At 33.5% G+C, this 72,089-nt stretch overlaps 5 protein-coding genes across 6 annotated transcripts; 4 read left to right on the forward strand and 1 right to left on the reverse strand.

Annotated features, from left to right (window-relative positions):
• Window positions 1–4,827: 4,827 nt before the first annotated feature.
• LOC113708274 (uncharacterized mitochondrial protein AtMg00810-like) lies at window positions 4,828–6,060 on the forward strand. Its single transcript, XM_027230737.2, has one exon. It carries the CDS (start codon window positions 4,828–4,830, stop codon window positions 6,058–6,060), a length of 1,233 nt encoding a protein of 410 aa, XP_027086538.2.
• A 7,310-nt stretch (window positions 6,061–13,370) lies between these two features.
• Window positions 13,371–16,148, reverse strand: LOC113708273 (disease resistance protein RPM1-like). Its single transcript, XM_027230736.2, has one exon. The coding sequence runs from the start codon at window positions 16,146–16,148 to the stop codon at window positions 13,371–13,373; it is 2,778 nt and encodes a 925-aa protein (XP_027086537.2).
• A 4,135-nt stretch (window positions 16,149–20,283) lies between these two features.
• LOC113708013 (protein PHOSPHATE-INDUCED 1-like) lies at window positions 20,284–21,512 on the forward strand. The gene has a single exon (XM_027230441.2). The coding sequence runs from the start codon at window positions 20,384–20,386 to the stop codon at window positions 21,350–21,352; it is 969 nt and encodes a 322-aa protein (XP_027086242.1). The 5' UTR covers window positions 20,284–20,383; the 3' UTR covers window positions 21,353–21,512.
• A 4,786-nt stretch (window positions 21,513–26,298) lies between these two features.
• LOC113707622 (F-box protein SKIP19) lies at window positions 26,299–30,537 on the forward strand. The gene is made up of 3 exons (XM_027229885.2): window positions 26,299–26,826; window positions 29,351–29,984; window positions 30,172–30,537. Exons 1-2 carry the CDS (start codon window positions 26,444–26,446, stop codon window positions 29,976–29,978), a joined length of 1,011 nt encoding a protein of 336 aa, XP_027085686.1. The 5' UTR covers window positions 26,299–26,443; the 3' UTR covers window positions 29,979–29,984; window positions 30,172–30,537.
• A 22,129-nt stretch (window positions 30,538–52,666) lies between these two features.
• Window positions 52,667–58,373, forward strand: LOC113707922 (F-box protein SKIP19). Of its 2 annotated transcripts, XR_011821099.1 has the most exons (3): window positions 52,667–53,186; window positions 56,611–57,489; window positions 57,924–58,373. XR_011821099.1 is itself a non-coding variant. In XM_027230320.2 (2 exons), exons 1-2 carry the CDS (start codon window positions 52,852–52,854, stop codon window positions 57,212–57,214), a joined length of 939 nt encoding a protein of 312 aa, XP_027086121.1. In that variant the 5' UTR covers window positions 52,667–52,851; the 3' UTR covers window positions 57,215–57,807. The 2 variants fall into 2 exon arrangements, 1 of the variants encoding a protein (XP_027086121.1); XM_027230320.2 differs by lacking the exon at window positions 57,924–58,373 and having other exon boundaries at window positions 56,611–57,807.
• Window positions 58,374–72,089: the final 13,716 nt, after the last annotated feature.

A 72,089-nucleotide genomic window follows, 5' to 3' on the forward strand; every position in this document is an offset into this window, starting at 1 on the left:
AGGAATTTGCTACACGTTAAAGTCTTTCTGTTTTGATTTAGTCAGCAAATTTAGTGGCTTATTGGTCTAGTCTTTAGGAGAAGTTGGGTTATGGAGAAGGTGCTAGATATGGGACCTAATCTTTAGGAATTTCAGTTGTGCATTTTACCTATTTAAAGGCTCCAAAGGTTCTAAGTAAAATACAACTTTGGCCACAGTACTAATGTTATCTTTTCTGCAAATCTCTTATCAGTGGCATCAGAGCTACAAGACTCCTAAGACCCCAGAGTGAAACACTTGAAATTATCTACTCTTTCCCTACTACCCTATCCAAATGGCCAATGATTCAAATTTTGTGCAAGCCGCCATCCCTCACTTTGATGGTCACTATGACCACTGGAGCATGCTCATGGAAAATTTTGACGGTCCAAAGAATATTGGTTAGTAGTTGAATCCAGAATTCTAGAGCCACCAGCAGGTGCAGCCGTGACAGATGTGCAGAAAACAGACGTTGAAGCTAGAAAGCTCAAAGACTTGAAAGCAAAGAACTATATCTTCCAGGCTATTGATCGTCCCATATTGGAGACTATTCTTTGCAAAGATACATCCAAGGATATTTGGGATTCAATGAAGAAAAAATATCAAGGCTCTTCTAGAGTGAAGCGTGCACAGCTTCAAGCCTTGAGGAGGGATTTTGAAGTTTTGTAGATGAAGGATGGGGAATCTGTCACAAGTTTTGTTGGAAGGACAATGGAAATTGAAAATAAAATGAGATGCTATGGAGAAGAGATTAAAGATGTTAACATAGTAGAAAAAATTCTGCGTTCTATGACGAGAGAATTTAACTATGTTGTTTGCTCAATTGAAGAGTCAAACGACATAGATGACCTCTCTCTTGATGAATTGCAGAGCTCTTTGTTAGTCCATGAACAGAAGATGAACCGAAGCTCAACAGCAAAGGACCAAGCTTTAAAAGCTTCTACCAATACTCATTCCAACAGCTCAAGAGGAAGAGGCAGAGGTCGAGGAAGAGGAAGGGGAGATCGAGATCATGACAAATCTAAGGTAGAGTGCTTTAGATGTCACAATTATGGTCATTATGCTTCTGAATGTTTCACTAAGCTGCCAAATTATAAAGAAAGAGAAGAGAACTCAAATTTTGTGGAAGAAACAAATGAACCAAAAACTTTGTTGGTGATTGTCCATGAAAGGAAAAAGATTGAGTCTAATATTTGGTATGTCGATACAGGCTGCAGCAATCACATGAACGGAAGCAAGTCTTCTTTTTCGAATCTAAATGAAAGTTTTCACTCTACTGTCCATTTTGGTGATTTCTCTACTGTGAAAGTGATGGGAAAAGGTGATATTAAGATACATACTAAGAATGGTCTTATGAAAACAATTTCTAATGTGTTGTATGTTCCTGACTTGAAAAGTAATTTGTTAAGTGCTGGTCAGTTGCAAGAAAAGAGGTATGTCATTACAATTAAGAAAGGCGCTTGTGAAATTAATGATCTTGATAGAATAAGTCCTATTGCGACTGTCCAAATGAGTTCTAACAGGTTATTTCCAATGAAGATTGAAAGCATTCAATCTTGTTTGATGGCTGAAGTAAAGGTCCCCTCATGGTTGTGGGATTTTCATTATGGCCACTTAAATTTTGGTGGATTGAGGGCTCTGCAATAGAAAACCATGGTGACAGGGCTTCTGGAAATTACTGCTCCCTCCCTTGTTCGTGAAGAATGTGTTGTCAGCAAACATCATCATTCTTAGTTTCCCAAAGGAAAGTCTTGGAGAGCAAAGGATGTGTTAGAGCTGGTGCATTCAGATATTTGTGGCCCAATAAACCCATCTTCTAATAGAGGTAAAAGATACTTAATTACCTTCATTGATGACTTTTCAAAGAAAACCTGGGGTCCGTTTGGATTAGCTGTTTTTTGGGTTGTTTTTCAAAAACAATACTGTAGCATTTCATTTTTGAAATACAAGTCCGTTTGGATTAGTTGTTTTTGGGGTTGTTTTTCAAAAACTATATGAAAAACTTTTACTGTAAATGTTTTTTGGATTATTTTTAGAGGTATTTTTAAAACATAATTTTGAGTATTTTATAATTTATAATTTATATATTTTTATATTTATATACAATAATGCATTTATAATACATTTATAAATATTTATAAATAAATATATTTATATATTTATATAAAAATATATCAATATATTATAAATGTATTACATTATACATAATACATAATATAAATATATTTATAAATGTATAAATGTATATTATTATAAATGTATAAATTATAAATGTATAAATGTATATTATATAAATGTAAAAATTATAAATTTTATATTTTTATCTAAATATATATTTATGCATTTATAATACATTTATAAATATTTATAAATAAATATATTTATATAGTTATATAAAAAAATATAAATGTATTATATTATATATAATACATAATATAAATATATTTAGAAATGTATAAGTGTATATTATTATAAATATATAAATTATAAATGAATATATCATAAATATATATTAAAATTATGTATAAATGTATTAATATAATTAATATCAATATATAAATGTATTAATATCATGTATAAATGTAAAATTAATATTATGTATATTAATGTAAATGTATTATATTATATATAATACATAATATAAATGTATATTATAAATATACATAAATATATATATTATGTATAAATGTACATTTAATATTATGTATATTAATATAAATGTATAAATGTATTATATTATATATAATACATAATATAAATGTATATTATAAATATACATAAATATACATATTATGTATAAATGTACATTTATATAAATGTATAATCTATATAATATATTATATAATTTTATAATATATTTTTTATATAAATATATATTAAATAAATAAATTATATATAATATGAATAAATATATATATATACATATATTATGTATATATTTATAAATATTTAATATATATAATATACATTAATATTAATTATAAATATTTGAATATTAATAAATATGGTGTTTATATAATATTTCAATTTGTAATATTTATTGTATATTTCATTATATAAATATTTATATAATATATAAATATATAATATAAAATTTTGCAATTTGTATAATATACATAATATTGTATATATATAATATAATATACATAATATACATTATTACATTATTACATATTATGTATATTATATATTATACATAACATTATTATACATTATTATACACAATAATGTACATAATAATGAAAGTACATTAATAATGTATATATTATAATATAATGTACATAATATATTATGTATAAATATTTATACATTTATGTATACAATATTACATATTATGTATATTATATTATGTATAATATTAATGTATATAAATATTTATATAATATATAATATATAACATATAAATATATAATTTTCAATTTGTATATTTTAATTTATATTAATATAATATATATAATATAAATAATTGAAATATACATATTAAATTTGTATATTTGGTGTTGTTTTTGATATAATGTTTGGATATGGGTGTTTTTGAAATTGTTTTTGAAATACACATTTACTTACTGTAGCATTTGGAATGTGAAAAACAGTTTTTCAAAAACAGGTGCAAAAACAAGGAATCCAAACGAACCCGGTTTATTTTTTACAGGAAAAATCAGAAGCTCTTACTACGTTTAAAAGCTTCAAAGCTCTTGTGGAAAATGAAGTAGGCAAAACTATTAAGTCTCTTCGAACAGATCGGGGTAGTGAGTATTGCTCAAAAGAATTTGAAGGTTTTTGCATGCAACATGGCATTCGAAGAGAACTTACAACGTGCATATACACCACAACAAAATGGTGTATCGAAGCGGAAGAACAGAACAATTCTTAATATGGTGAGAATTCTATTAACAAGAGGAAGAGTTCCAAAGACCTTTTGGCCGGAAGCTGTAAACTGGAGTATTCATGTTTTAAACAGAAGTCCAACTTTTGCTGTTCAAAACAAGACTTCTGAATAGGCTTGGAGTGGAAGAAGACTAGTTGTAGATCACTTTAGAATCTTTGGCTGCCTTACCCATGCCCGTATCTCGGATGCAAAAAGGAAAAACTTGATGACAAAGCTGAGAAATGCATCTTTCTTGGTGTAAGTGAATCGTCCAAAGCCTAGAAATTATTCAACCCACTGAAGAAGAAGATTGTGATCAGCAGGGATGTTGTTTTTGAAGAAGAGAGCACCTGGGATTGGGATTGGCAGCAGCCTAAACAAGTCTTTTATGATGATGATGCTAAACGGGAGCAAGTTCCAGCACTTGTCATGCCACCAAAATTCTTCAGATATAACTCAAACAGCCCTTGGAATTTCACAACCAATTGCTGAAGTAAATGAAGAAGGAGCCTGGTCAGTTGGTCGAGTTAGAAGAAGGCCTGCTTGGATGGAAGATTATGAGGTAACTAGGTTAAGTAATCCAATTACTCATTTTGCTTTGTTCGCAGATTGTGATCCTACAACTTTTGAGAGTGTCATCAAAGAAGAAAAATGGCAAAAGGCAATGGATGATGAAATCAATTCAATTGAGAAGAATGACACATAGGAGCTGTGTGATCTTCCTAAGAGGCACAAAACCATTGGTGTAAAATGGGTCTCCAAAACAAAGCTAAACCAAAAAAATGGTGTCGACAAGTACAAAGCATGCCTGGTGGCAAAAGGATACAAGCAGCAGTATGGGGTTGATTATACAAAAGTATTTTCTCCAGTTGCAAGACATGACACGATCAAATTGGTGGTTGCATTAGCAGCGCAAAATTCTTGGCCTATCTTTTAGCCAGATGTCAAATCAACATTCTTGCATGGGTATTTGGAGGAGCAGGTATTTTATTGAGCAACCCCCTGGCTATATTAAAGTTGGAAATGAGAATAAAGTTTTTAGACTGAAAAAGGCCCTTAATGGATTAAAGCAAGCTCCGAGGGCTTGGTATAGTCGAATTGAGACTTATTTTCTTAAGGTTGGCTTTATAAAATGTCCTTATGAGCATACAATGTTTGTTAAGATTGAAGATGGGGGGAAACTTCTCATAGTCTGCTTGTATGTTGATGACCTTATATTTATTGGAAATTGTGATACCATGTTTGGTGAATTCAAGAAGTCCGTGATGAATGAATTTGAAATGTCTGATCTTGGTTGGATGCATTATTTTCTTGGCATAGAAGTAATGCAATCAGATGATGGAATTTTTCTCTCTCAAAAGAAATATGTGGGAGAAATTTTGAACAGATTTCAGATGAAGGATTGTAATTCTGTAAGTACTCCATCGGAATGTGGCGTGAAGCTACATAAAGATCATAATGGGAAGAAGGTTGATAGCACACTTTACAAGCAAATTGTAGGTAGTTTAATATATCTTACTGCAACAAGACCAGATGTAATGTATTCTGTGAGTTTAATCAGCAGATATATGGAAAATCCCACGGAGTTGCATTTGTTAGCCACCAAGAGAATCCTTCGTTATTTGCAAGGAACTCGAAACCTAGGGATATATTACAAGAAGGGTGAAAAATCTAACTTGGTGGGTTATACTGACAGCGATTATGCAGGAGATCAAGATGATGGAAGGAGCACTTCTGGCTATGTTTTTATGCTTGGAATAGGTGCAATATGCTGGTCGTCAAAGAAGCAACCAATTGTCACTTTATCCAGTACAGAAGCTGAATTTGTTGCAGCTACGGCTTGTGCTTGCCAAGCCATATGGATGAGAAGAATACTTGAGGAGTTGCGGTTCAAACAATATGGAGCTACTATAATACTATGTGATAACAGCTCTACAATCAAGTTGTCAAAGAATCCAGTAGTACACGGAAGAAGCAAGCACATTGATGTGAAGCTTTTTTTTTTTTTTTTTTTTGGAGATCTTTGCAAAGATGGAACTGTTGATTTGATGCATTGCAAGAATGATGATCAAGTTGCTGATATATTCACCAATGTGCTCAAAAGGGAATCATTTGTGAAGCTCAGAGGATTACTAGGTCTCTGCAACCTAGGTTCAGTCAAGGTTGTAAACTGATGTTAGTAAACATCAATTTAACAGAGTGATTGTTGAAAATTTTATTTATGTTATTGTTAAATTTGTTTTTCAAATGGAGTCAATCATTTAGTGGCCTAGAGTTTAGGAATTTCCTGCACGTTGGAGTCTTTCAGTTTTGATTTAGTCAGCAGATTTAGTAGCTTATTGGTCTAGTCTTTAGGAGTAGTTGGGTTATGGCGAAGGTGCTAGATATGGGACCTAATCTTTAGGGATTTCAGTTGTGCATTTTGCCTATTTAAAGGCTCCAAAGGTTCCGAGTAAAATACAACTTTGGCCACAGTACTACTGTTATCTTTTCTGCAAATCTCCTATCAAAAACTAAATTTTTTAAAACTTCTGTCCCCTGTTTACTTCCTAAGTGATAATGCATACATACATATATACATACATACATACATACATACATACATATATATGTGTGTGTGTATATATACATATATGTACATACATACATACATACATACCTACATATATGCACACACACATATATATACGTATTTTTGGAACATAGCAATACAATGTTTTTGGCAAGAAAACAACAAAATCTCAAAGCGTTAGATTTAAAAAAAGGGAAAATGATCGGTTTCATCCTTCACATTTTACAAAAATATTCTTTTCGTCCCTCACTTTTAAAACGAAGCAATTTCGTCCTTGACATTTAAAAACTGAAGTTCTTACATCCCTAAACCCAAATTTCAATTTAAATCAAACCACCAATCAACCTGATTACAAATTTTGGGGGTGTAATTGGTAGATTACTTGATTAACTCAACTTGATATTCATGTAAAATTTAATGAACCCAAAAAGAAAAATAAAAAATTATAACATAAAAAAGAAAGATTAATTTTTCCTACATTATCATTATATACACTGACGGTTTTATGTACCGCCATATCATTTCAATTTAAATTTAAACACAAAAATTTATATTTATGATACACATCTAGATTCGCAAGCGGATATACTAACGGTGCATGAAAAGATTTACCCAAAAAAAAACTCTACTATTCCAAGACAAAGAATGGTCTTTTATGTTATAATTTTTATTTTTTTGGTTTAATAAATGTCATGTGAATATAATGAAATTGACCGAGTGATCTATCAATTCTATTTTCGAAATTTATTATTGGGTTATTGAATGGTTTGATTCAGATTGAAAATTAGGTTCATGGATGTAATAGTTTTAATTTTTAAATGCCAGGGACGAATTTGCTTCATTATAAAAGTGATGGATGAAAAAAAATATTTTTGCGAAATGTGAGAGATGAAACAGGTCATTTTTCCTTAAAAAAATGTACAAAAAGGCTCGAAAGGGTGTGGCTAGTGGCTAAAATTGAAATTTGAAGAATTAATGATTTTGGATTCAAATTCCCTTACTCGTCCTTATTTTTTAAGTTTCGCCCTGCTCTCCTGGAAAAAAAAATTAAAAGAACAAAAAAAAAAAGGCCCGAAAGGGTGTGGAATTCCTATCCTGGTCCTGATTTCCTCCCAGTCCCGGGCAGGAGTTGGAAAGAAAAATGTCTCGTTGGTTTATTGCTACGAGAAAAAAGAAATCTTAAAATTTGGCTATCTAAAACAATCACAAAAAAAAAAAAGGGTTTTCCACTTCTTATGCAATTGCACTCCACCTATGCTTCTGCAATTAGCCACGCCGCTTCGTTCTATCTTCCTAAAGCTATCTTCCTATCTACTTATAGATTTGTAGTATGTTGCCTTCATGAATTTTTATTTCTTTTTTCCTTTCATTTTATACATCAAAATAAAATTTTAAAAATATATTATTTATTAGTTGCACACACATCGGATATGCCATAACCACTGGTACCGCATCAAAAGCAAGCTGAAAGGAAATCTAATTGCTCATTATAATTTTCCACATTATTTCCTAAATATATTTAGCTAACATCTTTTATTTATCCAACTATCAATTGATCTCACAAATATTACATCGGCAAAAGTGTTAATGCGGACAGTAAAAAGAATTTTGAGAATAATCTTCAAATTGGAGATAATTATATTAAAACAAAAATAATGGATTAGAAATGTTAGCGGTTTGGTTAATACCCAAATCGAGCTGAGACTCAGTGCCCCTGGGTCTGCAAATTCAAACCCAAACCTAACTCTATAAATTTAATACAGGCCTTGATGAGCCTCATTTTGTATGATCTAAGCCCAATATCCAGATTTAGACCCAAACACCACATAGGCGAATACATAAACATGTATATAGAATACAACTACCCCTCACTTTCACTATTAAAATTAAGGGATAATTTCTGAAACCTCCCCGAGGTTTTTATAATTTCACTAGCCTCCCTTAAAGTTTATAAAATTATACAAACCTCCCCTAAAGTTAAGGTTTTGATAACAAAATTAGTCCAATTAGAAAAAGTAACATTAAAAAGGTACTTTAAGGAAATAGATGACACTTTGATTCCATAAATATCCCTTATACATGTATATAAATTGTATTAGTAAAAGAATAAAAATAATTAAGAGTTAGAAATAATTAATACATACATTTTATCACTCAACAAGTTTATATTTAATAAATTAGACAACACAAATAAGTAACAAAATTACACTAATGATCACAAGATTCAACAAAACAGACTAATTATCTCTTTTGACATGATATTTGCTATAATTCTTGTAATTTTAAACAGAAAATATTTTTGAATTTTTCCTTTCTTTTCCATCCATTCTCCTTTACTAATATCTAATGATTAAGTAATTAGAACACTAATTAACTATTAGTAACTAATTATTGAAAATTTCTTTAATGATGAAAAAACGATTGGTATTTACAAAATAACATCAATTGATATACCTAATGGAAGAAGAAGGGAAAAGCAAGGTAAATTTTGAAAATTTTTCTGTTCAAAATTACAAAAATCATAAAAAACATCATATTATAAGAGATGACTAGTCTGTTTTGCCAAATCTTGTAATCATTAGTGTAGTTTTGTTGCTTATTTATGTTATTTAATTTATTAAATGTGAACTTTTTGAGTAGTGAAATGTGTGTATTAATTGTTTCTAACTTTTAATTATTTTTATTCTTTTACTAATACAACTTATATACATGCATAAGGGGTATTTATGGAATCAAAGTATCATCTCTCTCCTTAAAGTACTTTTTTAATGTTATTTTTTCTTATTTTGTGTAAATAAATTTTACATTCCGTAGGATTCAAAATTGCACAAAATGATTGCTTTACAGGAACATAATAAAAAATAAAGTTGCAAAGACATGCAAGATTGGATCCTAGATATCGATAACATTTTTGAAATAAATAGAATTTGTTGATTTGACTTAATACTTCCTGCTTTTAATTTTTACATGCAACATTCTTAAGTTTTTTCTTGTTAATTCTTTTTAGTAGGGGAGGGATTTAAGAGGCGGAGAGAGGGAAGGGAGATTTGAGCTTAGGAATTCTAATTGCTGGAATGTCAATCTCAACCATTAGACTAAGGCCTCCTCAGTCACAACATTTTTAAGATTGATTTTCTTATCCAAAAATGATAATGGGATCAAACTGCATCAGCTTTGAATTGTCTTTTGTATTGATTTTTAACATATTCTCACATAATTTCAAAATTATACTTTTTAACTACAATTATAGAAATCAATCTTGATGCCCATTGAATAGTTGGATTCATAGGGTCTATTCTAGATCTTCTTTTGCAAATCCATTGGAGTATAGGTTTGGGTTTAGACCTGAAAAAATTTATTGGGTTTCGTTTTGGATTTAAATCAAAAACTTATCCCATGCCATGCTTAATGAAATATTCAAGTCTTAAAGATAATTGAGAAGTTTAATTGCAAATTGCCCCCTATAATTTTGGATGAGTAGCAAATTGTCCTTTATAATCAGCAAACACACACATTGCAAATAAAAGGTCGAACACATGGGTTTGATTTTGCGTATATGAGATGTGTGAAGAGGACTATCAAACCCTCATATACTTAATGCTTTGACAGTTTTATTATCAGGAAATGAAATTATTAAGTTTTTCTATTAAAAGAGCATTCCAATTGCAAGAAACTGCTTATAAAATAGCAGATGCAAAGAATTTGAGATATTACGTACATTATTTTTACTAAGTAAAATTTTAGTTTCTTATGATAAATCATCATATATGAATATTTTTCATACAAAAATACTATTACATATTTAAGTATCAAAAGAAATCATTAATAAGGACAAAGAAGAAAAATGAAAGTTGAATATTTTTTATAAATATTTAATTTCATATTTCATGATAAGGATTTATTCTTAAAAATAAAAATACCTTTTACCAAAAAAAAATAGTTCAAGGGCTGGATCCCATATTGATATTGCTGATTGTTGACACATAAGAAACTTTAAAGATGCTGCTTATTTATAGATTTGAGTACTTGTTTTCTAAAAAAAATTGAATACATTGTATCTAAATTAGTTATGTATTGAGTATGTTGTTTATCTGAAAAATATATAGTATAGTTGGCTAGATGAAATTATGAGTGCAAATTTGTCCTCTAATTTTTATAGTTAAAAGTTTGAATTAAGAGACAAATAGCCTTTCTCCACAGGGGCCAATTCCTATGCTTTGTTTTTTAATAGGAGGCAGTTTAATACTCATCTAGCATTACAAGGGGGTCATTTGCAATTAAACCTAATTGAAAAGGAGAGATTTAAAGGACTGGTAAATTTACTTCAAACAATTGTATTGTACGACACAAATAAAGGAAAAAAATGAAAACGCCAAACCCAATTCTTGGGAATTCGACATAAAAGGAGAAGTTCTCGCTTGGGAATTTGACACGAAAATATAATTAATGTGCCCTTTCTTTAGACCTTTTTAATTGCGTTTAAGGGACCAATGTGACAATTCTTAATTTTTTATTAGGTTATTAATGTTTTCATTTCATTCCATTTGATCCCACAATGTTTGGGGTTTTTAAACTCTTCCATTACCCTTCTTTTTGCGTCTACAAGAGTGCGAAAAAAGCATTTTTTAAAACCCTTTTCTTGAAAAATTCTTTCCCGCCCTTTTACTAGTATCCGGATTAGGTTCAATAGGAATGGTACTTAGGTACCGAAGTCACAGACAAGCATAACACTCTCCCCGATGTTACTTATATCGCTTGGGATTTCAAATAATTGAGAAAGTATCTACAAATGAGGGGATAGAAAGGCCAAAAGATAAGAAAAAAGAGATGAGAAAATGATAGGTTTAAAAAAAAATATATTAGTAGTTGAGACTCTGTGACTCTCAATGTTTGCCATCTTTATATATCGATTCAACAAACAGTAATCCGCTCTTTGATTAGACAATTTGCAAAGTTTACATCTTATAAGCATGGATCTTATTAAACCCAATCCGGAGCTTGATTTGGGGAGATGACTGATTCATCACGTCATATATATTGTATAATATAACAATATATTTTAAATTATAAAAATTATAAAATTTTTAAATTGACGATTCGACTAGCAATTCAATTGACAGTGTTTTACCCGTCCATCGATTGAATCGTCTAATCATTGATTGATCAATGAGTTTGTTGCTTGACCGATCAAATTAGTGACTCAATCCGAATCTATGACCGGTTCACTGGGTCGATTGATTCGACCCCCCCCCCCCCTACGGTTCAAGGAGATCATTTTTAGGTGCTAGGATGTTATGTTAAACCCTAGGCATTGCATCATCCTTGGAGAGTTTTCATGGGTTTACTGCCTATTAGAAAATTTTAAGAAACACACAAACCACTTTTTGTATTAAATATTAGAAAACCCACAATTACTTATTGTAATAATAAATGGAAATTTCGGCATGAGCAAAAGAAAATAATATTATGAAGAATTTTTTAACAGTTGAATGATGCTCTTGACTAGAGCTTTTAGTATTTTTTGGTAAAGTATAACTATATCGTAAAGATCAACACATGCTTGATGGTAAAAGTTACCACAAGTGTTTCAACTTGCCATTTTCTCAAGGAATGTGTTCAAGTTCAATTGTCACTGATTTTGTTGCAACGTATCATTCCTATATCCTATAAATAGAAAATGAAATTAAGAATTACTTATATCTAGCTTGTGCCGGCGAGCCTTATAATGTATTCTTGTTCCAATCTTGTCCATGAAACTCATTTTCGTCCTCTGCTCTTTGAGACAAATATTTATCTTTTGGTAAATACTTGTTAAAACTTCAAATTCATTCCTAAAAGTTAGAGGCAAAGGGAACTATGATAGCCTGACACTTTATCATGATAGCCTGACGGGTTACCATGCACAATCAGGACTCGGGGCACCTGCAACCGTCCCGGACGATTTTGACCATTTTTAACTGCGCGTAACTTTTTTTGTACATCGTGTAACTTTTATTGCACATCGCGTAATTTTAGAGTAAATTTTTGTGGGATCCACACAAGACGTGGAAATCGAGTTACAACTTATAATCTCAATCGCACAAATTTTTAAGGCCAAATCGTGGTCATTAACCGCTCAACCGTCCCTGTCCCATTTCCGCACAATCAACATGATAGCCTGACACTTAAAAAAAAAAAAATTTGTTACTGTATTGATTAGGTACAGTAGCTATAGTTTCGTATCAAGAGAATGTCAGAGCTACATTTGACGGACAATTTTTTTTTTTATCTATATTCTAAGAATTTAGCCCACTGAAGTTGGCTTCACGGTATCTTTCCCTCTTTTTCTCCTTTGCTCAGCTGTACTACTGAGGCGTGTAATACAATCCATCATCATCATACTAGAGATGTGGTTGATCTTTACACTTACTTTTACTTTAAACTAACACTTTAAATAAATCCAACTCTAAGTACCAAAAAACCACATGCAAATTTATGAATAAAAAGTCCCAATTATAATACTCACGATTCAGAACCTGAATTAAATTCAACGGAAAAAACTCTAAAAACTCTTCTCTGGCTCTTCCCTAACTATTATAAGTAAACTGTTCCAACAGCGCATTATATAGGACTTGGAATAAAGACCTGCTCTATGTTTGATTGAAGTAACTTTGAAAAGAAAATCTAAATCTATTTTTTTTTTTTTGGTAAATATCTAAATCTATATATGTACACATACACATTTTTGAGGAATTGATATTTCATGATATGATTTGATACAAATATGACAAGCAGTAGAAGGGAAAAAGCAAACGAGAACTCAACGAAACACAAGGAAAAGCTAATAAGCGACCTCGTACTTTGAAGAGATGAGTTAACTGGATACCAGTTCGCATTGAGAACGGCAAGAGTTGTCTTTCAGCTTCTCTTCTGTTAGAGGAACTTGCCTTCCCACCGACCGTTAATCCAGTGACCAGTGAAAACTTGAGGGATATGAGAAATTGTCTGATAATCTACACTTTGTTTATCCAAATTCTGTACTTTGTGCATTAGCTCATCAGACATATCAAGGAACCGAAGAAATTGAAGTCTGGTCAAGTTTTGGATGCCCGAAGGCAACTCCTGCATCAGTTTGCAATCACCTAACTGCAGACTTCTGAGACTAGGCATTGATTCCTCTTCCACTCTCACCCATTTCAATCTTTTCAATTGCATTAGCTCTAAGCGCTGGAGTTTTTGAAATCCTCCAACCTTGAAACATATTGTCTCCCCTTCATAAGCACCATGGAGACCAAGTGCTATCAGATTGGGCAAATGTCCGAGGGAGCCTATTACATTCTCATTTTCTCTCAACCTACTGTTAAACAACAGTAAGGTTCTCAAGGATTGAAGTGATGTCACCCATTGTGGTACTCTCTCTAAACGCCCCTTCAAACACAGACGTGTGAGGAATCCAAGCTTTGGAAAGACGGAATGTTGGAGATCGAGGGATTCATCTTCTTTAATACAGGAGATGGCCAACTCTCGAAGGTTGGTCAGCCTCAAGAGGGAGGAGAGCAACTCCTTTCCATCTTCTCTTCTCAGCTTTGTGATGACTAATAGTCGCAATTGCGTTAGGTTTCCAACCTCTCTTGCTATTTTATCACTGTCTGCTTCAATACCATACAGCTCCTCCAAACAAATAAGCTTTCCAATTCCAAGTGGACATTTACAGCCCCAAACTGCATAGTCATTTGAATAATCTCCCAATCCCCCTAACAAAAGAGAACGGAGTTTTCTTAGATTTAGAATTTCCGCAGGCAACTCTGTTACATTGGTTCCTCTCAGATCTATAACTTCAAGGTTTTGAAGCTTCCCAATAGATTTTGGAATAATTTTAACTCCAGTTCCATTGAGATTAAGATACTTGAGATGAAATAGTTTGAAGACATGCTTTGGGATGTTGTCCAATTCAGCTCCATCCAAATCCAACACCTTTAGCAACTTGGGATCACCACTTAAGAACTTGGACAAAATTGTAGTTGTGAGAGGATCTTCATACCCAAATATTACCACAGATCGAAGACACTTTAAGCTACTAAATTCTTGTGGATTATCAGTGAAGTTGTGGATTGCTAGGTGTCGAACTTTTTCAGACCATCTTGTGTAATATCTGGTGGCTACAGGCGTGAAGTCCTGCTCTTTGGATTTTGAAACAATGATTTCACGCAGAAAATCATGGAGACCACATGTAATCAATTTACCATCGGTCCATGTGGATTTAACTTGGATTAAGCTTCTGTTGATGAGTTCTTTCATATAACTCATAGCAATATCGGTGGATGTTATTCTTTCTTTCTCTTCTACAAATCCTAGTGCAATCCATTTTAGAAGTATATCATCCACACCAATTGGATAATCTTCAGGGTAGATGCTTAGATATAATAGGCAGCTTTTAAGATAGTGAGGCAAATCATTGTAGCTAAGTAAGAGTACTCTTTTGATTCTGTCAAGCTTACCACCGCCATCTGCCTCGCCACCAAAACCATGAAGAATCATCTCCCATTCATGTGTCTTTTCGTTGTCCTTCAGAGCCAAAACACCACCTATTGCAACAATTGCAAGCGGTAGGCCCTCACATTTTTTCAGTATTTTTTTAGCAACTTCTTCTAGATTTGGAGGACAGTCATTGCTCTGAAATGTTCTATTGCAAAACAGAGTCCAAGACTCTTTATCAGAAAGAGGCTCCATCTTATAGACGAAGTCAAGTGATCCTAAACAGGACGCAGAAGCTACATCGGCTATTCGTGTTGTCAATACAACACGACTAGCAGTAGTGCAGTCAGGCAATACACATTTGATAGCTTCCCAGGCATCTATACTCCACACATCATCAAGGACAAGGATGTACCTTCTTTCTCGGAGGAAGTCTCTGACAAATTCACTCAGCATAATATCATCCATGGATTCCACTCGGCGAGGGACCGGCCGTCTGATTTCATTGTACAACTGTTGGATCAGGTTCTTGATGATGTCACTGAATTGAAAAGTTTGAGAAACAGTTATCCAGGCATGGCTCTGAAATTGTTTCTTCACTGCAGCGTCATCATAGACTTTTTTCAGCAGGGTAGTCTTGCCGAGTCCCCCCATTCCCACAATCGAAACTACTTTCAATTGGGAATGGTCATCAAGGATTTTTGAGATGAGCTCTGCTTTTGGCTTATCAATCCCAACAAGTTGAGCTTCTTCAATGAAGAGTGATTGAGCACGAGTGTCAAAATCAGCATTTGCCTGTCGGGAAGAGCTGAAGCCTCTTTCTTGAGTACCATATTGGGACTGGTACCTCCGATGCCTTTCTGAAATCTCTCCAACTCTGGCCTTGATGGCTTTTATCTCCAAAGAAATTTGATGGCGAGCTTTCAGATTCTTTATTGAGTTATAGATCTTTCGAACCTTGCCATAGAATCCATCCATGTAACCACGAGCAAAATGGAAGGTAAAATCATCGAGAACATCCTCTGTATCATAAGCAACTTCTCGAACCTGCTTTAGCCATACTCGGAGTTCAGAATTGTCTTCCTTTGCTTCAGCTTCTCTGAGGAAAGCCTTCATGCTCTCGAGTTCATCTTTGATGAATTGAACGTCTGATTTAAGCCCCCCCAAAAGTGTGATCTCTTGGGAAAGCAAGGTTGAGAGCTGTATAATCAAAATACCTACAACACTCTCTGCCATGATGCTCAATCAAATTTTGAGAGTTGTTCCAAATTTCCGAAAATATGCTGTTTTTCTTTTTCTTTTTTTTCTTTTCTTTCTTTTGTAGTATAGAGGATGTGGTTTATATGAGCAATCAAATTCTAGAATTTTATGAATTTGAAAGAATAGCTATTCAAGAATGATAGGAATTTTATATGCATTTTTTTTGTTTTTTGGTAGCATAGACGATGAGTTTGATTTACCACTTTGACAGTACAATTATTGTCGATCACCTATTAATGCGCTTTACAAGCAGAAAAAGCGCAGTTTTTTGTTTTCTTTGTGTATTTTTTTCAATATTGGTCATTGATCAATTATGTAATAAGTTATAAAACTGTCCCCTTCATATCTTTTCAAATAAGAATAATCTTTGTACTAACCATTTCCTAATATAACAAGAGAAATAAATATTTCACGGATTTCTTTTAACCAACCAATTGGAGGTCTTGGATTCTTATCCTAAGCCAACAGGCCAAGACTTCACAGTGGCAAATGGTCAAGCATTGGACGACTCAGTCACTGGATGCCTGCGGTCCCAAATAAGTGCTCAATCAAACTCATGAAGCATCATATTCTATTTCCTTATAAATTCATATGCTGCTTTTTTTTTTTTTTTTTTTTTTAATTCTGAGTGTCAACTACAATTGTCAGTCGTTCTATTATAATTGCTTCAGGTTCCAAAAACTAGAGTAATATTCATGTTTTATAATAAAAATTGTAAGTGGCAAATGTAAACCAAAGGAATGGTTGCATGGCCACATTGAACAAGAGACATTATTTCACACACACGTTTCCTCATCAACATCACACTGAAGTGACTAATTTCTTAGAATAGGTAAAAAAAAAATAAAATAAAATTATCCACCAAATTGGTGTTTCCATTGTCTTGGTACAAAACTATAGCTGCCGCCATGCCTAATCAATACGGCAGTAAATATATATATATTTTTAAGTGTCAGATTTCCGTGCTGACTGTGCACGATAGCTCATAGGTAAATTTTTTTTTTAAGAAAGGCCTCCTGCTACTATGCTGCCAAGCAGCAAATAATTTGTTTTTAAAAGTGTCAGGCTACCGTGCTGGCTCGTGCCAAAAATTTTTTTTTTTCAAAAGACCGACTGCTATAGTCAGTAAAAAAGGAAAAAAAAAAAAAAAGGACTAAAATCTTCGGATCATTTCTGACTGATGTTCGGACAGCCAATCCTTGTGTGTTCCATTCAGTCTCTGTCTAACAAGTTAAATTGGTCTGTTGTCCTGCCTTTTGTCCCCTTTTGCTCTCTGTCTAACTCTTCTAATGAACAAGGCCCTGTTCTAACATATATCTCAATAAAAACATTAGTCGAAATCTTCATTATATTTTTAATCATCAAAACTATGGATTTATTAACCTATGGTCTTCACTACCTCTTCCTTCCCCCCATTCACCAACACCATTCCTGCAAAACCCCCTAGGCCTCCTCTTCTTCCTTATTTTTGGATTTTGGTGAAGAAGATTTTAGGGAGTGAGATGTGGAAAGACGAAGATGATTGGTAAATGGAGATATTACATCTCCCAAACTTGTCATTTGTACCCATTTTAATTTTGATTGATAGATGGATATCTCTCCGAAATGGGTTTAATTAGATTTCAAAAAGTTTATAGGGGATATTATAAACTTTATTTGAATTTTCTGATCAAGGTTTTTTTCTTGGATTTTGTTTGGCAAAATATTTGGATTCTGGGGGTATTCTTTAATTTCATGAGGATTTTTGAATTTTTATGAGGAAAAATACTAATAAAAATGGTTAAGATGCTGTAGACTATGAGAGAGAAAAGGAGAGAGAATTGGTTAACTTTCAGTAGACTAGGAGTTTTAAAAGTTGAATTCAATCCGGTTCAAATAGATTCCTGTAACTCTTATTACTAAATTCATACAGTTTTTGTACAATCATCAACTTAGTTCTACTAGTTGACAAATTCAAATTTACATTCAAGAAGTATCACTAATAATCATAGGAATTACATGAATGGGGTTCAACTGGATAGGACTTAATTTGTGAGGCCTGGATGGATCCGTAGTTTCTCAACTTAAATTCATATAATTTCATTCCTTACCTAGGATCCAAACAAATAAACACACGTACACCCACAGGAACAATCTCAAGAATTTGATATATGAGGCAAAGGGAAAGGAGGTTGCGGCTACAGGAGAACAAAAAGACAAAAATCCGCAGAGGCTTTATTCAACATACGTACCTAGGGACTTACCCAACTTATTAGTACTGCCAATATGGGATTTTATCCCATGTGACCAACTTTAGACTTGCTAATAAAGCTAGCCAATAAAGAAATGACATGTGGCAATAAAAATGAGACTAACCAATCAACATTAGCTTGGTTTATATTTCTACAGTTGGTCGTCCAAAAACGGACTGATTAGGTCTAGGACACAAGCTGTTGCTCTACCATCAGAACAATGAATACCTCAAATTGGGTTGGCATAATGTTTCAAAAACAAAATATTATTACACCCTTCATCCTATTTTGTAAGTCTTAATTTCTATTTTGATTTGTCCTAAAATGTTTGTCATGGTGAAATCCAAATTTTCTATTATGCCCTTAATACAATTTAAAGGAGAAATATTTAAATCATATTCTTCTAATAAATCATGCTAGAAACTGTTGCTGTGTTTTGGATAATTGTGCGTTTTTTAAAATTCCAAACCCAACTAACAAAATGTTGAAATTTAATTGGGGCTAATAATGGGAAGACATTCTTTGATAGGTTATGTGTCTTGGTCAAATTTTATCTTTCTTAAACCTTGTGCAAAATTGACCATGACATATAAAATAAGATGGAGTGAGTAGTTTTTTTCTTTTTTTTTTTTTTAACAAAACGTGAAATAAATGGCCAAATCAAACAAGCCTAATGAGGACTGATTGGAGCATTTGTTGTGAATAAAGGGGTATTTCAAAAGATTTTGTCCACATTGAAAAACCAATGAGATTTCTCTTCATTTCATAATGTTTAATTTTTCATTGGGTATATTTTGCAAGAAGTAAAAGATTATTTTTACTTTTTATGTCCCTATGCGTGGGGTGAAATACGGCCCGAAATAGTTTTACTACTGTTATATTTTGCAAGAAGTAAAAAATTATTTTTACTGTTTACGTTACAAATCTGGTTAGAGTTTAACTCTTTCCACTAAAATAATCTTATCTCTTAACGTTCCTTTCTGGTTACTCAGACACAACGTTCTTTTGTTAATGTTCATTCTGTTACTTTCTGGTTACTTAGCACAATGTTTTTTGTTAACATTCATTCTGTTACACAAAGTTAGGCACACATTTTTTGTTACATAAAGTTTTATCTCTTATCCTCTCCAATATATTCTTTCTTACGCCTATAAATATCAGCTGCTCCTACTTTGGAAAGTGCACTTACAGCTTATAGTAGAATCATCCTGGCAGCTCTATTCTTCTCCTTCTTTCTCTCAAAATTTCTTTGCTCCCCTCTATTGTATTTACACAACGTTTGCTAGTTCTGATCTTCCTTATTTACAACAAGAAGACGGATTGTTTAATCTTGAGAAAACATTTTTAACTTCCTGAAATAGTTTCTTAAAGCAACGTTATCAAGCATGACTCAAACTTCCTTGTCTGCAATTTTGTTAGCATTGTTCGAATTATTTTTTCAACACCATTAACCTTAGCGTGCAGTTGCCACCCTCATCCGGCTGGACTAGGAAGTTCCATTCCATTCAATACTACTTTTGCACTGTGCAAGAAGTAACCAACTCAATAGTCAAAACCAACGGAGCTGGATTTTTGGAACCTTTCGACTTTAGGCTGCCCGTCCAGCAATGCTCATCAATTGTGCACTGGCTGGAAAGCACCTCAATTGCCATAAAATTCTATCCAAGGGGTCAATGCCCACTTGGGAACTATGGCCAGTTAAGATATACAGCAAGAAACACAATAAATAACAACGCGTTGTCTAATTGGCACATTGCTCATCCAAGTCAAGTGCCTAACTTGATCCATTTTCTTCTTTCTAGGAACCTTCTTGCCTCATCCCCTAACTTCTAACTATATAAAGGCCTTCCAAGTTCTAATGCCTTTCACTCTAAGCCAAACCTCACAAATCACTTTAGGACATCATCTTGCATTCTTCTTTATCCACCTTTTTCTTTATTACTACCAATATCTTCCATCATTCTTCAAGGTTAAACCATAATGGCCTTGACTATTCCAATGAAGATCACAATGCATATGTTACTTTTTGCATTTTTCCTCACTTTTGCATCTGCAGGGAGGATGCTTAGCAAGTCAGGCCCAGAACAAGATCTCATGGTTTTCAAATACCACAATGGTCCTCTTCTCACAGGAAAGATCTCGATCAACCTCATTTGGTATGGAAAATTCAGTCCCTCTCAAAGGGCCATCATTGCTGATTTCATCACCTCATTATCCTCCTCTACGCATTCCTCCCAAGTCATCCAACCATCGGTCGCCACGTGGTGGAAGAACATTGAGAAATACTACACCTCAATCAAATCCAAGAAACCCTCCACTCTCCAACTCTGTTTGGGCCACCAAATTTTGGATGAAAATTACTCCTTAGGCAAATCCCTCAAAATGCAACAAATTGAACAATTGGCAGCAACGGGTGATCAAATGAACGCCATCAACATGGTCTTGACTTCATCTGACGTGGCAGTTGAAGGATTCTGCTCGAGCAAATGTGGGACCCACGGTTCTCTCCGATCGAAAACCGCTACAGTTAGAGGCAAAAGCCCAAAGCTTGCTTACATTTGGGTTGGGAATTCTGAGACCCAATGCCCAGGTCAATGTGCCTGGCCATTCCACCAGCCGACTTATGGACCACAGAGCCCACCTTTGGTTGCACCCAACAATGATGTGGGCTTGGATGGGATGATCATCAATTTGGCTAGTCTATTGGCCGGCACTGTCACCAACCCCTTTGGAAATGGGTATTTTCAGGGTCCAGCTGATGCCCCGCTTGAGGCGGCCGCCGCATGTCCCGGAATTTATGGCAAAGGAGCCTATCCGGGCTACGCAGGGGAGTTGAAGGTTGATGCTACAACTGGTGCTAGCTATAATGCACATGGGAGCAATGCGCGCAAGTATCTACTTCCAGCGATCTATGATCCCTTAACCTCCACTTGTTCCACTTTAGTTTGAAGAGTGAAGAAAAAAAGAAGATAAATGTAGCCTATAGGAAAAAAAATGTAGTCCATTAGAGATTTTGATGTATAGATGCTGTAGATTAAATTGATTCATTCATTCATTCGTTAACGTTAAAACAGTAGAAGTAATACTACTTTATTATATATTTTGTCCACTTCCTTTTGCCTTCTAATCTGTTCAATCACACTCCTAGATAACTTCGTAATGACTTCTTTGGAACAAAAACATACATTTTTTTTCAGTAAGTAAATAGATTTTGAATTGATGATCTCCTATTTATGTTACACTCCTTCTCATCTTATTATCCAACCCAGCCTCAAGAAAAAAAAAACTATTTTAGTTCTTGAAAAAATAGTAAAAAATGATGTGTAAATAGGATTACATATTACTAAAATGACATGAATGAAAAAAATGCTTTTTTTGGACGCTTTATATTTTTTTTTTATGGTGCATTAGAATTTAGAACAAAGCTCCTTCTACCTACACTGCAGTTGAAGCACCTAAAGGAGAATTTGGTGTCTTTCCGGATAGTAATGGAAGCAGTCGTCCCTACAATGCCATCTCTATTGATCCTTATAGGTCACTTCTCTATTAAAATATGAAAAAAAAAAAAAAACTCTTCCAGTGCTTTGAACACCAAGTCAGTCTTCATGAATATATTCTGTCAGTTCTTCAAATAAATCTAATACAAAAGAAAAAAAAAAAAAGCAAAAACCCATGTCTCCAACTTAAGGAAATAAAGAATGCAAAAATAGAAAAGAAAAATGTTAAAAGAGATTGCTTCTATGGGATAAACGAATCTAATCAAATCAAACACTCTAATGTTCAAACTTATTTGATTATTTTAACAAATTTGAAATTTTATTTATTTATTTGTCGAATTGAATTTGAATGAACTTCTTATTGAATTTAAAAGTTACCGAATATAAAATATTGTTCAAACTTAATTTAATTAGTTGACAAGCCAAGATCAATTGACCTCTTACCAAACCAGGTTGGATTCGAATATCGAGTAGTTTAGTTCATAGCTTAATCCAAATTGCTCCTCCACCTCTCCCTCTCTTTTTTCGTTTCAGTTGTCTATAAAATGCAATTGGTCTTCCTCCGCTGCAATGTGCTAAGCCTTTCCCGGCATCTACCCCTCAAGTCAACTGAATGTAACCTAGGGAATTTCACATATATTATAGGGTAAACGGGCCTTTAAAATATACACCTGTTCGGCAAAAGTTTTGTCACTATGGTCAGATCGACTAGTCATACTTCATCCTCTTGGCTCCCTCCCAACCCCAAACCGCCCAATTTTTATTGTTTTTCGTTTTTCTTTGAAAGGAATCAATTTTTTTATTTTTTCGGAAAAGAAGGAATCAAGTTTCTAATTTCCTAGTGGAGTGTCAAAAGTTAATTCGATATGGTTTCCTTATTAAGGGTCGACCATATATAAAAGGTACAATTTCACATAAATCCACCGAGTTTTACGACAATTTCATTGACCTCTCTTCAGAATTATGAGATTCAATTTTATAGATCCATATCCGCTGAAATCATATCCACTTCAACCTCCAAAAGCAAAACAATAAAGATGCATATCCACTTCAATTCCAAAAATGACTTCGCATCAATAGGAGCAGTATTTCACAGCAAGCAGTAGTATCATATTTAGCAAAGTTTGATTCCAAGAAATTAGTTATGGCCTGCACAAGATGCCACGCTTTTTTTATGCTATAAGGGTCCTCTTGTTACATGATCTTGAACCTTAGAGTGGCAATTCATTGAAGTAGAGTTATTAGCAATTAGCTCAGATCAAGCCCTAAAAAATTTTGTGGTCTTACAATAATTGCTGGTCTGATTTGATTGTCTTGCATGATTATCTTGATATGTGTTAGCATCTTTAACCTATGCATAAGCGTTTTCTGGTCCATGTATGGTCATGACAATTTTTCTTGACGTAAATTATTTTTTGTTATTCTAGCAGCTTTTGACATAATTTTCTGGGATGCACGAAATATAAACATTATCCTTTTTGAAGATCTACTGTCTAGTATTTATGGTTGAAAGCTAGGAGGGAGAATGACTGATTTTGGTAGCTAAGCTAAAGAAGAATCCAGTTCTCGTAGGATTGCAAGGATTCTATACGCTGAGATCTAAGATATGATTAAAGAGGAGGGTTTGGATAGAGATGGTCTTTTTTTGGGGTAAAAAGGATACTTTACGTACCAATATGTGCATATATGCACTAATGGCTGTAAGTACATCAAACATGGTACATATATATTAATTTGAAAATAAATTGATACAGTATATTAGAAAGATAGAATTATAGTTTTGGTCCTCAATATTTGACTGGTGTGCTATATTGGTTCTTAATGTTCGTCTTAAGTAAATCTAGTCCTTAAAGTTTTTAATTTTAGGCATCTTTAAAGCAACAAATGGAAATATGAGAATGAATTTGCACCTTTGATCTCTAGTATTTTGATTTTGAGCCATTATATTCTCCTAAATTTCGAACAGTAACATTAAAGGTTTTAGAATGAAATGAGATGTAAATTAGAAAGAAATTGTATTAGATGAGTAATAAGAATTTAGATTAAATTTATGTTTCTTCTTTTTTTTTTCTTAGTTAATTTATTCGTGTCATTAAAATACAATTAAGTAAATTAAGTGATAAAGATAAAGAGTTAATCATAGGTATATTTATTCACTTAGAATTTAGTGTTAGTGATTTGCTTAGACAGTGTTTGTTTGCCAGAAAAAAGGAAGGAAAGTGATGAAAATAACTTTTGCTGCAAGTTTTGAATGTTTGTTTGTCAAGAAACTTATAGGACCCATCACATAAATTTTTTCCATAACTGCGCATTTTCTTATCTAAATTTTTTCAACTAAATAGATTTCTTTTACAACTCCTTTTGTCTAAACTACTTCCTCCATTCTAAGCTTCTACATAAATTAGAATATCTTAGAATTTACAATTCAAACAACCAACTTGAGTTACGCATTTTATTCTTATTTTATTTTGACAATTAATGAATTAGTAATTTATTGAATTTATATGATGTTAGTATTTTTTTCTTTTACATTTATATGACATTAGTATTAGGGAAAATCGTTTAAAACGTTCCTCACATTTTGTAAAATGACTTTTTTCGTCCCTTACTTATAAAAGTGTAATTTTACGTCTCTTACAAATTCATATTGGTCAAATTTGATACCCACTTAGGTTTCCAACTAGTTTTTTGTTCGAATCCATCACGTACCTTGCATGTGATCATTTTTTAAAGGTAAAATTATCAAATTAATTTTATACAATTCGATCCATAGTCCCTCATATTTCACAAAATAAATTTTTTCTTCCCTCACATTTTACAAAATGAATTTTTTCATCCCTCATTGATCATGTGTATGAATAGTTTTTTTCAAAATCTATATATGTATCTATTTAATTTCACTTGAACAATACAAATAGCACGTGTATGACTACCATTAGCCTATTTAGATGAAATCAAATAATTTCGACATTGTCAAGTATTTATATCGAATTAAAATTGGATAAAAAAATAATCAAAGAAAAAGTATGATAAAAAGAAGTAAGTGATTGGCACTTTCAAATTTTAAAACAATTACAAAGTAAGTAATTCAATTGTCGGTCTTAAAGGTGGCGAGTAGAAATTTCAAATTTAAATTGCAATTCATTAGCATGACTATAGAATTCGAATTAGGACCCATTAATTGGATGGCCTTATTATACAACTCAATAAATACATTATTACTAAAAGAGAAAAGGCCACAAATATTGAACAAATTCATATGGTGAAATCAAATAAATATATTCATGGGTTTAAAATAAAATTATTAGTTTTAAACTCATGTATATATTTATTGAATAGCATGTATATAAATCAAATAGAGATATATTACATGTTATTCGTATTATTCAAGTGAAATTAATTAGATATATACACGAATTAAAAAAAAAAAACTATTCATACACATAGTCAATGAGGGATAAAAAATTTTCATTTTATAAAATATGAGGAATAAAAAATTAATTTTGTACAATGTGAGGGACGAAAAAATTCATTTTGCGAAATGTAAGGGATTATGGATTAGATTATAAAATTTGATTTGACAAATTTACCCCTAAAAAATAATCACGTGCAAGACACGTGATGGATTCCGACTAAAAACTAGTTGGAAACCTAGGTAGGGACCAAATTTGATCAATGTAAATTTGTAAGAGACGTAAAATTATACTTTTAAAAGTAAGGGACGAAAAAAGTTATTTTACAAAATGTGAGGGATGTTTTGAATGATTTTCCCTTAATATTATATATGTGTGTGTGTGAACTTATTATTAAAGAATGTGATTAATTTTCAGGTAAACAACTCTTCCAATATGCAAAATGTTATAATTATTACATGTTTTTACATATATTAATTATAAACACAAAAAATGAAGATTTCCATTTTTTGTATATTGTGTTTTAGCCAACTTTAATCTAACTTGTATGTAACTTTGACGTATTGACAAAAAAAAGTCACCATGTGTGCGTGAGGCCGGCTGAGACGGTAGGATGGTTTCATCCCATATCGAGAGTGTGTGAGGTAGTGCCCTTAGACTTAAGGTCCATAGGAGCACATTCCTGTCACCAATTAATTGGATGAATGTTTTTTATAGGTCCCCTTTAGGTTCAACCCTTGAAGTGTTTTAACCAATTTTAATCTAATTTGTGTGTAACTTTGACGTATTGACAAAAAAAACAAACAAAAAAGAATATGCTAGCCAATTTTTTTGTGACTTTCTAACTAAACAAACACAAGAATTTATATTTTCTTGCATCATTTTCTTATTAACCAAACACACGTAAAAAAATTAATTTCCTTTTTCTTTATTTTATTTCATTTCATTTTACTTTTTCCAGGACGAACTTTCTTGCGCGTCTTCCCCCGTCAAACAAACAGTGCTTTAGTTTAGCAATGCTACTTCACACTCCTACAGTTCCAAAACCAGAAGACCCTGACTCCATCCGTCAATGCGAAAAGTTTCCAACCATTTCCTGAATTTCTACTCGGGACACTGAAACCCTAAACATGATAGGAAGAAAGAAAAATCTCAAAATCAAACAAGTATGGCGAAGAAAAGGTTCATCAGCATCCACTTCAGTATCGGCCCGGCCTCCCCCGCCGCCGTGGACAGAGCTGCCACGGGACATAACGGCCAACATATTGCAGAGACTGTCGGTAGTCGATATACTGGAGAGTGCACAGAAAGTGTGTACGACCTGGCGCAGTGTTTGCCTTGATCCTGCCATGTGGCGAGTGATTGACATGTATGATTGTGCGGATTACGAGGATGAGCCTTACGATATGGAAATCATGGTCCAGCACGCTGTGGATCGGAGCCAGGGCCAGTTGGTTGATATCAGCATTGGGTCTATTGGTACTGATGAATTGCTTGAGTATATTGCTGAAAGGTAGATTTGTTGATGAAACTTGAATTTTCATTTGTATTTAGATTTGTATCTGAATTTATGTGCAGGATTATGAGTTTGTTGCACTTTGGTTTAGTTTAACTTAATTAGCTTTATGCAAATTAGGGTTATTTTTGAATATTTAGGGAGGTTAGAGTAAGGATAAAGGTAATCATTCTAGGGAAAAATTGGTGAAAATGGTGCTCCATATCTTAATTTGTAAAGAAGGTGTAATTTGGGTCCATTTATTATGAAGTGCATTGATGCTGAATTTTGTATAAAATGTAAATTACTTTGTAGCAATATATTTCTACAGAAATATATGCTTGAATGTAAATTGTGCTGCAAAGTTTAAAATTGCGGCTTCTTTGCAAATTAAGTTTTGAGGCACAGAATTTTTGAAAAGTTTCCCTTTGAGTAATTGAGGAGGATTCTTTGTGGTACACTGGCCAGTGATAATGTACCACATCAGCATTTTGTTTTTTCTGTCCCATGGTAATTGTGATTCATTGAGTGTGCGCAATTTTTGTGTATCATTGCACTAATCAATTGATAAGCATTTAAAAATGGTACCATAACTTCGGGAGTATGAGGTGAAATGGAGCAATGGGCTTGTTTTGTGGTCCATTAGCAGTGCGTACTTTGTATTGTGCATGACCTGGATTGAGATGTTGTCTATGTTCTATGATATATGAAGCACTCTTGGAGTCATGAGCTGTCATTCTGAATCTTGTTGTTGATGCTTAGTGCTAGTCCCTTTGTCCCTTTGTTAGCAAAGTTACTTCAAATAGTGGTGCCAGCATTAGAGGAGGAAGAAGAAGAAAAGGATAGAAAGAAAAAACTGTGTGTTTTGGGATATTTCGATGTGTGTATTTTAAAAAGTTGGGGTGTTTTTAGAGGGTTCCTGTAGACAAAGCTGTAAAAAAGCTTGTCTATTGAAAACACCCTAAAAACAGGGGTCCCAAACAGAGCCGTTATTTTCTTTAATATTGTTTTGTCCTTTTAATTTAAATTGCAATTGGATTAGTTCTTTTTAACACATCTTCAAAATGGAATGGTTGCATTTTCTTTTCATTTTTTCCCCTACACGTTTGTAGTGTGTTCTTGAGATTAATACTGTTTCCTGGTACTTGGATGCCGAGATGAAATCTCTCCTTGCTGACCGTTCTCTCTCTACTTTGTTGATGAGGCTTAAAACCTTGAGCTTTTGCCTTGATTTTGTTTCTGTTAGTCTTGTAGGTTATGGTCAGTATGCCTAGTTTATTGACAGTTATACAGTTGACTCTATGGTGATTTTGATGATGATTGGTTATATTATTGCACTGTTGGTGGTAAATCTTGTTTGGTGAGATTGTGGAACATAATGAGTATCCCTGTCTATGGGCAAAAGCTGTTCTGACTTTCACAGGCATAATTCTTTGATTTCCCCCTGTGTCATGTATAGGAGCCAAAGAGTTGTGACTTAATTCTTCAATGGTAGACAGCATTTGTTGCTGGCGTTCTCAGAAAGTTTATCCCATACCTGTTCAATGTCTTGATTTGGTGGTTGATTTAGATTAACCTTGCATATCCTTGGATGGAGAAGTGAACCCAATTGTCTGTAGTGTTGGTTGTCATCCAGGAAGAACAAACCATTTTATAAAGGTTCGCCTGTAAATCACTTTATGAGGTTTGGCATCTTTGGAATTATACTTTTGTGCCTCTCCAAAACAGAGTTACATCCGCTGTCTGCCTATGTTTTATAATTTAGATGAAGTAATTCTTTTCAGGATATGACTACATCTCCTAGCTTTAAAAAAATTAAAAATGAAGAAGAAGAAAAGGACCTCTGCTTCCCCACTGATTTGCTCCAAAATATTTCTCATATGGGTTATTTAGATTCCAAGAAGACTTCATGCTAATCTATGATACTAAACTTTAAGGTGAGTTACTTTATTTTCAAAAAACGAACAGGTGGTTTCTGTAATTATGAATAAGGTAGTCTAATTAACCTCTGTATAGGTTGTCCTTTGAGGAATCAACAATCATGATCAGGTATAAGTAATTGCAATTGATTTCTCTAGTTGTCAAAGTATATCTACAATGTCCTTTTTCTTTTTTATTTTTTTCCCTGCATGGCCTATTTGCAATTTCAAGCTGCAATGTAAATTTCTTGTCATGTTATAGTTAGCTTTACAGATTATATTCTTTTGGTAGTACCGTTCTTTTCTTTTTTTTCTTGTCTAAATTCTTTATACAACTTTTTGCATTTTCCCCATTTATAGTAACCTTATTTTCTTTTATCCGGCATAATACGAGATTGCACATGCGGCCTTATGTTGTTTTGGATTATGTCAGGTTTTAACTGAAGAATCACAATATAATTATCAATTTCCTATGCCCATTAATATATTTCTTAGGGCCTTGCTTGCCACCAAGCCCTGAACCATGTAAAAGTTTGCTTACCATGAATGTTGTCCTATGCAAATTTGTAAATGGAACCAGTTTAATGTCTTGCCTTTGTTTTGTCTTTGCAACTTTTATACAGGTCAGGCAAGCTTAAGCGCCTTCGGCTTGCCTTTTGTGATAGTATAAGTGGTGAAGGTTTGACAGAAGCTGTTAAAAGATTACCTTTGTTGGAGGAGCTGCACCTTTTCTTTATCTCCATGCCCAGTGAAGCCCTTGAAATAGTTGGCTGCTCTTGCCCTTTGTTAAAGTCATTTACAATAAACACGAGAAGCAATGAACTGCCACATCAAGAATGTGATAAGGAGGCAGCTGCTATTGCAAAAACCATGCCAGGATTACACCACCTTCATCTCTTGGGAAATAAGATGACAAATGAAGGCTTGAAAGCTATTCTTGATAACTGTGCAAAACTGGAATCACTAGATCTTCGGAAATGTTATTATGTTAACCTGGATGGTGATCTAGGAAAACGATGCTCTCAAGAAATTACACATCTGAGGCTCCCTAATGACTCCACGGCAGATTATGAGTTTGATGAAGAACTTGATGACTGTGAAGGACTTCATTACTCTGATTCATTTGATGTCTACTCCTCTGGGATTTCTGACTTTGATGTTTCTGACTATGATTATTATTTTGATGATTTTGAGGACTTCACTCTCTGGGACATGGATTCTGACTATGCAGCTTTCCTTGGGCTCTGTTAATAGATGGTAAGAATAGCTATATTTTGGACTCTTCATTTTATAACCTCGTGCACATTTTTGTCATGGCCACTATTTTAGTTTCTTGGTAGATTATTCTCTTTATGCACTTGTTTGCAAAGTGTAGAAGGAATCATCCTTTTGTACGCTATCAGCCAAGCAGCTTCACTTGTGGTTGCTATTTGGTGCTTTGTAGGTCCCTATTAGCTGCATCTATCATGCATGTGATGCTAGTCCATCCACTGGAGCAGCTGCAGGAAATTTCGATTGAAAGGGCTCTAGCCTTTTCTGTTCTTTGCAAATTGTTTCTGTTTGGTGCTCTGCGGCCAGGAGCATTTTGGACTCCAAAATTCCCTTACTGCGGGGTAGACCTTCAGGACACCAGCCCATGGCTTTGCATATATGTACTTTCTTCCTAATCCCTGTGCGTGGGTATTTAAGCTTGTTTTAATACTGTCTTGTGGCTGTTGTTAAATTTGCACCTTATGGAGACGGCAATGCCCTGTCTCTCTTTTTTACATAATGTGCCCATCCTTTGAAATTTTACTTCGAATATTTTCCATGGACGGAATTACAATTTTTTGTTTTACGGGTTGCCAAACGGGTACTTGATAAGAGGAGCTTTACGTGTTAAGATTTTTGGTAAAGTTAAATCATGGATATATCGATATACACAGGGTAATAAACGTGACCGTATGTGATCCATAGGGGCAATAAATTTGTGTACATTGAGGAGCAAATTAACAATACCATCGAGTATCAGTAGGACTTTTTTTTTTTTAATTTATCATCGGCATACAATAGTCATGCATTGCCTCGTTAATCCTCCAACTAAGGGAACAAGCCATTTTTGGAAGCAAAATCAATAAAAATTGATACTTGTAGGTGTAGCTGTCAAAATAGATGAATTGGGTGTTAGGTATAAATGGATTAACCTTATTATATCTATTAAGTAAATGCGTTCAAATGGGTTGGGTGTCATATGGGTGTAAGTTGCCCAATTATCCATTTATTAACTCTTCTAACTTTTTTAGTTAGATTATCTCATCACTTTTTACTGATATAAATAATGGCACAGAGGACCTTTAACTAATAAAAGCACAGTTATTAAATCCGGCTCAAGAAGTAACTCGATGAAGGAGGTGGATCAACGGGTCATTAGTTCAACCAGTGGGTGAGTGGTACTAGTTGAACTTGTACCATCCAATATATTTAAATATTATATTTTTTATATAAAACATATGATATAAATTGTAATAAACAATGTCACAGTAAATGCTCATTTAATTTAATTCGTTGTAGAATAAGTAATTCATATAAGAATTAATAAAACATAAATTTATTAGTAATCCACAAAATTTCAAGTGTAAAATTTTATCCGTATTTAATGTAATTATCTAGTTTATTTACAAATTTTTAAGGTCAAAAAATTATTAAAAATAATATTTGTCTTTAAAATGAATTATGTAATACGTTATTTTTTTAAATCCATTTTCCAAAAAAAAAAATTTGTTTTAGAGAAATAAAAAAAGGATAGAATTGACAAAACGTTCATATATTATAAGAAAGCTACTTTACTAACATATAACAAGTAGTCTGGTGATGAGTATACTATAGTTATATGCCTAAGGTCTCAAGTTTGAATTTTAACAAGAGCTTATTAAAATTTTTTTCACAATCCCACTTCGTTGACAAAATCGGCCAGGTTCACGGCTTAATCCGATTGAACTGTCAGATCATTAGCCAATCAACAGGTTCTATGCTTAAACTGTTCAATTAGAAGCCCATCCCGGTCCAATAACCGGTTCACCGGGTTGAATGATTCGACTACTGAGTTGGACCAAGTTTAATAACTATGGATAAAAGTAATGGCATAGAAAGGTTCTTGAATTTTAGTGACAACAAAAAAAGTTTTTGGGTGTTGCCATATACTCTTTTTTTAAATGGGTCTAATTGGGTTACCCAATTAGATTCAACTTGGAAATAATAGGTTATCCAAAACCATTTATTCACGGGTCGACTTGGATGACTCAATGCATATGGCTCAAGATTAACAGCTATACTTGTAGGTATAGTAAAATTTGAGGAAGATTCTAAAGTGCTTTTTTTGGGTATCATTTGTTCAAATAAAATACATCCTTGATGGTGAAATAAGTGTCTTTTGATCCTTATATAGTAACGTTACAATTTTAAAACTTTAAAATTCAAACTACTATCATCATTAAGAGATACTTGTTAAAGGGAATGATACGCTAAAAGGATTATAGATTTTTTCAATACATGATTGTGTAATTGATGGCATTTTCAATAGGATTAAAGGGAATGATACGCTAAAAGGATTATATAGATTTTTTCAAAACATGATTGTGTAATTGACGGCATATTCAATAGGATTAAATACCGGCTAAAGGTTACTTGCAGGTAATTCGATGAAGGACATGAGTAATTTGTTGGGCTAGACTATCCATATGCAGTATTGGTAGGATTATACGGTTTGATTAGTAAGTTTGCTACATTGCTCTTAAATTCATTCGTGCAATTTCCACAAAAAAAATTAATTTATCATAAAAGATGACAAAAAAGGGAACTTAAAGAGACATAAGACGTTCTGGAGGTTATATATTAGAAGATGATAGTTACTAAAAGGTCATGGAATTTGCCATGATGGTATTTTGCTTAAAAACCAAAAATTTAAAAAAAAATTGAAAAAAATGAAAATTATGGGAAATAGTGGGAGTTAATTTAGAACATTTGTCAATGGCAAAAAATCCTATAAAACTTTGGGTCCTTATGAATTAGGTATTTTTAGGGGTATATTTAAAAAATTTATTATAACATTGTATTTGAAAACTTTCAACTGTAGATGGTTAGTCTGGATTAGGTGCTCTTAGGATGATTTTGAGATGTTTTTAAAATTTAAAATTTTATTGGATGAATTTTTTAAATTTGTTAAAATGTTTTTACCACCTTCACCTACCACTGCCGCCACCTCGCCTCCTCCACCGCCCTTCCTTCTCCAACCTCCTCTCCCTTTTCTCTTCTCTTCCACTTCCTCAACAACCTCCTTTGGTTGTAGTTGCAACCAAAGGGAGAGAGAGGGGAGAGGGGCCACCAGGCAACCCCCTCCCCTCTCTCTTTCTCTGGTCATGGTTGCGACCCCAATTAGATAGGAAGGTAGGAGAGGAGAGGTTGCCAAGAAAGGGGAAGGTAGGGGAGAAGAGGTGGGAGGAAGAAGGGAAAGGAGGACGAAGAAAAAGGAGGGAGAGAGAAGAGAGAGGAAGGAGAGGAAGAAGGAGGAAAGAGGAAAAAGAGGAGGGAAAGAGAAGAGAGAAGGGAGGAAGAAGGGGGAGGGGCAGTGGTGGCGGTAGAAAAGGAGAGGTGGTGGTGGTGGGTAGTAGGTGGGAAAAGGAAAAGATAGTAGATTATTTATTTACTTATTTGTGTTTTTGAAAATATTTTTAGAATTTGTTACAGTAGATTTCAAAAATAAAAAGTAGTTGGGAGGAGCTAAATTAACACCATATACTTTTAGGATTTTTCTAATGGGTGCCCATTAGACATTTGTTAACACACTTAACCTATCATGTATATATATATATATATATACTAACAATTATTACCTTTCCTTGCATTAATAATTATTAAAATTTTTCAACCACCTCCACTCTCCAATGCTGCCATCTCCCCTCCTCCATTGCCCCTTCTTCTCCAACCTCCTCTCTCTTCCCTTTTCCTCCCTTTCTTTCTTTGCTCTCCTTCCTCCCCTCTCTCATCTCTTCTCTTCCTCTTCTTCAGCAACCTCTCCTCTAATCATGGTTGCAACCAAAGGGAGAGAGAAGGGAGGGGGCTGCCAGGCAACACCTTCCTCTCTTTTTTCCTTTGGTCGTGGTCATGATCCCAATTAGATAGGGAGGAAGGGGAGGAGGGCTTGCCAGGGAAGGGCAGGATAGGGGATGAGAGGATGAAGGAAGAAGGGAAGGAGGAGGAAAGAGAAAGGAGAGAGAGGAGAGAGGAGGAGGGAAGGGAAGGGGCAGTGATGGCGGTAGAGAAGGAGATATGGTAGTGGTGGGTAGTGGGTGGGAGAAAGAAGAGATAATAGATTATTTATTTACTTATTTGTGTTTTTGGAAATGTTTTAGAGTTTGTTACTGTAAATTTCAAAAATAAAAAGTAGTTGGGAGGAGCTAAATCCACACCATATGCTTTTAGGGTTTTTCTAATGGATGCCAATTAGACACTTGTTAACACACCTAACTTATCATGTGTATATATATATATATATATATATATAATAATTATTGCCTTTCCTTACTTTTATATACTTTTCCTGTTTAATCTTATCTACCTTTCCTTGTATTTATTTACTTTCTCTAATTAATTTTATATTTTAAAAAATATGACACCTGAAATATATCTTAATGAGTGTTCAATAAACACCCTATAGACAGACCCATACTTTTATTGGACGTTAATGCCTTAAGGTTTTATACATTAAAACAAAACATTTTATGGTATTTAGGTTATCTTTTTACATTATGACAATAGGGAACAACGATATCTTTTCTAAAGAAAAAAAATCCATATGTTAATCTTTATGTTTAGTTCTATATAGAAATTCCTTCCACTATTTATTTTATTCCAGAATTTGTGCTTCTCTAAAGCTGCTTTATTTTTTCCCTCTTTCCTTATATGAACTACTACTTTTTTTTTTTGTTGAACTTCTTTTAACACTAATTTATAGATAATCAAGTGGAGGATATGAATATGGAGATGTCAATATGTTTGTATATTCTATCTTGAAAATCGCTTAGATTTTGATTTTATGGAATTGAAATATATATGTGGTGCTTTTACATGTTTGTTCATAATTGAAAAATCTAGATTGCTAAATGAAATTTTAAATTAAAAATAATATTCACATGCACTTGTAAAATGTCTGAAAATATTCTCTTTTGTGATGTAAATTTTTTTTTTCACTTTTTGCTCGATAAATATATGTTTCTTGAAACACTTAAAGAATCAAATAAACTTAAAAGTTAAGGGTATTCTTGTTCAATGATTATATGGGATGTGAATTTTAGTCTCTCCCAATTGGTTTCCATAATATACTTATACGAATTAATTCACAAATATAACATACCCAAAGCTCTATGTTTTTGTCTCAATTCAAAAGTTTAATGTTGGAATAGATTGTTTACCCAAAAAAGGGATTGATTTTTACTTTTTGATACACGTAAATATAATAACCATATTTTGGTGTTTTGATGTTTCTTTCCTTCAATGTGACCGATACTTCCTAATAAGTTTGATCAGGGCATATCGGGCTAGGAACATGAAAGACATTTTGGTAAGTAAACATATTCCTAATTTCGGTGACCATCCGAACCAGGTGGTAAGTGGTGAAAATCTGCTATTAATAGTGGAACTTGAAATTGACTATTCTTCTATTTTTAGTTATGTAGAATTTTATAGGGTGGGATTTTTGGTCCCTCTCCTGGAAGCCCACTTGAAAGTAGGTTTTAGATTTGCATTTTCTGTTGCTAATTTGCTAATTTTTTCTTGGTTTATGTCTATGGAAATTCCACTCTTCCCCCTAGAGGATGTATTAAAGTTAAGTTGAGATCGAATATCACTACATTCAAGTTTGAACTCAATGACCAGAAAAGTGTGGCCGAACTCGAAGAAACATGAGAGTGGAAGCTCGAGCTCAACTCGATGAGGTTAGAATAGTACTTGAATTCGATTTCAGTTCATTCTCTGCTTGTATTGCTATGTTTCAAGTTGAGATTTTTTTTAGTAAATTTCACAAATAACATAGTTAAAAGAGTAATTTAGTAATACTTATAATTTAAATGTAACTACTTCAATAAACTCATCAAGCTTTTGAGTATATGAATCCAATGCTCTGAACTCTACTATTAACTAAACTCCTCAATCGAGCTCGAGTAGCTTGGTTATTTTGCACCCCCCGTCCACAAACCCCTCCTACATTCAAATTACAATATTGTCGGACTGTGAAAGGCATTCCTCAACCATTAATAAAACTTCCCTTTTCCTTTTGTGCCTCTACAAGCATTATGAGGAAACCAACACAGTCATCAAATTGTCAGAAGTTTTTTCCATTAGACTTCAAATTTTCTTGACTATTTCAAAAAAAAAAAGATAAATAGAGAGACATGTACTAGTAGAGAGCATAGGATACCCCTTCCCTTTATTTTATTATATATATAGATATTTTGCAATTTGGAATTTGCGACTGCAAATTGAGGATGTATCATGTTGACCAATGCTTGGCATCAATTGCAAAAAAGGAACCAAATTCGAATTGAATATGTATGGAAACCTGGGTAATCCATAACCAAGGCAACTTGAATCATGCTGATGCAACAATATTGTTTCAAGGATTTAGTGCAACAAATGAAATGCCACAAGATCTTGAGAACAAGCTTACCGAGAGTATAGAAATAAAGGAGATGTCCATTTTGGTTACTTTCATGATGTTAATGCTAAATTATTCCCTCCAAACTCGAAAAAGCCAATAGCGTTAACTGATTTTGTCACAGTATTTTGTGGACAGGTTATTGTTTGAACCTCTTATGTAAATCAAATACACTTCCAAGTCATCTGGTATTTTACTCGAATTACTTTACAATCAAACCTATGATGCATATTCATGTGCCTCCACATTCAATGGTTGTTCTTAGGCAATTTAATACAAAATGTTCAGCCATGCATAATAGTAGAATTCTTCAGAGCTGATTGTCATCTCATGATTCTAGTAATCCGTAATTGAGTTTAAAAGTCTGATATACACCAAATAACCTATCTTTTTCTCATTGCCTGGACAATCTTTCGTAATAACTTTCTTGACATCAAATAACCTGGCGAAATTGACGCTAATTCTTAATATTTTTAGTACTCGCATATGTATTGCACAATTGTGTTTGTGTAGCATGGCTCACCAATTGCTCTTGCATCGTGATACTGCTTTGTAGTTTTTCTTATTCTCCTGCTCTTTCTGATACTGCTTTGTAGTTTTTCTTATTCTCCTGCTCTTTCACAAAACAAGAAAACAACTCCATCTTTGACAGATTATTTGGGTTAAGTGAAAATTGAACCATCAAACACACACAAATATATTCAAATGAATCATTTTTGAGAAACTAGCATACAATCTTTGAATGTGTGTGTAAATCGCTAGTGCAGCAAATTCCTTCATGCAAGCTCGTATTACTTACTAGAGGGCACATGATTGTACTTGAAACAAAACTTCATGCAGCATAAATTTACATTGCGGCTCAGTTCTTATATATGCATTTGAATTTTTGCGCTACCCACACAGATGGTCAGCCATTGCAGCAAAATTACCAAGAAGATATGATAATCAAATACAAAATTATTATCATACTCAATTGAAAAAAAGCAAGAAAAAACTCCAACTAGCAAACAATACCAGAGGGCCACTTGCTGAAGACTGCTACCAATCTGAAACAAATTAGGAGGGCTTGCCTGAAATTTCTCATCAACGAGACCTATCTTCTGAAAATGTTGGTCCAGAAGCTTCAGGTTTACAAAGCTCAGAGAGAATTGAACCATCCATAACTCAATCTTCTAGTGAGATGACAAGCTCAAACTCCACTTGGGTAGCAGAAAATGGTGTTTTTTTGCATAGGATCGATCACTTGTTTATTTGTTTTGCACATATGAGGACATATAGCTAGGCTTATTTATGTTCTGTTCCACTCACTTTCATTCAGTTTCAATGATTTTCTTGTCTAATAGATAATAGATTTGCATCTTTTATTCAAATCCACATTATCCATATTCTTTCAAGTGATGGGCAGCCTATGGTGCTGTAATGGGAGAAAACACTCAACAAAGTTGTTGTTTACTAGATCAAGAAACAATATTCGATATGAAAATCATTTGGGTACCTCTAGGACAATGTGGTGAAATAGGAAGACTTTGCAAGTGCAGTGGCATTAAACTCTGCTAAATGTCTAATGCTTGAATAAATTGCATGGCTTTTTCTCGTGACATGTGAATATATCATTGCCTGATCCACACCTTTACAATGATAAAGCTGACTGTCACTCAAAAGTTTATATTAAGCTGCTACGATTGGTACCTTAACATACATCTCTAGTTGCTGATATGGCTGAAAATACCTCTCCAGCTTTAGTTGTGAAGGCAATCTTTGGTCTGCCAACTAAGTATTCTCATCTTCTGGTTGGGTGAATGTGAGAGGATTTGAGAATTGCTATCAATTTGACTTCCAAAAATTATGATAACCATGGTACGGGATAAATGGATAACTAATGCAAAAGAGATTGGATATAATGCTTGTGTTCTGGATATGGGTGCTGAGCCACTATAATATACTAGACGTTGCTGCAGAGGTATTTGGGAGAATTCCTGGTCCTGAAATTACCTTGATGATCAGAAGCAGTACAAAAAGTTCAAACAACTAGATTGTTCTAACTGCTCTAGTCTATAATTAGAGTATAAAAGCAAACCCTTTTTATTTTCCGAATCAAGAAGTTAAAATGGATTTGGTTCTCTATGTACTAAAACAAATTGCACCATGTAATACAGACTATTCAAAAAGTATGCTAGTTTGGCATACAAATGGATACAAAATTCATGAGTTCTTTTCACCCCAACTAGCATGGTTACTTTACCACCATCTGATGAAGTTTACTCTAATTAACAAAACACAAAAGGGGAACTTGCATTTGTCATAGTGCTAGGTGCAAGTGTGCAATGAGTCGATCCAGCATACTTTACAAGCATTACCTATGTAGTAGAAAGGGGTAGCTTTTGTAGTCTACACCAAAAAGGAATTAGCAAAAAGGGGTCACTCGGCATTCAACACGACATTTGTACAGGTAATAGTCAAACTGGTAATGCCTAAACTCTACCAATATAAATTGAACTAGAAGAAGTTGCTTCTTGGCAACTTTTGCGGCTATGAGTAGTCCTCTTCTTCTAATTTCCAATATTCATTTTTTAATAACTGTCAAAGGGATAAAGGATGATCATATCACATGCATGTCTAAAATGCTTCTTCTCCATCCCTTGCTCACCTAGGTATTGCTAACACATCTTGTGGGTTGATTGATATGGCATATTACTAAGGTTTCATTCCATATTTGTTCTTGGTAGTTTAATCGAACACTTTAGGTCATGTATAGCAAAACACTTTACAGCTGATTGGCAGCTTGTGATGGCAGCAATTAGTACATGATTTCAAGATGACTCTTAGGTGTTTCATTATTCTCAGGAATTTGAAATACACCAGATATACCTATCTTTTATCCATAGCTACAATCTTTTGTTTTCTATCGTTCTTTCACGAAATAAGAAAATGCATTTATCTTGAATTACCGATTTGGTTTTAAGTGAAAATTGAACTATCAATTACACACAAATCTATTGAATTCACTCATCAATGAAAATCTAGTCTAAACTCGAGTTCTGACTTCATCAACGCATGTCATATTTTATGGTGATATTCAAGTTTGGGTCAGAGTTTAACTGCTAGAAGTGTGGAAATTTGTTGTTGAACTTAAATTCAAAAACTTCATATTCTTTTCCTTATATAGGATTTATAACAACAAACATGAGCAAAAGCAAAGTTTGGAGATAGGCCTGTCCATATCATTCAACAAAAGTAGTTTACCTTCCATTTTTCTTCCAATACTACAATAAGTTTGATGAAATTCACCTAGAAATACTTTGTACAATAGTTTATATATGCATATGTATTCTAAAAAGAAATCAAACTAGAAATTAACCACAAAATCAAGGTATGTCTCTAAGTAAAATCATATATTTACTGAATTGGATTTCAATAGCAATACAAACTCTTACATTAATAATACAAAACACGAAATTAGAGCTGCAACTAAATTAAGCTCAAGTACATTACATCATGTTATGAACAAAAGTTAACAATTTGAACAACTAGAGATCAAGAATTCAAGTTCATTGCAAAATATGAGTATTCGATGATCTCTCCTTCTTCTACTTCCGAGCAACTCAAATATGCATCTTCATCATCATCCATTGCTATGAATTCCTTCTTCAAGTGCAAGCCAAGCTGTTCTAAATTGTGTAAAACTTTGCCAATCTTTAAACCTCTCAATACCATCATTGCCGGTCCATTGCGTCCATAGACAATGTAATAGGGAGAACACTGACTTAATTGCTCAAGTTCCTTGCAATCATGAGATTGTCTTCAAAATCAATTGTGCTTTCCATCATTTGTAAGGCAACTTCTCTTTCTTTTTGCCTCAATTTAGCTTTTTTCTTCTTCAATTCCTTAGCTGCTCTCGGTGCCTCTTCTTCTTTGCCTTGTTTCTCTCCCTTCCTTGATCGATGTTAGTTTTCACAGCTTTTGCTATGGAAATAATTTCGGCAAAGTAGGGTGTTAACCTTGCAACATATAAAGCTGTCTTCAAAATGTATTCGTCATCACGATTAGCTTGACTTGTGCATTAGTTTTGATCACTGGAAATCATCAGAATACCCTTTTGCTGCTGCTACTTAGGCTTAAAAGTAATTGCACCAATCTTATTCTCGTTGTGTTACAACCTTTGTAGTGTATCCATTATTCTCTTCCTTTTCCCATTCCTTTCATGACTATCTATAACTACTAGCGCTTGGGCTACTCCTTTGTTGTTTCTCCCATTAATTTTTGATGTCAATTTCTATCTGCTGAATTGTTCTTCTTCCCAACTATGCCTTTCTTGACAACTACCATGTTGGATGGTAATAACAGAAACAAACCGTTGAATGATAGATGTTCAAATCTCTAATTTTACCAAATAGAAGAACCAAAATTGTAAAATCAGAGAGTTTGCAAAAGAACCCTTGATATAAGTAGTGGATATATTACTAGGTGATCAAAGAAATACGACTACTTCTGACAAAGATGAAGAAAAGAAGAAATTCTGTGCTTATTCTTCAAGCACCAAGGAATGAACCTAGCCGCTGATATGATCACTGATTTCTTAATTTTTGCTAGTAGTTTCTTTTGTGAAGAGAACAATGAATAGAGAGTGGTGATTAAATACTAAACTCTAGATGCTTTAGGTATTAGGAAAGTAGTGGTTTCCTTTTCCTATGTTGTTTGGATCTCAGTTTGGCAGTAAATTCAAATGTAGAGTTTATGGCTTGAGCTTTTAGCTTCTTTTATTCGAGACTTTTTGGGTTCGGCCCATTTATGTTTAGGCAATGGGAAATTGCAGTTTTTTTTTATAGGCTGTGGTTTGGGCATGTACTAGAAAAATTTGTTTTTCCATACAACAAGAAATGTGTAAAAAAATTAGTTACAAATTTTAATTAATTGAAATTGTTTAATATGACCATTTTAATTATATTCACTAGTGCTTTTTAAAAATTATATTTCAATAAATTGTGAAGTGCAACGTGCCAAAACAGTGAAAATATTTTCTTAACATAATTTTTAAAAAATCTCTCATTTCTTCTTACATGATAAAAAAAAAGATAAAAACATTCTCTCTACCAATAAGAGGAAAAAATAAATGCCATCAAAGTTAGGGTTGGCAATTCTCAACACAATTCTAATCTAATACGAAATTAATGTGTATGGATTTATTTTTCACCATTTTGGGTCAAAATCAAGTCAAATCTAAATAACTCACCAAGCAAACAAGTCCTAATCAGGTCAAACACGAGTTGACTCATTTGCCTGTTTGACTTGTTTAATGTGTAAGTTTATAATTTAATAAAAAATTAGAGGCATAAAGTAAATAAAAAGAAAACTAACCAAGGCTGCAAATTAGTATTTCAAAAAAGGAATCATGAATATTATGTGAAAAAAAGATATTTATTTTTGAAAGTGTTGTAGTTTTGTTTTTAGTTATGATTTTTTTTGTACAAAAAGAAAAATAAAAAATTTATTACAAGCACCATATACGAAATCTATGATTAGGCTACAATATTTTATATTTTTATGGAAACTCTTTTATAGAAAAGTTGACAATACTAATAACGTGAGAAGGCCAAAAAGAAAAAAAAAAAAGAAAGTTAAGCAAATAGGTTGTTCAGGTTAGATTCGAGTAACTCCCAAAATTAGCAAGTCGTGTTCGTATCAAGAAAGTGGACTCATTTAATTTTGGATCATATTCGGGTTGATGTGTATCCAGGATACCTGGATCTCAATCCAACACACCAACCCACAATCTGACTTGATTGCCACCCTTTTAAAGTGAATGAAAAAATGTTAAAAATTTTAAGACCATTGACAATAATGTAAATTTTAAATCCAAATCAGTACCATCTATTTTCACAAAAAGACTAATTTTTATTTAAAAAGTTTCTACCAAACCCCATAATCCTATGGGTTTTTTTGGTCAACTTAGTTATAAGGGTTTGGATTTAGATTGTGGAAGTGTAGATTTAGCCCCACCCAAAGTAGTTTTTAAAAAATTGGACAATCCAAGTAGAACCTTTGTTTTCTCATTTTGTGACTTCTAGATAAAGATAAATTACCAAAAAAAAAATGAAATAGGAAAAGAGCATTTGTTCACTTAAAAATCTCTAAAATTACCACACCATCATCTAAATTTATACAAATTATGGGAAAAATTTTACACTTAGATAAGAACATATATATGAAAAATTGCTAAGAAAAAGCATGGAATTTTTATATTTGGTCATATATATTTGATTAGGAGTGTAATCGAGTCAAATCGACCTCAAGCTCGTTGAACTCTTGAAAGTTGAGTTTGAATTCGAGTTCGATTTTGTTTTGCCTTACTCAAGCTGGAACTCGAGTTTGATCAAATCAAGCACAATCAGGTTCAATTCGAATTCAATTGATTTTAATTGAGTTCAATCAAATTTAAATTATATAAATTCATATTTTATATAATTTTAAACAAAAGACAAGATAAACATTTCACACTAATAAATTAAAGAAAAAACATATATCTATGAAACTCGATTAAGCTCGATGAACTTTTGAGCTTCACATATTAAGCTTAACCTCAAGCTCATCAAGCTATTCGAGTTGCTCGAACTCAAACTTGAATTCGATCAACGCAAGTTCATGCTCGAATTTTGATTGACCATGCTCGCAAACTATTCAATTAAGCTCAACTCGTTCGCATTCGTAACTTTGACTCAAACTCTAATTATAGTTGTATTATCAACTATTTTGTAGTGTTCAACATCATTAGTCAAAATTTGAAACTGTACAAATACATATTTATTCAATTAGTAAAGGCATGCTACTTTTTTACAAAGATCGTGATCGAATGTCGTTGCTAATACTAAGACTGTGTAATTTAAAATTAAAAAAGATTGGTAGCGTACCACAACTGAATCCTTATAAATATAAGATACTGGTTGGGAGGAGGATGGATTGGAAGGTATGGGGAGAAAGGTGTAAGTGAGAGGTCGAGACTAGAAATGGCAACAGGGCGGGTTTCGGGTAGGAGACTCCTCCCCTGTCCCCCGCTTGTTGCCCAAAAACTCCTCCTGCTCCCATTCCCGCCATCCCCCGGCCCGCCTTGCCCTGCTCCTCCAGTGAGGACTCGAAAAATTATTTTATATTTTTTCTTATTTTTAAAAAATTTAATTTATATTTTATTTTATTTTACTTTGCTTGCCTTAATTTCATGGTGATTTTATTGGTTGAATCAAGATTTATATCATTCCCCTTTTATATTTTAGTGCATGCTAAATTCTGTAGTACATTAAGGTAGCGTGACCGACTAGTGAGGTGAGTAATAAATTTGGTGAATTAGAAAGAGTTTTGTGCAAAAAAAAATTATGGGACATGAGGTGTTAAGAGTTAATTGGAGAAACCCTAGATATCGTGGAGATTAGAGACAAACACAAGAGAGACAAAGTGATAGGTTTGAACCAACTCGCGCCACTTGTCACCGGTCAAAGACACTACTTGACCAAGACCTTTCTTTCATTAATTTCCTTACTTTCCTTTTATTTATTTCTCCCTTGTATTTCTAGGGTTTTGGCTGAATTAAGGAAAAAAAAGATAGAGGAAAAAAAAAGATAGAGGAAAAAAAAGAGAGAGAGAAAATGGTTGGATGTCAAATGTTGGCAATCAAGGTCACCTTTGACCAAGACATTTCTTCTATCCTTATCATCTAGTGAAGCAAAATTTTCTTCACTTTCTTTCCTTCTTGGTTGAGAGAGAGAAGAGAGAAAAGAGAAAAAATACTTTGAAGTTTCATCTTGATTTCTAACTTGCTTTGGAAAGAAATCAACCTAAAACCCTAAATCAATTCATAGAAAGTTGCAACAAGGTGGCAAGGAAGTTTGAGGTGAAGTTTTTAGGAGAAAGAACAGCTCATGTCGTGCCATTTCTCTTAGAGCTTGAGGTATATCATTAAAAAATCTCTCTTTTCCTTCTTATCTTGAAATTTAAGCAACATATGACTTGATTGTAGTGGATTTCATGGAAGATTTCATGGTTTTGCTTACTAGGTTGCAATTTTCAGTTTTGGAATGTGTTGGACAGCTTTGATATGTGGTTGGATATGAAATTTAAGCTTTGGTATGAGGTTATCTTGCTCTTATATTTGAATTTTCAACTTTAGTGTTAATTTTCAGCTTTGATTGATATTTTCTATCCTTGAGTTGAGAGTTTCCAGCTTTGATATGGACTTATGAGTTTTGATATGAAGATACCTATCTTGGATATGCACTTCTAGCTTTGTTGTATGATTTGTCTAGCTTTAGTGGTCAATTTCTAGGTTTATTATGTTATTTTCAGCCCTTGGAATGTCAATTTCAGCTTTATTAGGAGATGTTCAAGTTTTGGTATGCAATTTTTAGTTTTGATATGAATATTTCCAGCTTTGGTTTGAAATTCCAGCTTTGAGATAAAAAAAATTCAGCTTTGGTGTAAGTGAGTTGGAACTTAATATATATGTTTAAAGTTGATAGTTTTGTAGCCTTGATAGAGGTTCACTTACTATGAAACTAAAATTTGAATGGAATGATTAACTTAAAGAAATATGGGACATATTGCTAGATTTTCTTCTTGTTGGTCAAGTGAGGGTTGAGGTGTGAATCTAAGGCATTTTTGTTCTCCTCTTGCATATGATTTAATTCAAAACATTTGTTACAATCTATTTCTTTGCATCTGTGTTAGTTTTGAGTCAAGATAAGAGGTTTAAATGAAAGAATGAGTTTCTTCAAATCATTTTCTAGTTGGACAATTCCCAACTTTGCACTTTGAAAGTTTTGTTTTAGTTTCCTTAAATGTTTGATTGCAATCGATGCTCTTGTACTCCAAATAACTCTTGCAACATTGATTTAGTATGCACATGAGATTTTCTCCTCGATTTCAACAAGAAAATATTATATTTTTGATAAGTTATATGGGTATAAAACTTGTAAATTGACACATTTTTTAAATGAAGTTTTGAAACCTCAAATTTTTCATGTATTTTGGTTTGTATTGCTAATCTTTTAATATAGTATATGACGATAGGACTCGAGAAAGTTCAAGAGGATGAACCAGGGTTGAAGTGAAAGATTGCGATTGATTGGTGAGTGTTCCTTGCATGTTTGTGTTTCCAATGACTATGTGGAATGTTATGAATGTTTGCTTGAATGTTAAATGCTTTTCAATGATTGTTAAATGGATTTTCGATGGATGAGTGTGTACTTTATCGCACTCGACCTAAGTGAATGTGAATTTCCAATGATCAAATGATTGAATGTTGCTTGTGCATAAATGTAAGCCTTTGGCTAAATTGGGCTCTGGCTCTTCGTTGCCAGTCGACTCGAGCCAGAAGTTGACACAGTCGGGCGGTTGGTGACATTGGGACAGTGTTAGGTATACTCGAGTATAACCACAAAATCGGGTGAAGTACTGGCTAGTAAATGTAATGTAATAATTGAAATGAATGACTGAATGAATGAACACTGAAGGAGTTTTCACTTTTAAATGCTTTCAAATGTCGGAGGTATAAGGGAAATGGACGAATGACTGAATGCATGGCTCTAAGTGAGCATGTATCCTTCCAATGATTGAATGTCTGTTTCTTGAATGACTACTTATTACTGTGCAAAGTGTGTGAAGTGTTAAATGTAATATTTCTGTGCTTTACCTACTTGACTGCTTGTTTGGGAACTTCACTGGATTTTTAGTTCATTCCTTTAGTTTTGTTTTCCTTACAGGAGTGGAGGCCGGAGCAAGTAAGCGTGAAGTGTATAATCTTCATGTACTTGTACTTTTGTACATGGAATGTATTTGGGATCTTTGGTAATGTACCCCTATGTTTCACTTTTGGAGTTGAAACTTTTTGGTTGAATTGTGAACTTTAATGTTAATTTAGAGGCGTGAAAGACTATTTCAAAAATGTTAGTGAGTAAGCCCTGACGAGAGTTGGACAGGCGGTCCGCTAAACCCTTAGATATGCTTTAGGAGGAGGTGGGGTCGTCATACCTCCCATGGTGATAATTTGTTTTTTTTTTTCTAAAAGTCTCTATTCAATATATCAAAGCCAAATTCAAAAAATAAAATAAAACAGGGAGCTGAAAAAAGTGAAAAAGGAAAAAATGAAACAAGAAAAGCGTTGAAATAAATCACCAAGAAAATTAATAACCTCAATTAGATTTTATATATAACACTTGGGAATACGCATAGAGCACATAACATGCTTGTTTGTGCCAAATATCAACTAGGAGTTTGGTGTTCCTAAATCAGTGTCCTAACACCTTTAGTGAAGTGCTTGTAAAGAAGTTGGAGTCTAGGAATTTTATGCCTTCAAGGTATAGGAATTCTAGACTTCTTAATGAGGCAAGGAAGGTTTTTGATAAAATGTTTGTGAAGGATGTTGTTTTCTTGGAATGCATTGATCACCGGATAGGCTGGTTTGTTAGGTATAATGAAGTCTTGGTACTTTATGATGATATGTAGAGAGCAAGAGTGAAGCATGATAATCGTGCAATGGTGACTTTACTGTCTGCTTGTATTGGTCTTGAAACTTTGGAATAAGGCAAGTGGATTCTTGCTTAGATAGAAATGGGATAAAGGTTATTTTTAGTTGTCAAATATTCTAAATTTATTATTATTAGATTATATAATTTATTACATTTATTTATAGGATTAATATTCTATATACTGACAGTATACTGACAGTGTATACACTTTCACTTTTGGATGCATGACACATAATCCAAATTTGAATTTGAAATCCAAATTTTGTATATGTGTCATGTATGTGACGCCCTCACTTCTCCCTAAGGCGAACCAAAGGGTATCGGCGGGACGCTTGCCCAACTCTTGCTAGGACTCGATACAATTCTCGTTCAAATTTAATACAATGATAACTAAAACGACAAGACAAAGTAAGAAAATGCAGATGCTTCCATATATAAATATTCAATCTTACATCGCAACTTCAAAATACATTAGTTTCCCAAAATATACCATTGCCAGAAGATGTCTAATCGATTACATTTGAAACTCTAACACAAAAGTACATCCCAAAGGTTTCTTCGAGTTTTACTCCAAATCCGTTCTTATTAAGGAAAACAAATCTACGGGATGAGTAATTGCTTGTGAGGTTAAGAACACACATGCAAGCACGTTGTTCAAGTAACAATCCCATCCAACAAGTAAAACAATAATATTCGAGTAATTAACAATTCAAGTGAAATTTAAACAGAAACAATTCAAGGATATGGTAGCTCTCGAGAATTAATTTTCACTTGCTTTGCCAATCTCGATTGAATACCTTCCCACGATGACACTTCATCACCCATGTCGGTATTTTTAAGTCCGTAGAGCTTACTTTACTTCACAAGTCCTTCCACCTTACAACCCCCAACCGGGCCTGAACTGCGTTAAAGGCGCTACTGTATGAGTAAGCCAAGTAAGATCTCTCCAATAGATCAAGCTTATCATTCATTCCCATGGCTCACCAAGATTCCCGACTAATCCTATGCCGGCTCGAGTCCAACGTCGGCCTATGAGTTTGGACGTCCCCTATTTAACATTTATGAGTCGAGGAGATTCACTCCAACGACGTATGCAGCCATAGCATACCATTTCATTTCATTCAATCCATTCAATACACTTCAATCCATTCATTTCATTTCAATCAATTCAATCATTATTCATTCAAATGAGAACGAGTGCGGTAAAGTACACACTCGACTCAACATTTTCAAAATCTCCAATTACTAATAACAACTAAGCACGTAACAAGTTCACATATACTTGATATTCACTTATCAAAATAAGAGAGTGTGTTGCACAATTCAAGTACTTAAGCATCCGTTGTGAGGTCTTCTCGAAGGTCCCCTTGAATGTTTGAGCAAACAATAGTTATCTGTTACACACTATTACTTAGAAACCCCAATTATCAAAAAAGATTGCACATTTGTACAATTTTAGAGAATATCATGAAAATGACCCTTAATTGCTCAAAATTCAAGGTTCGAAGGTGATGTTTAACAACATAAGGAAAAACTAATTTCCTTCATGAAGACAAGTTCAAAATGGTCAATTAGTATTGGAGGATAGGAAAGAGTCTCCAAAAACTCAATTCCCGTCAAGTTTCAAAATTTCAAATTTGAGGTGCATTCTTTGAAAAATCATATCTCACTCTTCGTAGGTCCAAAATCGGAAAACTTGGTACCGTTGGAAACTAGTTCCGAAGTACTAAAAGTTCCTAGAAGACATTTTTCTATGATTCTAAGTGGAAGACACTCAAATGTTGGCTTGAAGTTGTTGACTTGTATTTCCAAGACAGATTCGGGGTTGATTTTTGGCAAACTTTGGAAATTCGAAAAAATTCACAGAATATGAAATAGCCTCTCAAATTTGAAACTCAATTAGAGTTACAATCAAAGTTTAAAACATAACAAACAGAACAAAATTGGAGTTTTAAGCATCAAGATATAGCAGCTCAAAATTGGCCAAAAATCGAGACTGTTAGGCAATTTTCCAGATTACCCCTCTACCAAATTTCACTTGAAAATTCACAAGGGAAGGTAGTTAACTAAACTACCAAAGATCAAGGGAATCCAAAGACAAATCTGTCTTCAAGCTTCCATTTTCCGTTTTCAAATATTTGGCCAATGAAATCATCTCAAACATAATTCATTTATGAAGAAAAGATCTAAGAAACATCCAAAATACTTTTGGTAGGTGATTAACACCAAAAGTTTCAAAATAACAAGTCCCAATTCGAGCTAAGCCATCAGCTAGCCCAAAATTAGGGTTTTCTATCTCTGGTGCAGGTCTGTAATTTGGCCATAACTCAGTCAATTCAACTTGGAATTGGGCATGATTGGTAGCTTTGGAAACTAAATTTATAGAGCTACAATTTCTCAGAAGAAATCCTTTTGAAATTCTGTTCATAGCTAGCTCAAATTCAAACAACAAGTCACAGCACATCACAGGTTCTCTAGCACAGCAGTGAAACAGGACAGGTAACTTTGAAGAACTAGTACCGTTCACTCAAGTCGAATCAGGGGATGAATTTTATACTGTTAGAAAACTGGAAGTGTCTAGTTTCAAATGCACAAATAACACTCAATTGCGACGTCGGAGCAAAGAGCTATGATCGTTTAAAGTTCGCTACCAGAGTACCTCTGTACACGTTTTCCAGGTTTGAAGGATTTTCGAAAATGCAACTTTTACCTAACCAAATCAAGTGATTTTTGGTGAAAACTTTCCACATAACCTATACAACATATCTACATCAAAATCAAGATAATTTGATCACAAAAAAATCGAATTAAGACTGCGGCAAGAATAGGGCAGATTCGGCCCCTTCCTTTCTTTGGTTTCCTTTGATTTTTCTTTCCACTTTTCAACCTAAATCCACTAGTTTAACACTTAATCAACATCAATAATATCCAAAATCACCATATCAGTCCAACATATTCATTGTGAGATTTTATAGAGCCTACTCACATGAATTTCAACCAACCAAAGTTACCTACATGAAGCTACAAGCTTCTAAGTGTAATTTAACTCACTAAAACTAAGGGCCTGTTTGGAAAGTGAGTTTTTTGGGTGTTTGTATAAAACTTTACTGTAGATCACTGTAGAAGTTGTAGAAAAACTTTTGTAAGATGAATTTTTTTTCCTTTTCACTTTCTTTCTTTCTTTTTTTTTTCTTTCTTTCTTTTTCCTTTTCTTTCCTCCCTTCCCGCTTCTTCTCCCTCCCCTGTTCCCTGTCCCTAGACTTCCATGGCAGCAACTTTCTTTCTGCATTTTTTTTTTCCTTTTTTCTCTTCCCCTCTCCCTCCCTTGCCACCCTTCCCTTTCCCTCTCCCTCTCCCTTTCCCTTTCTTGCCTCGTAGAAGTGGACGAGTAGAAGTTGATGTGCGGAGGAGCAGAACTCAAATCGAAATGGAGGAGTTCCTCCTCGTAGAAAGGAAACTGCTTTGCAATTTCCTAATCCAAATCTGATCCGATCTGCCCATCCAACTTCACCATCTACCCATGGCATGTAGTGCTTGCTGCTAGTATTACTGTATCTGCTGCCTCTCCAACTCTTTTAGTCCTCTGCTACTTCAACTATGGCCGGCGGTAGCAGCGAGGCCCCGCTGCTAGTTGACAGCGGAAAATTCCTTCTCCAACTCCAGCACTAACGCCCACTTGCCACCACCACCAGCTTCAGCATGCCCCTTCCCCACAGCCACAACCACAACTCCCCCAGCCGTCGCCTGCCCGGATTTTTCCTCGCGACCTCGCTGTTGCCGCTGTCAGCCACACCCTCCCCTTCCAACAGCTCTTTAATGGTCCAGTGCCACCATGGCCTCATCCCCACCACCAGTCTCCACCGCCCTTTGTCCCCCACAGCTACTTCCTCCAAAACCCTAGTAGACCCAACCCTGGCCCAAACCCGAACCCGAATTCGAATATTATTACTACGATGACGTGCATCACGAATTCTTATGGTGGGGAAGGAAAAGGAAGAAAAGTTGAAAGGAAGGTTTTTTGTGTATTTTTGAAGTGTGTAGGTTAAAAATTTTGATAAGTTTTTTGGGGTTCCTGTAGCAAAAGTTGTTAAAAAACTAGTATTATACAAACTTGATAAAAAACCAAGGCTCCAAACAGGCCCTAAGATTCAAAGGTTGGATGATTCACTACCTCTTGGTGTTGTTAGAGCAGAATTTTCGGTCACTTTGAGCTCCAAGAAACCGTGGAAATGGTGCTCTTTTCCTAGTCCAAGATAGTCTCCAAGTTGTTTGCAAGTTGTGGTATGAATTTGGAGTGAATTTGATGGAAGATATGAGGTGATATAGTGAAAGGTTTTAGTCTTCTTCCTCCTATGGAGTTTCGGCCAGCATGAGTGAGGTGAGAGGGAGTGAAAATCTGATAATGAAGCTTCACATGGAAGCTTGGTGGTTGGTGGCCATTGTGCACAAAAGTCAACTCTCCAATAGTGCGCGTACGCGCGCGTTTCGTGCCCGTTTGCTCTCGGGTTTGTTTCACTTGTGCACTAAACATCTAATGCACTTCCTTAAGCATTATAATTATTCACTCTTAGTAGTTTAGATTAAGTTTCTTAAATCTCCACTTAGCCGCTCTGGTTCGATTTACGCGAATTTTCGATTCGTGCGCGATAAAGTGAAACTTAAAAGAAATTCTTGTAACAATAATAGAAGTAACTAATATTAGGGTAATTAATCATAAAAAATAGTTATCTTAGAAATAAACCATGAGTACTCACACATTGATTCCTCGAGCCTCCAATTTGCCGCGCGGTGTGATTTTTTGAAAACATTCGACGCGAACATGAGGTAACTTAATTAGAACTCATTCATCTCTACTCCCTCAATTAATTTTTCTCAATCTACTATTGATCATTCTTAATTGTCCAAGGTAATTGTACTCTCGGCTAAAATATCGTCTCGAAACACGTATACTCGTTATTCCTCACTTAAACAAACTTTCGAAAAATTAAATTTGCTAATGGGACGTTTTAAAAACATAAGAGAGACATTGTTCCATATGAATGGACTTAAAATGGTTGGAATAAATTATTCGAAGAAAACGGATGAATAAATATTTAAATAAACCAATAATATTCGATAAAAATAAGAAAATTTTTCGAATCCTCACAATGTATCCAGCCGTGATAGTGTATACACTGTTAGTATATATAAGATTTATTCTTATTTATATTAATAAGTTGAAATAGGGAACGGGGCGCGGGTATCGTCCCCCATTCCCGCCTCATTTAAAACAGGAAGAGAAAATTCCCGACTCCCTCCCCTCCCTTCCCCCGATCCCACTCCTATCTCACCCCATCCCTCGGCCCAATACTCTGCGAGGATCCTGTTGCCATCCCTAGTCAAAACTTCCCATCTACACTTAAAAAAAATGCTCAATTCCTTCAACGCCCTTTATAGTCCGTTTGGATGGAAGGAAAACAAAGGAAAAGAAAGGATTTAAAGAGAAAGATTTGAAAATTATAGGTTTGGGAATTTTTAAGTGGGAGGAAGGAAAGGAAAGCAATGAAAATGAAAAGATTTTTTTCTCTTTAAATACCCACTAGCATTTTCGACCAAGAGTGGAATGAAATGGAAGGAAAACTTGACCACTCTAGCAACTAAAAATGAAATATCATACTTACTCTTCAAATATAATTTAAAAACATAAAAAGGTTAGGCACTTTAGTAAAAAATCAATATTAGTGCTATTCCCTTTCCAAAACTCCGAAACAATTTCTCCTACTTCTTTTCTTTGCTTTTCTTTTTTTAATTTAAGTTTTCTCATCTTTTCCTTTCTAAACTCCCAAACTAGCTGTTGGCTCTGTACTAAAAAATCAACCGTATATCTCTGCCATTCCTCAATCTTCCCCTGCCCTCAGACCCTTCATTCCGAATAAATCCCTAAAAAATGGGGTCAATCCCACCGGCATCAACTCCGCCACCGCCGTGGGTGGAGCTGCCGCCAGAGATAACAACGATAATTCTGCAAAAATTGGGTACAATTGAGATTCTCACGACCGTCCAATTGGTTTGTAAAACTTGGCGGGACCTGTGCGTCGACCCTGCCATGTGGCGCATTATCGACCTGCGCAATGATATGCGGAACGACGGAAGCCTCTTGGACTCCGCCTATGACCTTGAGAAGATTTGCCGCCACGCTGTTGATCGTAGCCAAGGCCAGTTGATTGATATCAACATTGAGTTCTTTGGCACCGATGACTTGCTCTGTTACATCTCCCAGCGGTATGATTTTCCCTCGAAAAAATAACTGTGAATTTTTTTGAATTCTTGAGACATAGTTCAGCTTTATTGCGTAGCAAATTCATTTATATCGCTGAGTTGAGGAATAAATTCAATTATCCCTAGCAAATTGTAGTTTGAGTGCAACGGAGATTAATTTTATTCCGTTAAACTGGGCAATTTCCATTTGCCAAGTGCTTATTTTAGGGATATATTCATAATACAGATAACTAGTGTATGAGAAGATTAAATGGGTGGAAAATGGACAGGATTTGATTTGATTCAGAAGTAAATTACAGGTCACGCCTCTATATAATACAACAGAAACAGGAAATTTGAGCAAGTTTATTCCTAGCCTGTTTGTGACAACCTAGAGGACTGATGCGGGGAACGGTAATAATTATGGGTTTTGCAGGTGTAGTTGGGCCATTAGAAAGGAAATGTAGTCACCCGGGCAATTCACAGCCGAAATAGCCTGTCCCACATGAGGATCTTGTTAACTGTTTAAAGTATTCCAGATTGGATACAATTTGATAGAGTGACCTAGAATACAATACAGTTTGATTAGGAAACCCATACTGGAGCATAGTTGGGGTTAATTTTTTTTTTAAAGGGAAAAAAAAAAGAAAAAGAATCTAGTTCTTGAAACATGGGTGGGTTTAGAGTTAATTTGGCCTGCCCCATATGGGAATCTTTTTCACCATTTACAGTGCTTTGTGACATTGAAAAGCTTTTGACAGAAAGACCGACAAATTCGAGGAAAATGAGGGACATTCAATCATTATTATTAATTAACTCTTTGGTGCTACCTCATTCTTGTTACTTTTTTATGCCTGTGTAAGCTCTAGAATTGAATCTACTACCAGAGATTAACAACGTCTATTGCTTTTGCAATTCTTTTTATTCAATATTGGATCAAGTTATGTTAAAAAAATAAGTGATTAAAATTAAACCATTAGTTATGTTGATTGGTAATGTAATTTTTTATTGGATTGCAACCAAAAAAAAAAATGACTTCTAAAATTATAGATCAAATGGAGACTCTTAGTTATTGTTGTTGGTAATCTTGGCACTTATATTTGGGTCATATTGTTATATGTGGGTTGGAACTATAGGAGAATCAATGCATGTCGGAGAAAATTAAAGCCTTTTGGTTTGAATTGAAATGATGAATATTGTCATTTCTTCTAGAATTGGTTTTCACATGCTCTTGTAAGCATGCTACTTGAGTATTAGTGGCCCATGAGTATTAGAGCACTTATTTGAGACCCAAAAAGTAGACTAAGAAGTCATTGAACTTTCCCTCAGTAGATTGCTGATAGTTTTTTAATTTTCCTTTATTGAGAGTTTATTTTTAATATGATAAAATCGGTATAGTAGATAATTCCTCTTCCTGTGACACAGCTGCAAATCCTTGGATAACGCACTTTATGAAATCCAGAATGTCACTATTCTTGCATATTCATCCTAGATCATATATCTGTTAATAAGACTTTCTGTATGGCTGTAGCGTCTCTGTTCCATGTTTTTGTACCTCTCTCTCAATTCTTTTACATGTTCTTTCTAGATAGAATTAGTGTACTAGCAAAAGTTACCCATGATTTTCGTTCAGTTTACTCATGAGTGTCACACAGTGTTGTTGCTGAAATTACCCTAGGACTAATGGCCTTGAATATAGCACAAACGATATGGAAACTGTCTTTAGTAGTTTAGTCACCACTAAATCTACCTATAACATTTTTAGTCATTTGCATTTGAAGGGAAAGCCCTGCATTCCACCGCACCAAGGGTGAGGGATAGTTATTGGTAATCTTTGCTGCACTTCATTATGCATGTGTTAAGTATTCTGCAATTGCATCCATGTTACTTGCAGTTGGTTGTATCTATCAGGTTTTGATTGCAAAAGTTCAGTAGAGGTACTTGGATATGGTGTAGAGCATGTTTTATATTAGGACTCGGAACTCCATGGTAGTAGAAAATTTATACATGTATTTGAGTATGCTAATTTCTTTATATAGCTGAATTGCTTCTTCAATTCACCTCAATGGCCAGGAGGGTTCATGCCAAACTTGCTCCAGTGTAGTCTCCCCAATCTTAAGTCAACGCATCCAAGTTACAATTGATTGTATCCAACCCTGTTCCATACCAGCACCATCACTGCGTTTCTAGACATGGGTGCTTTCGATTAAGTTTTTATGAGATAAATTAAGGAAAACAATGACACTGTAAATTTCTAGCTGGAAAGTGCCAGAAAAATACATTGATGCAGGACCATAATGATCATGGGCACTGCATATTTACTGTGGAAATGAGGTGCTTTTGTCACTTGGGACTTTGATGGTGTCTACTTTTGTGGCTGGTTAGGTTTTTAGTATTATATAGATCTTATTTACTTTTTCTAGAAGAAAGAAACAGAATTAAATTAGTTTGTATTACAGTTAAGCTTCTTTTCATTCTAGTTTAGCCTTATTGTGTCTTATGGTTAATCAAATGTACCTCTTGTGTAACTTATTATCAGAGAACCCAAACATGTTGCTGTAATTCAGCCTACATCTAGGGTTTGCTTTGTGCCACCCAAATACTCCAGGCTTTGATTGGATATTGCTTTTAGGGTGTTTTTAAGAAAAGTATCCCTTTTTTTTCATATATTGGATAAACTGAGTATGTGAAATAAACGGTGATTGGAACATTGATAGTTTTTCGAAAACATATATTTTATATATAGCATCATCCAAATGGAGCTTAGGGTTTTATTAATTAATAATATCATTTTGCTTTCTCTCTTTGCCAGCATCAACTAGTCTAATAGAAAGGTTGAATACCCATAGTGTTGCAGGGGTCTATTGTTACAATATTATGTCATGTCCTGAAGGCAAATTATGTTTCATAGTAGTTGTTAGACTGCTGAAAATGTTCTCAGCTGCTGAGGTCTTCTGGGATTTTGAAGCAATTTATGAATTGTGGTGAATTTGATGTATCATAAAAAGACCAGATATAGTTTTTGCTTGTATTATGTATCTCCTTTCCTTTTCTTTTGGAAATAACCTTGATCATTTCATGTGGTCTATTGTGTCTGTAAGAGAATTGCACCTGTTAAAGAGAATTGAGTTTATACTTTTGTACAAGGCCTAACCCTTACTGAATGACTATATGATCAAATTGGGAACTAGATATTTTAACTGCCATAGAGTATCCAAGGCCATTAGGAGATGTAAACAGCATGGAGATAATTATTTTGGTGTAATGTATACTGATATGTATTTGGACCTTAAGCCATAATGGTTATTTTTTTTTTCAATACTTTAATACATCTCATTGTAGTGTATTATGGAGTTATGACTGCTTATCTCTATTCCTTTCCAATATCATAGATGGTAGAATATGCCTTAATTTTCCGTATTTTCTGCTTTATTATTGGTGCAAACAGATCAGGTCAACTCAGACGTCTACGGCTAGTATTTTGCTATCATTTATCTGGTGAAGCACTAAGCAAAGCGGTTAAGAAAATGCCATATCTGGAGGAACTGCAACTGTACTATACTAGAATCACCAAAGAAGCTATTGAAGCTGTTGGTCATTCATGCCCTCATTTAAAGTGTTTTAGGTTGAATAGCCAAGGCTTTAGACGGCCACAAATAGAATGTGATGAGGAGGCATTAGCTGTTGCAGAAAATATGCCATCATTATGTCATCTTCAGCTTTTTGGAAACAAGATGACAAATGAAGGACTAAAGGCCATTCTTGATGGTTGCCATCACCTTGAGTCACTTGATTTGCGGCATTGTTTCAATCTTTGTCTTGAAGGTAGTCTAGAAAGAAGGTGTTCTCAACAAATCAAAGAATTGAAGCGCCCTCATGACTCAACTGAAGATTATGAGTTTGAATGTCACATTGAGGATTTTGAATCATCTGATGAAGATTATTCGTTCAGATTTTCAGACATCGACCATATGTCTTTGGATGATGATTATTATGAATTCTCTGATCTTGACGATGAATATTTTGACTATGCAGACTTGGTTATCGATTAGTGCTGGTTTACTTTGATTTTGTTGACAGGAAAACCTTTGGGCATTGTGTAATGCGCTTTCAACTGTTGTGCCAGATGTTTGAGCTTCATACATCTTTTTCAGTGCCTCTGGTGTCTGTTTTACGCATGGAAATTTAGCTAGAGTTCTCCTTGGTTAACGAGACTAGTAGGCTTGTCAATGGAGTAACATGTAGGCTTCTGTTTCATTAAAAGTTCATGTGGTGTTGACAATCCCTTGCAGCTCTGGCCAACAGCTCGTGAGACTTTAACTATGAGGCAAGCCCATTTCCTATGCTTTAATCAGGGAGTTGATTCTGTAGGTGCTAAATCAATTTCTTCAAAATGATCGTCTCATTTATTTGGATATGTACTTCATTCCTGTTAGGAAAAAGAGTTTCACAATTCTCTGTAATTTTATGGACATCTTCTCTTGGCTTGTCCAGAGTTTTGGATTTCTATGATTCTGCCAGTACTGCTTTGTCTACATTTTGTGTATTACCACTTTTGGTGACTTCATTTGCTCATAAAGGAAACTCATGGAATGGATTGGCATATTGTCTTGTAATAAGCCAAAGTTTGAGCTACGCTATTCTATTAAGGGTGACATGTTACGCTACTTCTTGAATTGATCTAGGCTAGTGTTTCTACTAAAATCTGATTAGAAGCGTGTTATTGAGATTCACTTTTCAAAACTGGTTCTGTTGATGCAGTTTTAGCATTCTTGGGTGTTGAACAATTAGCATTCATTGAGTTGCTGTTTCAAAGGCTATTCACGACCGCAGCTTGGTGTCCGATGAGCTGGGGAATTCCCTAGGTTTGCCAGGTGTAGAAGAGCTACCTTGCAATCAAAGACAAACTCGGCTCGATTTGGGATTATTTGCAGCCGTATCCTACCTTTGAACCTTTTGGTGGTGCTAGGGACGGTAAAGGGCAAAAGAGAACGTGGATAATTTATTAACTACTGCAGGATATGCTGGCTTTTTTTTTTTTTTTTGCATATTACATAGAGTGGCTGGTGTTCAATTATTGCTACTCTGCTTCTTCTGAGAGTAATTTGATAGATGTTCCTATTCACGCATGTATTAGTTGCCCTTAGCAGATCATAAACAGAACAAAGGTTTGTGGCTGGAGAAATGAGATTTATCACCCTTTTGCACTCATACCAAAGATTTAAATGTTTTGCTACATCTTTGGGCAACCAACAAATGAGTGGAATGTTACAACAGAAACAAGAAGAAAAGGGCATAAACATAATGGGGGCACTCAATACATATTTCAGCACTCATTAATTTCATTCAATTTACAGAAGATCCACTATGATGCGCTGGATCCCAGCAAAAAGGCCTTTGCACATTCTATTACGGAGATTAAACTCCTAGAACATCTTTTGCTTCAATTTTATAATGTTAATGTTCTAGGTATCTTGTTGCTTATGAACAAACTATGATGTGAAGTAGTCGTTAATATATCTTACAACCGTAGTCAAATACTTGCATTTCCTCTATTTCTAAGAACCTCGTATCATTTTAAGATTTTACCTCACAATTGAAATGCCTATTTCATCTTGTTCATTTCAGAGTTTAGACTAAGGTTTTGTTTGATAAAGTTGAGTCTGAATTCTGAAATTTGAATATTGAAATAATTAATTTACTAAATTTTAAGCACTAAAAAGAAATATATGAATGTCTGAATTTTAATGCTGAATCTATTTATATTGTTTGATAAACATTTATAACCGAATGCTTAATAAGTTAAATTTAACAATTTTGCCCTTATATCTTTTCTTCCAAAAAAGAAATAGAACCTATGATTTAATTAGCTTAAAATTTTTAGGTATGAAATTGACAATATTTATTTTTAAATCAAATTAATATAAAAGATGAAATATATTATATTATGAGTATGGGTAATATGTGAAAGTCATTAAAAAGGCAGAAAAGAGAAATAGAAAATCATTAGATAGAGAATGTTAAGTTGTTTAATTAGATAAGGATTTTGAATATAATTAATAAACAAGGGTAGGTTTGGTAGATAAGATAAGGTAGTTGAAGTAATTCTATTGATTTTTATCAGAATTAAGCATTCAGTTAGTATTCTTGTGCTGAAAAAAATACACACAAGTTCAGCACTACTTAACAAATTGAGCAAATGGATTTTCATTTATCAAATACTCAAAACATCTAAATGTCTGAAAAAGTTCAGATTCAACACTTTTTTATGTTATCAAACAGACCCTAAGCCTGTATTTGATAAAACTGAAATCTGAAATCGTTAATTTAATGAATTGTTATTTACTAAAATACTAACATTTGAGTGTATTCTACGTAAAATGATAAGTGATCAGCTTGTCACTTATTTTTTTAGAGTAAGTTTTGATTAGACAATTTAGAGCCATTTAATTAATTAAGATATTCTATTTTTGGTTATCAAAACCGTCTAAATGTTAAAGTCTAAATCCATTAAATTTAAGTGTTGAATTGAATTACCAAATAGGGCCTAAGTTAGGTGTTGATATCATTAACAACTTAACATTGAATTACTTGCTTGTAAGTATGTAGATATTGTAAACTAAAATGATCCCCTGCATTTCTGATTTTGCAGTACAAGGCCTTGGCCAAGATTTGGCCATAATGAACAGATTTTGCAAAAAAAAAAAATTTTGGTGAATAGATTTTGCAAATTACTCATGATAGAATCTCCCAGCGCCTCACTTCTTTTCAAATAAAAAAGTGTATAAATATAGTTAATTCTAAACTATCTCTTTTCAGACTTATGTAATGCATCTCACATTCTCTAACTAAATGACTAGTTACTGTTGTTACAGTATAAAACTGCTCAATTTATTGGCAGAAAGATGTGCAATCTTGCAGTATGTGAGTAATTTGTTCATCTTTATCATGGTAGAAATTGTCATTTCACTTAGAACTATAGGGGTTATGCTGAATTAGACTTATTTTAGATATTGATACAAATATGTGGTTGTCAATGTGAAGAAGAATCTGTGGAGGAAACAGGCAGCGGTTTAAACGCAATCAACCTTTTTATGTACAAATAGTCAAGAAATTATCATATACTAATTTCAAAAATCATCACAGGTACAATCGGATCAATCAAAAGTTTATAATCTAGTGTAAAATCAGGGCAAATTAAACTTGAAAGGCAAAACCCAAGTTCAAAAGAATTAAAATTTCTACATCCTTGGCTTATTTCATGATGCCTGTATACACATCCAAACTATTCTACCTCATTCTTTTGTTTTTTTTGGTCAAATATTCTACCTAGTTCGGACTACTCGAAAATTCAGGCCTTATTTGGCAAGCAAGTTTTTTGCCAAGTTTTTCTGTTACAAGTTTTTTAACAACTTTAATTACAGTAATATTAAAATATTTCTCAAAATTTTTAAACTATATATTTCAAAATATCCAAAAATTTACACACTTCAAAAAAATTTTCTACAACTTCTACAGTAAGTTATCATAAAATTTTAAACAAACACCAAAAAAACTCATTTATCCAATGGGGCGTCAGTGTTCCTTGACCAAAATTGCATGAAGTCAAAAATATAAATTCAGAGTTATAAATCATATGCGTTTATTATCTTATTTATGGATGTTAAATCATCTTGAAATCACACTGATTGTCCCTCAAATTTTGTGTTTGTCCTCTTTTAGCCTTTTATTTTTAAAAGGACACAATTTAGTACATTACGTGTACAAAACGCACTCTTTGGGAAGAAATATTTCGTTCAGACAAATATTGGGGAATTTCCATTTAAATGAATGATAAACCTAAAGGCATCTCTTTGAGAGGACCAAGTGCACTATGAAATCTAAAGGCACGATTAAGCAAGAAAAATTTAGAGAAAATCTTATATGCACTAACAATATATATACTATTACCGTTGAATCCATAACACACGTGCAAAAGTTGGATTTCAATTCAAATGTTGCATAATTGTTATTCAATTAAGGCTGACAGTGTATAACTGTCAGTGTAAGAAAGATTAATCTAAAAGTTTATTATATTATAGTGAAAATTACAGTCTCCTCCTTTTGTAGTTTTAGGGCTGAATAATTATCGATCAATGATTTTTTGATAATATCTCAAAAAAACAGTCAAACTTACTTCAAAGTCTTCAAGACCATATTTATATGTGAAAATTTAACATATAATAGTTTCATCTTCAATCATTCTTTATTGTTTAGTAGGGTGAAGCGTAAGTTGATGTTTGAGCAAGAATACTGTGTGATGCCTATTTTGCCCCTTAAATTAGTATCCTATGGTGCACAACTAAAAAATTTTAGGTATCATTTGGGACAAAATTGTGTCATTTTAAAAGTTAGGAAAAAATATGGAAAACACCCTGAGCAACTATTTTTGCACTTTTCCAAGATTTTCACAAAATCGTTTTACAATTTACTCATCATCAACTTGAATCTAAGTTTCAAGAATTTGATTAACAACTTGTTATAAAAACTCATCATTACTAGGTGAGTTTATGGGTCTAAAACTCGGCATTAATTTTCTGATACACGTTTCATTTTATTGACTCAACTATCAAATTATTAAACTATCAAATGAATACCAAACACAAGCCCTACCATCATTCAATAAAACTCATCTTAATTAATTAGTTTAATTAATTATTCTTGAACACGAAGTCTTGCCTAGAGGACATAAGTCTAGTGCTCTACCTCTGCCACTACACTAGGCACAAGTTACAATGCTTGGACACCTTACGTGAAAAAGTCTTTCGTACTACCATTGCTAAAGAAGATCTGATGACACTAGTTGCGCGGAAAGTATGCGTTCATTCTAGGGTAGAACATTTAACAATTTCAATGAGTTGACTTATAAATTTGGTAAATAAAAACGGGAAGAATTGTAGTTTTAATCCCCAAACTATCATTCATGTGCAATTTCAATCCCCAATCTATTTGGTTTCGTAGATGTGATTCGCAATCGATCATGTGATTTTGCAGGAAATTGGACAATTGATGAATTTCATTCATTTTGTAACTGAAATAATGGTACATGCAGTTACATGTCATGACTTAAAAGCCTTTCATTTTTCTTTTAAACACAAAAAAATAGGTTAAAATTATCAAACTCTGACATGTTGTTAATTAAACAGGTGCAAACACAATTAAGATTAGTTGATAAAGGCCAAAAAAAAAAAAAAAAGAGAATGAAAACCAACTGCATCCAACTCTTTCTAACTGAGATTCCCACCACATTTTTTTTGGGTGATTTGGAATATGCTCCGATTCGAACCACTTAGGACCTAAATCTACATACTAAGGTTGTGTTTGGATTGCATTTTTCATGATTTTTTATGGAAAAATTACTGTAGCGATTTGATGTATGTGAGGAAAAAAGATAATAGGGAAATGTGATCACGGAAAACAACGTAATTTTCCGACGAAAAGTTGCAATCCAAACAAGGCAAATCGGGGATACATCGCAGCCCCCCACAACGGATCCACCCAACCGACACACTAAATCGGGAATACACCGCAACCTCCCATAACGGATTCAGATTAAATAGAAGGGTTCAAGTTTAGGAAAAGATTCGAATTTAAGACCTCATTCAATCCAAGAGCCCCTAGACTACCCCTTGGGCGCTTCCCACCACATCTCAGGAGAAAGAAACCATAAAAGCAAGCCAGAAACAGAGATCTACGTTAAGCATCACAGAATCCTTTCTCTCTTTGGCAGATTATTTGTGTGTTTCTTAATTAGGGCAAAAACCTTTACTCATCTTCATCGAAGCTCCTTAATCTCCTTGTAAGAAATTATGATATCAAGAAACTTTTTGCAAATGTGGTGAGCCGGCAACAATGATTACTTCCTGGACAAACTGCAACTTTGCAGCGCTAGGAAAGTATGGACAATTTTTGTGATTATGAAGTGCAACACTCCCAAGTTAATTTTGTCTTTGTTTTTGCTGATTGAGAAAGGTGGCAGAGATGGCACTGGTTGCAACTATTTTGAGCGGCATGACCCAATCATGTGCCCGATATCTACCGCACTAATTCCTTGTCTGCTAAGAAGCAAGAACAATGAGGATATAATGATTGAAAAACTGAGATCACGGGAACTGAAATTGCAAATGGCAATTGTTTTGTCGTCAATATTGTTACTGCTTAGTTGGCTAGTGGAGAGCTCCAGTAAGATTCGAAGTGGGCCAACGCCATGGTACGAAGAACCTGTGGCTAAAGAAAGTCTGCTAAGCTGTATGGTATGAAGAAAGAAAGCAGGAAGAAAGTTTGATACGTCGTTTTTTTTTTATGACAACAATAATAATATTTCTGTAATCTAATCTATCCAAATTTATGCGAAGCACAGCCCAAAAAGGCTATATATAAATAAGCAGCTATAGGTATAAAAACCTGACTAGATCAAAATTCGATGCGTTGATGATGAAGTTGATGTAATTGTGCTCCAAAATGTTAACGAAGCTATTGGTTGTGAAAAGCATTCGACAGAGTTTCCATCATGTATATTTGCAAATTGCTCCAGCCAAATTACATAGCACTTGATGCTCCAGAAACCTACATAGTAAAATGAAGCAAATGAACAATAAGTAAAATACATCAAGCCACTTAGCGTTCATCAAAAGATTGCAGATCTCAATTACAACGAGTAACATCCTAGAATTCGTTACAAACATCAAATCATCCTTTTGACATCATTTCTATTTACAAATGCTACATGCTGATCAACATACAAGGCCAATAGACGAGATGCATAATACGACAGTAAAATAATCTATACGTTGACTATGCAAGGCTCTAGATAACTGAAGACAAGAGGAAGAGCTGAACAGTTAAATAAGGTAGGAAGCTAACAAATGGGTTATGGCTATGGGTCCTTATTTGTCTTTGAATTATTAAATGTTATTGTGCCCATATATTCTCCTTATTTTTTTGCAAGTCCAGTCTTATGGGTTCCCGATCGTCTACTCCTGAAAACTATCATATTAAACTAGGGGTATAATTGTGTCGAATTCACTACTCGAGCCGGATTTGAGTTTAAAAATTTGGATTCAAATTCAAACTCGATTCTATTTTACATTACTTAAGTTCGAGTTCAAACTCATTCTTATCGAATCCAATCAAGTTTAAGAAATATAAATATATATTTTATTTAATTTTAAACGAGAGACAAAATAGACATTTCATACTAATAAATAAAAAAAAATATATATATATATATATACATATATGAAACTCGATTAAGCTTGATGAGCTTTCGAGGTTCATATAGTAAACTCGACCTCGACTCACCAAGTTGCTCGAACTTGCGTTCGAATTTTGTCAATGCAAATTCGTGTTCGAATTTTGACCAAGTAAGGTCATGAGCTACTCGATTAAATTCGACTCGTTTGTACTTCTATATTAAACTATTTAAATCAGCCTTGTCTTGCTATAGCACCAATTCACTGACCATCAGTGAAACTATCATCACTGACTGAAGTGTCTTTGCATTAATAAATTTAGTGAGTCTAAATCAGATCTGCGTTGCAGATCCAACCAAAAGCCTGCCAATTAGCCGGTTAAGATGTTTAGGTTAAACAATTGAAAGTTAAACCTTTCTTCTAAAACTGCTCGTTTGACTTTGACATATGTTTAAAATGTCTCAACTGATAATGGAAAAATACTTCGCTTTCCGTATTTAATGGAGTAAACAGGATCCTCGTATACAATAAGATATGGCGTCCGAGATTGTCATCTAACCAATGCACAGCTAAGTCAATGAAATAATTTGCTGAACAGTTGGATCCGGAGCTTATTATTTCCAAGTTCCGACCTTTGGATTTTAAAATTTAACATAATTATTGGTGTGGATATTCAATCCAAACAAGTGAAGTGGCAAATTAAAGAAAAAGGTATATTTAATTTGACAATTATGTGGTATGAAGCTAGGTTTACTTGTGTTAAACAAAAAAAATGAAATGAGCTATGACTACAAAAGTAGGAATATCCTGTTAAAATTAATATTTCATGCACCGATAATGTAAAAAGTTCTACACATAGACAAGGAGTTTTTTGCCAAAATAATCTTTTGTTTATAAAATATGGATAATTTTAGAAACCTCCCTTGATATTTTTGATAATTGCACATAAATATTCGAAATTGCACTGACCTCCCCATTCATGTAGAGATGACGATGTCACCATTAGGAGCCTTCAAATGACCAAATTGCCCTCAAAAATTTGTGCCAACAATTACTGAAAATATGAGAAAAAGAAATTGCTTTAAAATATACATTTTTTCTACAACTTTGCACCAAATATTTAGAGGTATATATGCTTAAAGTGTTAAGTACTACTTGTAATAGCATTATCTGAGAAAAACCAAAATAGCTTTCAAAGAAAAATCAGAGAACTTGGGGTTCAACCGTTCATGATACTTCATTTGGTGAAGGATTTGTGCAAAAAGGATTTTAATGAATGAAGGAAAAAGAAGGTAAGTTTTTCCTCAGAACTCAATGGCTGTTCTTCCACAGATCAACGGTTAACTATCCTTGGTTCTTGTATTATATTACTCTTTCGGGGCTAACTTCTTATTCTAGTAATTATGATTTTTGAATGCAAGAGATTTTTCTTCACTTCGTTTCACGTTTGACATGCAATTCTTGTATGTCAAATTCAACTTTGATCACCTTTTTGACCAAAATTTATTTGCACGTATTCTAATATAAAATACTGCAAAATACTAAAATGAATAAAATAAAAACTTTATCACAGATATAATTACAAATAACAAGAAAAAAGAAAGGAATTGCAATATAATAGTTAAGCATAGTTAAATAGAATTCTAAGAGATACAATAGCAGTAGAAAATAAGAGTAAAATTGTTGGTAGATTGGATATTTAGAACAAAATTTTCTCGCATGGTTATTTTCCTTTAATTTGGGAATCTATGTGACAATAAATAGATTAACATGAGAATAAAATTTGAAACAATATTAGTTCGGGTCATTTTCTGAGAAAAAGATTATTGTGACAAAAAGCATAGATTTATATATTTGCTACTAGATTGAAGTTTTGCTTTCTTGTAATGGCAGTTAGGATAATTAGGTGGCAATAATAACATCATTATGAGAATAACATTTGAAAGTGAATCACATTGAGAATATCTTTTAGAAAGAGAGTTATTTTGGCAAAAAAAGAAAAAAGAAAAACTCCACAAACAAGTGTAGATTCATGATATATGAGCAAAATAAAATTTCAAATTTGAATTGATATGATGTGTTATGCATCTAGATCAATTTGTGAGAATAATTTTTACACTAACAGATTAAAAATATTAATCCCAAAAGTTCATCTTAATCACTTTTTCATTTTCTCCCTTAACAGTGGACCAATGTCTGTCTGGTCTTACGAAAATGTAATTTAAAAAAAAAAAGTCTTTCTAGGAATTTAAGCAATTCTTGGACCTTTTTCTGTTGGGTTATAGCTTAACAGTCTTGCATTGTTTTTATTTCGAGTCATATTGCCTCTGGGGACAGGGAGTATTCCAAGCGAGTCAGATGCGGACCAAACGTTATTTTTAATGGTTTCTTAATCTTGGTTAACTAAAAAATCGGTTGACTCGGTTGATCAAGCTTCATTTTCATAATTCATTTGGATTTCATGAGATAAATCGACTCATCATATGGATAATAAATAATTAGGTTCACATGGAATCATATTGATATGTCTCTCATTTCTTCACGTATTAATAGTAAACTCGTGAAGGGATTGTTGTTTTCTGGCCTTTGAAGCCCACAATAGAAGAAATGATTGATTAAGTTGCCCAACAAATTTGGTGAAGATGATGTGCTTTTGTCTGTTGACAACAAAGTCAAACTGTTTAATTAATACATGATTATCTTAGTTGTCCCTGATCTGTTTCTCTCATGTGTTTTTCAGGATTAATTATGATCGAAGCAAACTGAATCTTTGTTTCCAATTAGGAAAGTACAGTTCTGCAAGCTTCACACACCTACCAATTTAAATAGAGAAAATCCTACTCTAAACGACATACGGCAAAAACAAATTAAATAACGGCTTATCTCATTGAGTTTAGAGATTTCATATTTGTATCTATCACTTAAACATGTCGTGATTTTCGACCACTTGTTGCTGGTAAACTCTTAAACAGTATTGTTTAAGTGTACTTTGCAAGTTATACTAATGTACCTGGAAACCAAAATATTAGACAAGACAACCTGATTGAGTTTTGAGTATTTAGGCTATAGATTTCGAAATCTTAATGCCAAATTTATCATAAAAATACTAAGACCCTGTTTAATAATTTAATTTAGCACTTCAATTTATTAAATTCAGATCTTGACTATTAAGATGTGTTTGATAATCAAAACTTGAACATTTAAATTAATTAAGTGGCACTGAATTTTTTAGGTAAAACTTGATCTAAAAAATAAGTGATAAACTATTCGCTTATCATTTATTATGATATAAACTCAAATGTATTAAATCTAATAATTAACAATTCGATAACTTAATAGAATTAGATTTCAGATTTCAGTTTTCATACTTCAATTGTATCAAACGCACCCTAAGTATTAAACAATGACAGACTTGACGCGTTATGTGAAATAATTTACTGCAGCTAGCTGGTCTCAAGAAAGTAAAGAATGTTCCTAAAACACATTTATTATGAGTTTGGACTTTGGAGGTAATTATTTAACTGATCACTATTGTTGAAATCCGACATCTATGAACTTGAATATAGTAGCGATATTTTTCTTACTGACTTTACTAATCAATTTTTGAAAAAAAAAATACTAAATAAAGTAGAGTCTGTCTAAAATATATTTCAGGTGTCATATTTTTTTTATAAATGTAAGATTAATTAGGAAAATTAAATAAATATAAAGGAAGATAAGTAAGATTAAATAGGAAAAGTATATAAATGCGCGGGAATGTAATAATTATTAGTATATGTATATATATGGTAGATTATGTAAATTTTAGATCTGCTAATGAGTACTCTATGAACATCCATTAGAAAAACCTAATAAAGTATGTTATTAGTATATACTTTCAAAGTTATGTTTATAAGGAAATGAGGTTTTGAGTGTGGCGCCAGTGACAGAACTTTCACACTAATTTTTCATATTTCAAGTTTTCGAAATAAAATTAAAAAACGAAGTATAAGTAGTGCTATAAACATGAATACTCAATGTGCAATCTATAAGCTATTCAACAAATATTGCTAATAACTACTATATGAGTTCTGTCACCCCAAAGCATTTAAGTGCAAGAATCCAAATCTCATTCATTAAGCCCAAAAAAAAAATTTTTGAAGTGAAAACAACTATAGAAAGATAGCCCTCCCCTTCCATCTCCTTTATGAAGACAATAAGTACTCTACATCTTTACTGCATTTAAGAAACATACTAAGAAAAATCTATAAATCGTATAACCAGGCTCTCTTGAGGGGCATGGGGTCCCAACCTGTTGTGATCGAATAATTACTTTCTGATTTGTTGATCCCAAAATCATTCAAGAACTCTAGAATAAGATTAAATTCATTCCTTTTTTATGCATTAATGATTGATACTACCAGGATTCAGGATTGATATTTGTACAAACTATGAATTTAGCCCCTCTTAAATTTTAATATTCCCTTTGTGCCATAAAGATAGGCTTAGTCTTTTTGTGATTGTTCTCAATTGTAGGCCTATTTCCTTTTTAAAAGGTAGTTAATTTATCAATTTACTATCATTCCCATATTTAAAGTACATCTTTGTCAGTAAATAAGGTATAATATTGGTGAACTATTTTAGTAGTATTAAATACAACATTAAAACTAGTATTAATGGGAAGGCATGCCAGGAAAGTATTAAGTAAAAATGATCACATTAATTGTATTAACTTACATTTCTTAATTGTGTGAAAATAGAAGCGAGTCTATCTTTATAGGACGACAAGAGTAGTATTTGTATTCAGAAGGTCATCCAGTGGTTAAGAGAGAGTTATTAGAATTTTTTTTATTATCAGATTCAAGATTCGAATCCTATGTCCAATAGTTGGGAGCAGGAAGGGTGTGGGAGGCGTGGGAGGATAAAAAAAAAATTGTATTCAGAAGGTTTTTTTGGTAGGAAAAAGTTTTGCTAGATTCAACTCCGTCACCACTATAGGCCCACGCATGCCGATGAAACCATAAATCACTAATATGAATTTTTATAAATCGTTCGTCAACATAGTCCTTACATGTTCGAATATATAATCTTTTATAAAAAAGTGACATGTCCTTACCAATTTAATCAACTTATATTGACTAAAAGGCTTTTCATAATTTGCATAGGAATGTATATTTTTGCATAGAAAAGAAAATAATTGATTCGACCAAAATCACAGTACAAATATCTCAATAAATTTATCCAGGTAACTTATCAACCACAAGGCAAAATTCAATCTAGGAAATGGAAAAACGTGGCCGATTGTCGCTAGCAAAAAAATGATCGGGCTAAGTGGGCCAGCTGTGGTGCGGCTGTTTATGGGGTCAGAATATTTTGGGGCAGGAAGGGGACAGAGGCTTTAAAGTGAGCTGGTAGGGCTGCCCGGTTGGCAGGCGATCACATGGACACCCCATGTGTTGTCCAACGTTAGTACCGAATTTCTCAACTTAATTAAAGAATCTCTATCCCAACGCGTGTTCACACGGTTGGTTATTTACCCTATTTTATTCGTTACTGAGTTTCACATTATCCTAAAGTGCGTGAAACTAAAATTTTCCTCGGACAATAATTCATGTTAGGGTTAATTACACTTTACCCCACGACTTTTGTTTAATTAGATATGCTAGCGAGTAATTTTGCACTAATATATAATTAGCAATGCTGGCTAGTAATTTTGTACTATCTCTCAGCCTAGCGTTTGACCTTATATTTCATCAATTTAATATTTGCAATGACTAAAACAATTTGAAATTAGATAATTGATAATTTACTCAAAAAATTAAATTGTTTCTATTGTGAATTAATCTGTTTACTAAAACAATAGCCAGAATGACAAAACTTCGAGGAGTTATTTGAGTAGAATGGATTACATAATGCATGTAGACTTTTTTCTAGAAAAATTTTTCGTCAAATATTAGCAAACTAATCACAATTCTCTTCCCCATTGGTCAACACAAAAAAAAAAAAAAAAAAAGGTAGCACATGCGTCCAATCCTTAACCTACTAAAATAATATAATTAAAGAAGGTTAGTGCTACTCTAGCCTTACTTTGGAATAGATTACCCTCTTACACTTTTTAAGTTTTGATAACCCAAAAAATGTTATAAAAAGATAGTTATAGATAGTCTATTTTGAGTTCTTTCTATTTTTATCTATGTAGTTAACTTATTCATTAAATTAATTAAAAGCTCAAGAAGGGGGCACGAGCTCGAGTGATCAAGAGGGTGAGCGAGAAATCACTATTGATATTCTTTAAAAAAAAATAAAAGGTAAAAAAGTAAAGCGTAGAAAAATTTAATCAAGCAGTCGAAGATTAATCTTGTTTAAGAAAACAAGATTAATATAAACTAAAAATTGTTGACTTCCTGTGCCCAAAGTATATCCTCAATTGTGTAATCAGTACTACAAATAATTGATGTCTGCATTACTTGTTGTAGAAACCTAAAGCATGAAATATGCCCAAAAAAAAAATTTTCCAAATTTTTTGTACTAATCAAACTTTAACTAAATTGAGAAAAATTTACATATGTTCTGGGACATGATCTTTTTTGCCATAATTAAGCTCTTTCTCTAATTGGCTTAAGCACAAGTGTTAATCATTTAGATTTACTACTGTTATCATTCCAAAGACAGCAAACATAAAAATTAAATAGAAAAGATTGCTAGATTGCTAATAATTTGATATTGTTGAAGATTCATGTAAGGCACAATAAGATGTCTCAATTAGAACAATAAATAGAACACTTTTGTGTATTTAACAACCATCCAACTCTTCACAATATCTAAATTACCTTTTTTTTTATTATTAGTCTTACTAATATTTCACTTAACACCTGTTATTACAATTTGAATACCTGTTGGATGATCACACAGAAATGACATGCGCCATGTTCTCTGTATTCTTTTGTAGTCATGTGCAATTTATATTTGTCAGGGGAATGTCATCTTCTTGCTAAATGTTGCTATTCAGGTTGGAATTCAACTCAATTTCTCAAATTTTTCAATCTTTATATTTCACCTACTTTTGTAATTTCTTAGAATTCTAATTTTCATATCATAATTTTCAGTAAAAACTTTGTACTAGTGTGATCATGTTTTCAAAATATTCAAGATAGATAAATAACAGCTATTTTTTAAATATAGCTTTTCTATTCTATGCCCTTAGACCACAAAATATTAGTATGCAAAATAGAAAGGAAGGGTCCACCATAAATTTCAGACGTTATCATTCAGTATGTTTGGTTATCAAGATTTGCCCCAAAAAATTTTTTTTAAAATTTTGTTTTGTTTACATCATAAACATAATTTTCAATCAATTTTTTGATCTCACACATATCACATAATAAAAAGTGCTACAGTAATTATTTCAAATAATCTCCTATTCAAATAAATTGATTGACTCCTTAAAGTGAGGAAACTTTAGCAAATGAAATATAAACTTTCACAAACAACTAAATCCTCGACCCAGCCTCTTATCATATGTCCTTACGTCACAGAATAGAGGAATTGAATAGAGCAGAAGAGTCCTTTGAAAAATAGGTCGGTTAATTAAAAACTTATCTTCTTGTTTACTACTTTTTCAAGGGAAAATCCATACACCAATTTGGACTTGACCAGTTCAGTCCCCCCCAAACATTGTAGCTGTTTGTGGTATTGACAAGACGTTCGATCAACAGCC

This window comes from Coffea arabica, chromosome 9c, assembly GCF_036785885.1.
Source record: "Coffea arabica cultivar ET-39 chromosome 9c, Coffea Arabica ET-39 HiFi, whole genome shotgun sequence".
Taxonomy (NCBI): Eukaryota; Viridiplantae; Streptophyta; class Magnoliopsida; order Gentianales; family Rubiaceae; genus Coffea; species Coffea arabica.

Coding starts and splice junctions, on each gene's coding strand:
- LOC113708274 (XM_027230737.2), top strand. CDS start 4,828: ATGTCAAATCAACATTCTTGCATGGGTATTTGGAGGAGCAGGTATTTT.
- LOC113708273 (XM_027230736.2), bottom strand. CDS start 16,148: ATGGCAGAGAGTGTTGTAGGTATTTTGATTATACAGCTCTCAACCTTG.
- LOC113708013 (XM_027230441.2), top strand. CDS start 20,384: ATGGCCTTGACTATTCCAATGAAGATCACAATGCATATGTTACTTTTT.
- LOC113707622 (XM_027229885.2), top strand. CDS start 26,444: ATGATAGGAAGAAAGAAAAATCTCAAAATCAAACAAGTATGGCGAAGA. Junction 26,827..29,350: donor CTTGAGTATATTGCTGAAAG/GTAGATTTGTTG, acceptor ACTTTTATACAG/GTCAGGCAAGCTTAAGCGCC.
- LOC113707922 (XM_027230320.2), top strand. CDS start 52,852: ATGGGGTCAATCCCACCGGCATCAACTCCGCCACCGCCGTGGGTGGAG. Junction 53,187..56,610: donor CTCTGTTACATCTCCCAGCG/GTATGATTTTCC, acceptor TGGTGCAAACAG/ATCAGGTCAACTCAGACGTC.